Consider the following 72,089-nt stretch of genomic DNA (forward strand, 5'->3'; position numbering starts at 1 on the left):
CCTTTTGTATTTAATTCCGATGCAATTTCTGTGTTTCATCGTCAATACGAAGGTCAGAGGGATACAGTAAACCTGAAGTGAAGCATCGGAATCTATAACTAGTGTCACAGGAATCGTTCAAAACATAGACAGTAAGAAGGGTCAGTCTTCTTGTACTTAAGTCGGCATTGTGCCTTTTGTATTTAATTCCGATGCAATATTTGTGTTTCTTCATCATTAAGAAGGTCAGAGGGATACAGTAAACCTGAAGTGAAGCATCGGAATCTATAACTAGTGTCACAGAAATGGTTCAAAACATAGTTAGTAAGAAGAGCCAGTCTTCTTGTACTTGAGTCGGCATTTTGCCTTTTGTATTTAATTCCGATGCAATATCTGTGTTTCTTCGTCAATAGGAGGGTCAGAGGGATACAGTAAACCTGAAGTGAAGCATCAGAACCTATAACAAGTGTCACAGAATTTGTTCAAAGCATAGACAGTAAGAAGAGTCAGTCTTCTTGTGCTTAAGTCGGCATTGTGCCCTTTGTATATGATTCCGATGCAATTTACGTGTTTCATCGTCAATAGGTAGGTCAGAGGGATACAGTAAACCTGAAGTGAAGCATCGGAATCTATAACTAGTGTCACAGGAATGGTTCAAACCATAGACAGTAAGATGGGTTAGTGTTCTTGTACTGAAGTCGGCATTGTGCCTTTTGTATTTAATTCCGATGCAATTACGTGTTTCATCGTCAATAACAAGGTCAGTGGGATACAGTAAACCTGAAGTGAAGCATCGGAATCTATAACTAGTGTAACAGGAATGCAGAGGGATACAGTAAACCTGAAGTGAAGCATCGAAATCTTTAAGTAGTGTCACAGGAATGGTTCAAAACATAGACAGTAAGAAGAGTCAGTCTTCTTGTGCTTAAGTCGGCATTGTGCCCGTTGTATATGATTCCGATGCAATTTACGTGTTTCATCGTCAATAAGTAGGTCAGAGGGATACAGTAAACCTGAAGTGAAGCATCGGAATCTATAACTAGCGTCACAGGAATGGTTAAAACATAGACAGTAAGAAGAGCCATTCTTCTTGTACTTGAGCCGGCATTGTGCCTTTTGTATTTAATTCCAGTGAATTTAATGTGTTTGATCGTCAATAAGAAGGTCAGAGGAATACAGTAAACCTGAAATGAAGCATCGGAATCTATTACTAGTGTCACAGGAATGGTTCAAACCATAGACAGTAAGAAGAGTCAGTGTTCTTGTACTTAAATCGGCATTGGGCCTTTTGTATTTAATTAAGATGCAATTTCTGTGTTTCATCATCAATAAGGAGGTGAAAGGGATACAGAAACCCTGAAGTGAAGCATCGGAATCTATAACTAGTGTCACAGAAATGGTTCAAAACATAGACAGTAAAAAGAGTCAGTCCTCTTGTACTTAAGTTGGCATTGTGCCTTTTGTATGCAATTCTGACGCAATTTCCGTGTTTCATCGTCAATAAGAAGCTCACAGGGATACAGCAAACCTGAATTGAAGCATACGGAATCTCTAACTAGTGTCACAGGAATGGTTCAAAACATAGACAGTAAGAAGGGTCAGTCTTCTTGTACTGAAGTCAGCATTGTGCCTTTTGTATTTAATCCGATGAAATATCTGTGTTTCTTCGTCAATGAGAAGGTCAGAGGGATACAGTAAACTTGAAGTGAAGCATCGGAATCTATAACTAGTGTCACAGAAATGGTTCAAAACATAGACAGTATGAAGAGCCAGTCTTCTTGTACTTGAGTCGGCATTGTGCCTTTTGTATTTAATTCCGATGCAATTTCTGTGTTTCATTGTCAATACGAAGGTCAGAGAGATACAGTAAACCTGAAGTGAAGCATCGGAATCTATAACTAGTGTCACAGGAATGGTTCAAGACATAGACTTTAAGAAGGGTCAGTCTCCTTGTACTTAAGTCGGCATTGTGCCTTTTGTATTTAATCCGATGCAATATCTGTGTTTCTTCATCAATAAGATGGTCAGAGGGATACAGTAAACCTGAAGTGAAGCATCGGAATCTATAACTAGTGTCACAGGAATGGTTCAAAACATAGACAGTAAGAATAGTCAGTGTTCTTGTACTGAAGTCGGCATTGTGCCTTTTGTATTTAATTCCGATGAATTTTCTGTGTTTGATCGTCAATAAGAAGGTGCGAGGGATACAGCAAACCTGAAGGTCCGAGGGATACAGCAAACCTGAAGTGAAGCATCGGAATGTATAACTAGTGTCACAGGAATGGTTCAAAACATAGTCAGTAAGAAGAGTCATTTATCTTGTACTTAAGTCGGCATTGTGCCTTTTGTATTTAATTCCGATGCAATTTCTGTGTTTCATCGTTAATAAGGAGGTCAGAGGGATACAGTAAACCTGAAGTGAAGCATCGGAATCTATGACTAGTGTCACAGGAATGGTTCAAAACATAGACAGTAAGAAGAGTCAGTCTTTTTGTACTGAAGTCGGCATTTTGACTTTTGTATTTAATTCCGATGAATTTTCTGTGTTAGATCGTCAATAAGAAGGTACGAGGGATACAGCAAACCTGAAGGTCCGAGGGATACAGCAAACCTGAAGTGAAGCATCGGAATCTATAAATAGTGTCACAGGAATGGTTCAAAACATAGTCAGTAAGAAGAGTCAGTTATCTTGTACTTAAGTCGGCATTGTGCCTTTTGTATTTAATTCCGATGCAATTTCAGTGTTTCATCGTCAATGCGAAGGTCAGAGGGATACAGTAAACCTGAAGTGAAGCATCGGAATCTATAACTAGTGTCACAGGAATGGTTTAAACATGGACAGTAAGAAGAGTCAGTTTTCTTGTACTTAAGTCGGCATTGGGACTTTTCAATATAATTACGGTGCAATTTCTGTGTCTCTTCGTCAATAAGAAGGTCTGAGGGATACAGTAAACCTGAAGGGAAGAATCCGAAACTATAACTAGTGTCACAGAAATGGTTCAAAACATAGACAGTAAGAAGCGCCAGTCTTCTTTAACTTGGGTCGGAATTGTGCCTTTTGTACTTAATTCGGATGCAACTTCTGTGTTTCATCATCAATAAGAGCGTCAGAGGGATACGGTAAACCTGAAGTGAAGCATCAGAATCTATAAGTAGTGTCACAGGAATGGTTCAAAACATAGACAGTAAGAGGAGTCAGTCTTCATGTACCTAAGTTGGTATTGTGCCTTTTGTATTTAATTCCGATGCAATTTCTGTGTTTCAGCGTCAATACGAAGGTCAGAGGGATGCAGTAAACCTGAAGTGAAGCATCGGAATCTATAACCAGTGTCACAGGAATGGTTCAAAACATAGACAGTAAGAAGAAGCAGTCTTCTTGTACTTAAGTCGCCTTTGTGCTTTTTGTATTTAATTTAGATGCAATTTCTGTGTTTCATCGTCAATAAAAAGGTGAAAGGGATACAGTAAACCTGAAGTGAAGCATCGGAATCTATAACTAGTGTCACAATAATGATTCAAACATAGACAGTAAGAATAGACAGTCTTCTTGTCCTTAAGTCGGCATTGTGCCTTTTGTATATAATTCCGATGCAATTTCTGTGTTTCATCGTCAATAAGAAGCTCAGAGGGATACAGTAAACCTGAAGTAAAGCATCGGAATCTTTAACTAGTGTCACAGGAATGGTTCAAATCATAGTCAGTAAGAAGAGTCAGTTATCTTGTACTCAAGCCGGCATTGTGCCTTTTGTATTTAATTCCGATGCTATTTCTGGGTTTCATCGTTAATAAGAAGGTCAAAGGGTTACAGTAAACCTGAAGTGAAGCATCGGAATCTATAACTAGTGTCACAGGAATGGTTCAAACATAGACAGCAAGAAGAGTCAGTCTTTTTGTACTTAAGTCGGCATTGTGCCTTTTGTATTTAATTCCGATGATTTTTCTGTGTTTGATCGTCAATAAGAAGGTCAGAGGGATACAGTAAACCTGAAGTGAAGTATCGGAATGTATTACTAGTGTCACAGGAATGGTTCAAACCATAGACAGTAAGAAGAGTCAGTGTTCTTGTACTTAAGTCGGCATTGTGCCTTTTGTATTTAATTAAGTTGCAATTACTGTGTCTCATCGTCAATAAGAAGGTGAAAGGGATACAGTTAACCTGAAGTGAACCATCGGAATCTATAACTAGTGTCACAGAAATGGTTCAAAACATAGACAGTAAGAAGAGCCAGTCTTCTTGTACTTGAGTCGGCATTGTGCCTTTTGTATTTAATTCCGATGCAATTTACGTGTTTCATCGTCAATACGAAGGTCCGAGGGATACAGTATACCTGAAGTGAAGCATCGGAATCTATACCTAGTGTCACAGGAATGGTTCAAATCATAGTCAGTAAGAAGAGTCAGTTATCTTGTACTTAAGTCGGCATTGTGCCTTTTGTATTTAATTCCGATGCAATTTCTGTGTTTCATCGTTAATAAGAAGGTCAGAGGGATACAGTAAAAATGAAGTGAAGCATCGGAATCTATGACTAGTGTCACAGGAATGGTTCAAAACATAGACAGTAAGAAGAGTCAGTCTTTTTGTACTGAAGTCGGCATTGTGCCTTTTGTATTTAATTCCGATGAATTTTCTGTGTTAGATCGTCCATAAGAAGGTACGAGGGATACAGCAAACCTGAAGGTCCGAGGGATACAGCAAACCTGAAGTGAAGCATCGGAATCTATAACTAGTGTCACAGGAATCGTTCAAAACATAGACAGTAAGTAGGGTCAGTCTTCTTGTACTTAAGTCGGCATTGTGCTTTTTGTATTTAATTGCGATGCAATATCTGTGTTTCTTCGTCATTAAGAAGGTCAGAGGGATACAGTAAACCTGAAGTGAAGCATCTGAATCTATAACTAGTGTCACAGAAATGGTTCAAAACATAGTTAGTAAGAAGAGCCAGTCTTCTTCTACTTCAGTCGGCATTGTGCCTTTTGTATTTAATTCCGATGCAATTTTTGTGTTTCATCGTCAATACGAAGGTCAGAGGGATACAGTAAACCTGAAGTGAAGCATCGGAATCTATAACTAGTGTCACAGGAATCGTTCAAAACATAGACAGTAAGAAGAGTCAGTTTTCTTGTACTTTAGTCGGCATTGGGACTTTTGAATATAATTACGGGTCAATTTCTATGTCTCTTCGTCAATAAGAAGGTCTGAGGGATACAGTAAACCTGAAGGGAAGCATCCGAAACTATAACTAGTGTCACAGAAATGGTTCAAAACATAGACAGTAAGAAGCGCCAGTCTTCTTGTACTTAATTCGGCATTGTGCCTTTTGTATCTAATTAAGATTTAATTTCTGTGTTTCATCGTCAATAATAAGGTCAGAGGGATACAGTAAACCTGAAGTGAAGCATCGGAATCTATAACTAGTGTCACAGGAATGGTTCAAAACATAGACAGTAAGAAGAGTCAGTCTTCTTGTACTTAAGTCGACATTGTGCCTTTTGTATATATTTCCGATGCAATTTCTGTGTTTCATCGTCAATAAGAAGCTCACAAGGATACAGTAACCCTGAAGCGAAGCATCGGAATCTATAACTAGTGTCACAGGCATGGTTCAAAACATAGACAGTAAGAAGGGTCAGTCTTCTTGTACTTAAGTCGGCATTGTGTCTTTTGTATTTAATTCCGATGCAATTTACGTGTTTCATCGTCAGTAAGAAGGTCAGAGGAAAACAGTAAACGTGAAGTGAAGCATCGGAATCTATAACTAGTGTCTAAGGAATGGTTCAAAGCATAGACAGTAAGAAGAGTCAGTTTTCTTGTACATAAGTCGGCATTGTGCCTTTTGTAATTAATTCCGATGCAATTTCTGTTTTTCATCGTCAATAAGAAGGTCACAGGGAGACAGTAAACCTGAACTGAAGTATCGGAATCTATAACTAGTGTCACAGGAATGGTTCAAATCATAGACAGTAAGAAGAGTCAGTTTTCTTGTACTTAGGTCGGCATTGGGCCTTTTGAATATAATTACGATGCAATATCTGTGCTTCTTCGTCAATAAGAAGGTCTGAGGGAAGCAGTAAACCTGAAGGGAAGCATCGGAATCTATAACTAATGTCACAGAAATAGTTCAAAACATAGACAGTAATAAGAGCCAGCCTTCTTGTACTTGTGTCGGCATTGTGCCTTTTCTATTTAATTCGGATGCAACTTCTGTGTTTCATCGTCAATAAGAGCGTCAGAGGGATACAGTAAACCTGAAGTGAAGCATCGGAATCTATACCTAGTGTCAAAGGAATGGTTCAAAACATAGACAGTAGGAACAGTCAGTCTTCTTGTACTTAAGTCGGCATTGTGCCTTTTGTATTTAATTCCGATGCAATTTCTGTGTTTCATCGTCAATGAGAAGGTCAGAGGGATACAGTATACCTGAAGTGAAGCATCGGAATCTATAACTAGTGTCACAGGAATTGTTCAAAACATAGACAGTAAGAACAGTCAGTCTTTTTGTACTTAAGTCGGCATTGTGCCTTTTGTATTTTATTCCGATGCAATTTCTGTGTTTCATCGTCAATACGAAAGTCAGAGGCATACAGTAAACTTGAAGTGAAGCATCGGAATCTACAACTAGTGTCACAGGAATGGTTCAAAACATAGACAGTAAGAAGGGTCCGTCTTCTTGTACTTAAGTCAGCATTGTGCCTTTTGTATTTAATTCCGGTGCAATATCTGTGTTTTTTCGTCATTAAGAAGGTCAGAGGGATACAGTAAAACTGAAGTCAAGCATCGGAATCTATAACTAGTGTCACAGAAATGGTTCAAAACATAGACAGTAAGAAGAGCCAGTCTTCTTGTACTTGAGTCGGCATTGTGCCTTTTGTATTCAATTAGGATGCAACGTCTGTGTTTCATCATCAATAAGAAGGTCAGAGGGATACGGTAAACCTGAAGTGAAGCATCGGAATCTGTAACTAGTGTCACAGGAATGGTTCAAAGCATAGACAATAAGAAGACCCATTCTTCTTATACTTATATCGGCATTGTGCCTTTTGTATTTAATTCCGATGCAATTTCTGTGTTTCATCGTCAATAAGAAGGCCACAGGGAGACAGTAAACCTGAACTGAAGCATCGGAATCTATAACTAGTGTCACAGGAATGGTTCAAAACTTAGACAGTAAGAAGAGCCAGTCTTCTTGTACTTGGGTCGACATTGTGCCTCTTGTATTTAATTCGGATCCAACTTCTGTGTCTCATCGTCAATAAGAGCGTCAGAGGGATACAGTAAACCTGAAGTGAAGCATCGGAATCTATTACTAGTGTCACAGGAATGGTTCAAAACATAGACAGTTGGAAGAGTCAGTCTTCTTGTACTTAATTCGGCATTGTGCCTTTTGTACTTAATTAAGATTTAATTTCTGTGTTTCATCGTCAATAATAAGGTCAGAGGCATACAGTAAACCTGAAGTGAAGCATCGGAATCTATAACTAGTGTCACAGGAATGGTTCAAATCATAGTCAGTAAGAAGAGTCAGATATCTTGTAATTAAGTCGGCATTGTGCCTTTTGTATTTAATTCCGGTGCAATTTCTGTGTTTCATCGTCAATAAGAAGGTCAGAGGGATACAGTAAACCTGAAGTGAAGCATCGGAATCTATAACTAGTGTCACAGGAACGGTTCAAACATAGACAGTAAGAAGAGTCAGTCTTTTTGTACTTAAGTCGGCATTGTGCCTTTTGTATTTTATTCCGATGCAATTTCTGTGTTTCATCGTCAATACGAAAGTCAGAGGGATACAGTAAACCTGAAGTGAAGCACCGGAATCTATAACTAGTGTCACAGGAATGGTTCAAAACATAGACAGTAAGAAGGGTCGGTCTTCTTGTACTTAAGTCAGCATTGTGCCTTTTGTATTTAATTCCGATGCAATATCTGTGTTTCTTCGTCATTAAGAAGGTCAGAGGGATACAGTAAAACTGAAGTCAAGCATCGGAATCTATAACTAGTGTCACAGAAATTGTTCACAACATAGTAAGAAGAGCCAGTCTTCTGGTACTTGAGTCGGCATTGTGCCTTTTGTATTTAATTAGGATGCAATATCTGTGTTTCATCGTCTTTAGGAAGGTGAAAGGGATACAGTAAACCTGAAGTGAAGCTTCGGAATCTATAACTAGTGTCACAGGAATTTTTCAAAACATAGACAGTAAGAAGACCCTTTCTTCTTATACTTAAGTCGGCATTGTGCTTTTTGTATTTAATTCCGATGCAATTTACGTGTTTCTTCGTCAATAAGAAGGTCAGAGGGATACAGTAAACCTGAAGTGAAGCATCGGAATCTACAACTAGTGTCACAGGAATGGTTCAAAGCATAGTCAGTAAGAAGAGTCAATCTTCTTGTACTTAAGTCGGCATTGTGCCTTTTGTATTTAATTAAGATGCAATATCTGTGTTTCATCGTCTTTAGGAAGGTGAAAGGTATACAGTAAACCTGAAGTGAAGCTTCGGAATCTATAACTAGTGACACAGGAATGGTTCAAAACATAGACAGTAGGAAGAGTCAGTTTTCTTGTGCTTAAGTCGGCATTGTGACTTTTGTATATAATTCCGATGCAATTTCTGTGTTTCATCGTCAATAAGAAGCTCAGAGGGATACAGTAAACCTGAAGTGAAGCATCGGAATCTATAACTAGTGTCACAGGAATGGTTCAAACATAGACAGTAAGAAGAGTCAGTCTTTTTGTACTTAAGTCGGCATTGTGCCTTTTGTATTTAATTCCGATGAATTTTCTGTGCTTGATCGTCAATAAGAAGGTCAGAGGGAAACAGTATACATGATGTGAAGCATGGGAATCTATTACTAGTGTCACAGGAATGGTTCAAACCAATGACAGTAAGAAGAGTCAGTGTTCTTGTACTTAAGTCGGCATTGTGCCTTTTGTATTTAATTAACATGCAATTTCTGTGTTTCATCGTCAATAAGAAGGTCAGAGGGATACAGTAAACCTGAAGTGAAGCATCGGAATCTATAACTAGTGTCACAGGAATGGTTCAAAACATAGACAGTAAGAAGAGTCAGTCTTCTTGTACTTAAGTCGACATTGTGCCTTTTGTATATATTTCCGATGCAATTTCTGAGTTTCATCGTCAATAAGAAGCTCACAAGGATACAGTAACCCTGAAGTGAGGCATCGGAATCTATAACTAGTGTCACAGGCATGGTTCAAAACATAGACAGTAAGTAGAGTCAGTCTCTTTGTACTTAAGTCGGCATTGTGAATTTTTTTTTTAATTCCGCTTCAATTTCTGTGTTTCATCGTCAATACGAAGGTCAGAGGGATACAGTAAACCTGAAGTGAAGCATCGGAATCTATAACTAGAGTCACAGGAATGGTTCAAAACATAGACCGTAAGAAGGATCTATCTTCTTGAACTTAAGTCGGCATTGTGCCTTTTGTATATAATTCCGCTGCAATTTCTGTGTTTCATCGTCAATACGAAGGTCAGAGGGATACACTAGACCTGAAGTGAAGCATCGGAATCTATTATTAGTGTCACAGAAATGGTTCAAAACATAGACAGTAAGAAGAGTCAGTCCTCTTGTACTTATGTCGGCATTGTGCATTTTGTAAATAATTCCGATGCAATTTCCGTGTTTCATCGTCAATAAGAAGCTGAGAGGGATACAGTAAATCTGAAGTGAAGCATCGGAATCTATAACTAGTGTCACAGGAATGATTCAAAACATAGACAGTAAGAAGAGTCAGTCTTTTTGTACTTAAGTCGGCATTGTGCCTTTTGTATTTAATTCCGATGCAATTTCTGTGTTTCATCGTCAATACGAAAGTCAGAGGGATACAGTAAACCTGAAGTGAAGCATCGGAATCTATAACTGGTGTCACAGGAAAGGTTCAAAACAAAGACAGTAAGAAGGGTCAGTCTTCTTGTACTTAAGTCGGCATTGTGCCTTTTATAATTAATTCCGATGCAATTTACGTGTTTCATCGTCAATAAGAAGGTCACAGGGAGATAGTAAACCTGAACTGAAGTATCGGAATCTATAACTAGTGTCACAGGAATGGTTCAAATCATAGACAGTAAGAAGAGTCAGTTTTCTTGTACTTAGGTCGGCATTGGGCCTTTTGAATATAATTACGATGCAATTTCTGTGCTTCTTCGTCAATAAGAAGGTCTGAGGGAAGCAGTAAACCTGAAGGGAAGCATCGGAATCTATAACTAGTGTCACAGAAATGTTTCAAAACATAGACAGTAATAAGAGCCAGCCTTCTTGTACTTGTGTCGGCATTGTGCCTTTTCTATTTAATTCGGATGCAACTTCTGTGTTTCATCGTCAATAAGAGCGTCAGAGGGATACAGTAAACCTGAAGTGAAGCATCGGAATCTATACCTAGTGTCACAGGAATGGTTCAAAAAATAGACAGTAGGAACAGTCAGTCTTCTTGTACTTAATTCGGCATTGTGCCTTTTGTATTTTATTCCGATGCAATTTCTGTGTTTCATCGTCAATACGGAAGTCAGAGGCATACAGTAAACCTGAAGTGAAGCATCGGAATCTACAACTAGTGTCACAGGAATGGTTCAAAGCATAGACAGTAGGAAGGGTCCGTCTTCTTGTACTTAAGTCAGCATTGTGCCTTTTGTATTTAATTCCGATGCAATTTACGTGTTTCATCGTCAATAAGAAGGTCAGAGGGATACAGTAAACCTGAAGTGAAGCATCGGAATCTATAACTAGTGTCACAGGAATGGTTCAAAACATAGACAGTAAGAAGAGTCAGTCTTCTTGTACTTAAGTCGACATTGTGCCTTTTGTATATATTTCCGATGCAATTTCTGTGTTTCATCGTCAATAAGAAGCTCACAAGGATACAGTAACCCTGAAGCGAAGCATCGGAATCTATAAGTAGTGTCACAGGCATGGTTCAAAACATAGACAGTAAGTAGAGTCAGTCTTTTTGTACTTAGGTCGGCATTGTGAATTTTTTTTTTAATTCCGGTGCAATTTCTGTGTTTCATCGTCAATACGAAGGTCAGAGGGATACAGTAAACCTGAAGTGAATTTCGGAATCTATAACTAGAGTCACAGGAATGGTTCAAAACATAGACCGTAAGAAGGATCTGTCTTCTTGAACTTAAGTCGGCATTGTGCCTTTTGTATTTAATTCCGATGCGATTTCTGTATATCTTCGTCAATAAGAAGGTCAGAGGGATACAGTATACCTGAAGTGAAGCATCGGAATCTATAACTAGTGTCACAGAAATGGTTCAAAACATAGACAGTAAGAAGAGGCATTCTTCTTGTACTTAAGTCGGCATTGTGCCTTTTGTATTTAATTCCGATGCAATTTACGTGTTTCATCGTCAATAAGAAGGTCAGAGGGATACAGTAAACCTGAAGTGAAGCATCGGAATCTATAACTAGTGTCACAGGAATGGTTCAAAACATAGACAGTAAGAAGAGTCAGTCTTTTTGTACTTAAGTCAGCATTGTGCCTTTTGTATTTAATTCCGATGCAATTTGTGTGTTTCATCGTCAATACGAAAGTCAGAGGGATACAGTAAACCTGAAGTGAAGCATCGGAATCTATAACTAGTGTCACAGGAAAGGTTCAAAACATAGACAGTAAGAAGGGTCAGTCTTCTTGTACTTAAGTCGGCATTGTGTCTTTTGTATTTAATTCCGATGCAATTTACGTGTTTCATCGTCAATAAGAAGGTCAGAGGAATACAGTAAACGTGAAGTGAAGCATCGGAATCTATAACTAGTGTCTAAGGAATGGTTCAAAACATAGACAGTAAGAAGAGTCAGTTTTCTTGTACATAAGTCGGCATTGTGCCTTTTGTAATTAATTCCGATGCAATTTCTGTTTTTCATCGTCAATAAGAAGGTCACAGTTAGACAGTACACCTGAACTGAAGTATCGGAATCTATAACTAGTGTCACAGGAATGGTTCAAATCATAGACAGTAAGAAGAGTCAGTTTTCTTGTACTTAGGTCGGCATTGGGCCTTTTGAATATAATTACGATGCAATATCTGTGCTTCTTCGTCAATAAGAAGGTCTGAGGGAAGCAGTAAACCTGAAGGGAAGCATCGGAATCTACAACTAGTGTCACAGAAATAGTTCAAAACATAGACAGTAATAAGAGCCAGCCTTCTTGTACTTGTGTCGGCATTGTGCCTTTTCTATTTAATTCGGATGCAACTTCTGTGTTTCATCGTCAATAAGAGCGTCAGAGGGATACAGTAAACCTGAAGTGAAGCATCGGAATCTATACCTAGTGTCAAAGGAATGGTTCAAAACATAGACAGTAGGAACAGTCAGTCTTCTTGTACTTAAGTCGGCATTGTGCCTTTTGTATTTAATTCCGATGCAATTTCTGTGTTTCATCGTCAATAAGAAGGTCAGAGGGATACAGTATACCTGAAGTGAAGCATCGGAATCTATAACTAGTGTCACAGGAATTGTTCAAAACATAGACAGTAAGAACAGTCAGTCTTTTTGTACTTAAGTCGGCATTGTGCCTTTTGTATTTTATTCCGATGCAATTTCTGTGTTTCATCGTCAATACGAAAGTCAGAGGCATACAGTAAACCTGAAGTGAAGCATCGGAATCTACAACTAGTGTCACAGGAATGGTTCAAAACATAGACAGTAAGAAGGGTCCGTCTTCTTGTACTTAAGTCAGCATTGTGCCTTTTGTATTTAATTCCGATGCAATATCTGTGTTTTTTCGTCATTAAGAAGGTCAGAGGGATACAGTAAAACTGAAGTCAAGCATCGGAATCTATAACTAGTGTCACAGAAATGGTTCAAAACATAGACAGTAAGAAGAGCCAGTCTTCTTGTACTTGAGTCGGCATTGTGCCTTTTGTATTCAATTAGGATGCAACGTCTGTGTTTCATCATCAATAAGGTCAGAGGGATACGGTAAACCTGAAGTGAAGCATCGGAATCTATAACTAGTGTCACAGGAATGGTTCAAAGCATAGACCGTAAGAAGACCCATTCTTCTTATACTTATATCGGCATTGTGCCTTTTGTATTTAATTCCGATGCAATTTCTGTGTTTCATCGTCAATAAGAAGGCCACAGGGAGACAGTAAACCTGAACTGAAGCATCGGAATCTATAACTAGTGTCACAGGAATGGTTCAAAACTTAGACAGTAAGAAGAGCCAGTCTTCTTGTACTTGGGTCGACATTGTGCCTCTTGTATTTAATTCGGATCCAACTTCTGTGTTTCATCGTCAATAAGAGCTTCAGAGGGATACAGTAAACCTGAAGTGAAGCATCGGAATCTATAACTAGTGTCACAGGAACGGTTCAAAACATAGACCGTAAGAAGGATCTGTCTTCTTGAACTTAAGTCGGCATTGTGCCTTTTGTATTTAATTCCGATGCAATATCTGTGTTGCTTCGTCATTAAGAAGGTCAGAGGGATACAGTAAAACTGAAGTCAAGCATCGGAATCTATAACTAGTGTCACAGAAATTGTTCACAACATAGTAAGAAGAGCCAGTCTTCTGGTACTTGAGTCGGCATTGTGCCTTTTGTATTTAATTAGGATGCAACTTCTGTGTTTCATCGTCAATAAGAAGGTCAGTGGGATACGGTAAACCTGAAGTGAAGCATCGGAATCTATAACTAGTGTCACAGGAATTTTTCAAAACATAGACAGTAAGAAGACCCTTTCTTCTTATACTTAAGTCGGCATTGTGCTTTTTGTATTTAATTCCGATGCAATTTACGTGTTTCTTCGTCAATAAGAAGGTCAGAGGGATACAGTAAACCTGAAGTGAAGCATCGGAATCTACAACTAGTGTCACAGGAATGGTTCAAAGCATAGTCAGTAAGAAGAGTCAATCTTCTTGTACTTAAGTCGGCATTGTGCCTTTTGTATTTAATTACGATGCAATATCTGTGTTTCATCGTCAATAGGAAGGTGAAAGGGATACAGTAAACCTGAAGTGAAGCTTCGGAATCTATAACTAGTGACACAGGAATGGTTCAAAACATAGACAGTAAGAAGAGTCAGTCTTTTTGTACTTAAGTCGGCATTGTGCCTTTTGTATTTAATTCCGATGAATTTTCTGTGCTTGATCGTCAATAAGAAGGTCAGAGGGAAACAGTATACATGATGTGAAGCATGGGAATCTATTACTAGTGTCACAGGAATGTATCAAACCAATGACAGTAAGAAGAGTCAGTGTTCTTGTACTTAAGTCGGCATTGTGCCTTTTGTATTTAATTAACATGCAATTTCTGTGTTTCATCGTCAATAAGAAGGTCAGAGGGATACAGTAAACCTGAAGTGAAGCATCGGAATCTATAACTAGTGTCACAGGAATGGTTCAAAACATAGACAGTAAGAAGAGTCAGTCTTCTTGTACTTAAGTCGACATTGTGCCTTTTGTATATATTTCCGATGCAATTTCTGTGTTTCATCGTCAATAAGAAGCTCACAAGGATACAGTAACCCTGAAGTGAGGCATCGGAATCTATAACTAGTGTCACAGGCATGGTTCAAAACATAGACAGTAAGTAGAGTCAGTCTCTTTGTACTTAAGTCGGCATTGTGAATTTTTTTTTTAATTCCGCTGCAATTTCTGTGTTTCATCGTCAATACGAAGGTCAGAGGGATACAGTAAACCTGAAGTGAAGCATCGGAATCTATAACTAGAGTCACAGGAATGGTTCAAAACATAGACCGTAAGAAGGATCTGTCTTCTTGAACTTAAGTCGGCATTGTGCCTTTTGTATTTAATTCCGCTGCAATTTCTGTGTTTCATCGTCAATACGAAGGTCAGAGGGATACAGTAGACCTGAAGTGAAGCATCGGAATCTATTATTAGTGTCACAGAAATGGTTCAAATATAGACAGTAAGAAGAGTCAGTCCTCTTGTACTTATGTCGGCATTGTGCATTTTGTAAATAATTCCGATGCAATTTCCGTGTTTCATCGTCAATAAGAAGCTGAGAGGGATACAGTAAATCTGAAGTGAAGCATCGGAATCTATAACTAGTGTCACAGGAATGATTCAAAACATAGACAGTAAGAAGAGGCATTCTTCTTGTACTTAAGTCGGCATTGTGCCTTTTGTATTTAATTCCGATGCAATTTACGTGTTTCATCGTCAATAAGAAGGTCAGAGGGATACAGTAAACCTGAAGTGAAGCATCGGAATCTATAACTAGTGTCACAGGAATGGTTCAAAACATAGACAGTAAGAAGAGTCAGTCTTTTTGTACTTAAGTCGGCATTGTGCCTTTTGTATTTAATTCCGATGCAATTTCTGTGTTTCATCGTCAATACGAAAGTCAGAGGGATACAGTAAACCTGAAGTGAAGCATCGGAATCTATAACTAGTGTCACAGGAAAGGTTCAAAACATAGACAGTAAGAAGGGTCAGTCTTCTTGTACTTAAGTCGGCATTGTGCCTTTTGTATTTAATTCCGATGCAATTTACGTGTTTCATCGTCAATAAGAAGGTCAGAGGAATACAGTAAACGTGAAGTGAAGGATCGGAATCTATAACTAGTGTCTAAGGAATGGTTCAAAACATAGACAGTAAGAAGAGTCAGTTTTCTTGTACATAAGTCGGCGTTGTGCCTTTCGTAATTAATTCCGATGCAATTTCTGTTTTTCATCGTCAATAAGAAGGTCACTGGGAGATAGTAAACCTGAACTGAAGTATCGGAATCTATAACTAGTGTCACAGGAATGGTTCAAATCATAGACAGTAAGAAGAGTCAGTTTTCTTGTACTTAGGTCGGCATTGGGCCTTTTGAATATAATTACGATGCAATTTCTGTGCTTCTTCGTCAATAAGAAGGTCTGAGGGAAGCAGTAAACCTGAAGGGAAGCATCGGAATCTATAACTAGTGTCACAGAAATGTTTCAAAACATAGACAGTAATAAGAGCCAGAATTCTTGTACTTGTGTCGGCATTGTGCCTTTTCTATTTAATTCGGATGCAACTTCTGTGTTTCATCGTCAATAAGAGCGTCAGAGGGATACAGTAAACCTGAAGTGAAGCATCGGAATCTATACCTAGTGTCACAGGAATGGTTCAAAAAATAGACAGTAGGAACAGTCTTCTTGTACTTAATTCGGCATTGTGCCTTTTGTATTTAATTAAGATTTAATTTCTGTGTTTCATCGTCAATAATAAGGTCAGAGGCATACAGTAAACCGGATGTGAAGCATCGGAATCTATAACTAGTGTCACAGTAATGGTTCAAAACATAGTCAGTAAGAAGAGTCAGTTATCTTGTACTTAAGTCGGCATTGTGCCTTTTGTATTTTATTCCGATGCAATTTCTGTGTTTCATCGTCAATACGAAAGTCAGAGGCATACAGTAAACCTGAAGTGAAGCATCGGAATCTACAACTAGTGTCACAGGAATGGTTCAAAACATAGACAGTAAGAAGGGTCCGTCTTCTTGTACTTAAGTCAGGATTGTGCCTTTTGTATTTAATTCCGATGCAATATCTGTGTTTTTTCGTCATTAAGAAGGTCAGAGGGATACAGTAAAACTGAAGTCAAGCATCGGAATCTATAACTAGTGTCACAGAAATGGTTCAAAACATAGACAGTAAGAAGAGCCAGTCTTCTTGTACTTGAGTCGGCATTGTGCCTTTTGTATTTAATTAGGATGCAACTTCTGTGTTTTATCGTCAATAAGAAAGTCAGAGGGATACGGTAAACCTGAAGTGAAGCATCGGAAGCTATAACTAGTGTCACAGGAATGGTTCAAAACATAGACAATAAGAAGACCCATTCTTCTTATACTTATATCGGCATTGTGCCTTTTGTATTTAATTCCGATGCAATTTACGTGTTTCAACGTCAATAAGAAGGTCAGAGGGATACAGTAAACCTGAAGTGAAGCATCGGAATCTACAACTAGTGTCACAGGAATGGTTCAAAGCATAGACAGTAAGAAGAGTCAATCTTCTTGTACTTAAGTCGGCATTGTGCCTTTTGTGTTTAATTAAGATGCAATATCTGTGTTTCATCGTCAATAGGAAGGTGAAAGGGATACAGTAAACCTGAAGTGAAGCTTCGGAATCTATAACTAGTGACTCAGGAATGATTCAAAACATAGACAGTAGGAAGAGTCAGTTTTCTTGTGCTTAAGTCGGCATTGTGCCTTTTGTATATAATTCCGATGCAATTTCTGTGTTTCATCGTCAATAAGAAGCTCAGAGGGATACAGTAAACCTGAAGTGAAGCATCGGAATCTATAACTAGTGTTACAGAAATGGTTCAAAACATAGACAGTAAGAAAAGCCAGTCTTCTTGCACTTGAGTCGGCATTGTGCCTTTTGTATTTAATTCCGATGCAATTTCTGTGTTTCATCGTCAATACGAAAGTCAGAGGGATACAGTAAACCTGAAGTGAAGCATCGGAATCTATAACTAGTGTCACAGGAAAGGTTCAAAACATAGACAGTAAGAAGGGTCAGTCTTCTTGTACTTAAGTCGGCATTGTGCCTTTTGTATTTAATTCCGATGCAATTTACGTGTTTCATCGTCAATAAGAAGGTCAGAGGAATACAGTAAACGTGAAGTGAAGCATCGGAATCAATAACTAGTGTCACAGAAATGGTTCAAAACATAGACAGTAAGAAGAGACAGTCTTCTTGTACTTGAGTCGGCATTGTGCCTTTTGTATTTAATTCCGATACAATTTCTGTTTTTATCGTCAATATGAAGGTCAGATCGATACAGTAAACCTGAAGTGAAGCATCTGAATCTATAACTAGCGTCACAGGAATGGTTCAAAGCATAGACAGTAAGAAGAGTCAGTCTTTTTGTACTTAAGTGGGCATTGTGCCATTTGTATTTAATTCCGAAGCAGTTTCTGTGATTCATCGTCTATACAAAGGTCAGAGGGATACAGTAAACCTGAAATGAAGCTTCGGAAACTATAACTAGTGTCACAGGAACGGTTCAAAACATAAACAATAAAAAGAGTCAGTTTTTTTGTACTAAGATCGGCATTGTGCCTTTGGAATTTAATTCCGAAGCAATTTCTGTGTTTCATTGTCAATAAGAAGGTCAGAGGGATACAGTAAACCTGAAGTGAAGCATCGGAGTTTATAACTAGTGTCACAGGATTGGTTCAAAAAATAGACAGTAAGAAGGGTCACTCTTCTTGTACTTAAGTCGGCATTGTGCCTTTTGTATTTAATTCCGTTGCAATATCTGTGTTTCATCGTCAATAAGAAGGTCAGAGGGATACAGTAAACCTGAAGTGACGAATCGGAATCTATAACTAGTGTCACAGAAATGGTTCAAAACATAGACAGTAAGAAGAGACAGTCTTCTTGTACTTGAGTCGGCATTGTGCTTTTGTATTTAATTCCGATACAATTTCTGTGTTTTTTCGTCAATAAGATCGTCAGAAGGATACAGTAAACCTGAAATGAAGCATCGGAATCTATTACTAGAGTCACAGGAATGGTTCAAAACATAGACAGTAAGAAGAGTCAGTCTTCTTGTACTTAAGTCGGCAATGTGCCTCTTGTATTTAATTCCGATATAATTTACGTAATTCATCGTCAATAAGTAGGTCAGAGGGATACAGTAAACCTGAAGTGAGGCATCGGAATCTATAACTAGTGTCACAGGAATGGTTCAAAACATAGACAGTAAGAAGAGTCAGTCTTCTTGTACTTAAGTCGGCATTGTGCTTTTTGTATATAATTACGATGCAATTTCTGTGTTTCATCGTCAATAAGAAGGTCAGCTGGATACAGTTACCTGAAGTGAATCATCGGATTCTATAACTAATGTCACCGGAATGGTAGAAAACATTGACAGTAAGAAGAGTCAGTCTTCTTGTACTTAAGTCTTCATTGTGCCTTTTGTATTTACTTAAGATGCGATTTCTGTGTTTCATCGTCAATAAAGAGGTCAGAGGGACACAGGAAACCTGAAGTGAAGCATCGGAATCTAAAACTAGTGTCACAGGATTGGTTCAACACATAGACATTAGGAAGAGTCAGTCTTCTTGTACTAATGTCGGCATTGTGCCTTTTGTATTTAATTCCGATGCAATTTCTGTGTTTCATCGTCAATAAGAAGGTCAGAGGGATACAGTAAAACTGAAGTGAAGCATGGGAACCTATAACTAGTGTCACAGGAATGGTTCAAATCATAGACAGTAAGAAGAGTCAGTCTTCTTGTACTTAAGTGGGCATTTTGCATTTTGTATTTAATTCCGATGCAATTTCTGTGCCTCATCGTCAATAAGAAGGTCAGCTGGATACAGTAAACCTGAAGTGAAGCATCGGAATCTATAACTAGTGTCACAAGAATGGCTCAAACCATAGACAGTAAGAAGAGCCAGTCTTCTTGTACTTGAGTCGGCATTGTGCCTTTTGTATTTAATTCCGATGAATTTTCTGTGTTTGATCGTCAATAAGAAGGTCGGAGGGATACAGTAAACCTGAAGTGAAGCATCGCAATCTATAACTAGAGTCACAGGAATGGTTCAAAACATGGACCGTAAGAAGGATCTGTCTTCTTGAACTTAAGTCGGCATTGTGCCTTTGGTATTTAATTCCGATGCAATATCTATAATTCTTCGTCAATAAGAAGGTCAGAGGGATGCAGTAAACCTGAAGTGAAGCATCGGAATTTATAACTAGTGTCACTGAAATGGTTCAAAACATAGACAGTAAGAAGAGCCAGTCTTCTTGTACTTGAGTCGGCATTGTGCCTTTTGTATTTAATTCCGATGCAATTTACGTGTTTCATCGTCAATATGAAGGTCAGAGGGATACAGTAAACCTGAAGTGAAGCATCGGAATCTATAACTAGTGTCACAGGAATGGTTCAAAACATAGACACTAAGAAGAGTCAGTCTTTTTGTACTTAAGTCGGCATTGTGCCTTTTGTATTTAATTCCGATGCAATTTCTGTGTTTCATCGTCAATACGAAAGTCAGAGGGATACAGTAAACCTGAAGTGAAGCATCGGAATCTATAACTGGTGTCACAGGAGAGGTTCAAAACATAGACAGTAAGAAGGGTCAGTCTTCTTGTACTTAAGTCGGCATTGTGCCTTTTGTATTTAATTCCGATGCAATTTACGTGTTTCATCGTCAATAAGAAGGTCAGAGGAATACAGTAAACCTGACGTGAAGCATCGGAATCTATAACTAGTGTCTAAGGAATGGTACAAAGCATAGACAGTAAGAAGAGTCAGTTTTCTTGTACATAAGTCGGCATTGTGCCTATTGTTATTAATTCCGATGCAATTTCTGTGTTTCATCGTCAATAAGAAGGTCACAGGGAGACAGTAAACCTGAACTGAAGTATCGGAATCTATAACTAGTGTCACAGGAATAGTTCAAATCATAGACAGTAAGAAGAGTCAGTTTTCTTGTACTTAGGTCGGCATTGGGCCTTTTGAATATAATTACGATGCAATTTCTGTGCTTCTTCGTCAATAAGAAGGTCTGAGGGATGCAGTAAACCTGAAGGGAAGCATCGGAATCTATAACTAGTGTCACTGAAATGTTTCAAAACATAGACAGTAATAAGAGCCAGCCTTCTTGTACTTGTGTCGGCATTGTGCCTTTTCTATTTAATTCGGATGCGACTTCTGTGTTTCATCGTCAATAAGAGCGTCAGAGGGATACAGTAAACCTGAAGTGAAGCATCGGAATCTATAACTAGTGTCACAGGAATGGTTCAAAACATAGACTGTAGGAACAGTCAGTCTTCTTGTACTTAATGCGGCATTGTGCCATTTGTATTTAATTAAGATTTAATTTCTGTGTTTCATCGTCAATAATCACGTCAGAGGCATACAGTAAACCTGATGTGAAGCATCGGAATCTATAACTAGTGTCACAGGAATGGTTCAAAACATAGTCAGTAAGAAGAGTCAGTTATCTTGTACTTAAGTCGGCATTGTGCCTTTTGTATTTAATTCCGATGCAATTTCTGTGTTTCATCGTCAATAAGAAGGTCAGAGGGATACAGTATACCTGAAGTGAAGCATCGGAATCTATAACTAGTGTCACAGGAATTGTTCAAATCATAGACAGTAAGAACAGTCAGTCTTTTTGTACTTAAGTCGGCATTGTGCCTTTTGTATTTTATTCCGATGCAATTTCTGTGTTTCATCGTCAATAAAGAGGTCAGAGGGATACAGTAAACCTGAAGTGAAGCATCGGAATCTACAACTAGTGTCACAGGAATGGTTCAAAGCATAGTCAGTAAGAAGAGTCAATCATCTTGTACTTAAGTCGGCATTGCGCATTTTGTATTTAATGAAGATGCAATATCTGTGTTTCATCGTCAATAGGAAGGTGAAAGGGATACAGTAAACCTGAAGTGAAGCTTCGGAATCTATAACTAGTGACACAGGAATGGTTCAAAACATAGACAGTAGGAAGAGTCAGTTTTCTTGTACTTAAGTCGGCAATGTGCCTCTTGTATTTAATTCCGATATAATTTACGTAATTCATCGTCAATAAGTAGGTCAGAGGGATACAGTAAACCTGAAGTGAAGCATCGGAATCTATAACTAGTGTCACAGGAATGGTTCAAAACATAGACAGTAAGGAGAGCCAGTCTTCTTGTACTTGTGTCGGCATTGTGCCTTTCGTATTTAATTCCGATGCAATCTATGTGTTTCTTCGTCAATAAGAAGGTCAGAGGGATACAGTAAACGCTTAAGTGAAGCATCGGAATCTATAAGTAGTGTCACAGGAATGGTTCAAACCATAGACAGTAAGATGAGTTAGTGTTCTTGTAGTGTAGTCGGCATTGTGCCTTTTGTATTTAATTAAGATGCGATTTCTGTGTTTCATCGTCAATAAAGAGGTCAGAGGGACACAGGAAACCTGAAGTGAAGCATCGCAATCTATAACTAGAGTCACAGGAATGGTTCAAAACATGGACCGTAAGAAGGATCTGTCTTCTTGTACTTGAGTCGGCATTGTGCCTTTTGTATTTAATTACGATGCAATTTCTGTATTTCTTCGTCAATAAGAAGGTCAGAGGGATACAGTATACCTGAAGTGAAGCATCGGAATCTATAACTAGTGTCACAGAAATGGTTCAAAGTATAGACAGTAAGAAGAGTCAGTCTTCTTGTACTTATGTCGGCATTGTGCCTTTTGTAATTAATTCCGATGCAATTTCTGTGTTTCATCGTCAATAACAAGCTCAGAGGGATACAGTAAATCTGAAGTGAAGCATCGGAATCTATAACTATTGTCACAGAAATGTTTCAAAACATAGACAGTAATAAGAGCCAGCCTTCTTGTACTTGTGTCGGCATTGTGCCTTTTCTATTTAATTCGGATGCATTTTCTGTGTTTCATCGTCAATAAGAGCGTCAGAGGGATACAATAAACCTGAAGTGAAGCATCGGAATCTATAACTAGTGTCACAGGAATGGTTCAAAACATAGACAGTAGGAACAGTCAGTCTTCTTGTACTTAATTCGGCATTGTGCCTTTTGTATTTAATTAAGATTTAATTTCTGTGTTTCATCGTCAATAATCAGGTCAGAGGCATACAGTAAACCTGATGTGAAGCATCGGAATCTATAAATAGTGTCACAGGAATGGTTCAAACATAGTCAGTAAGAAGAGTCAGTTATCTTGTACTTAAGTCGGCATTGTGCCTTTTGTATTTAATTCCGATGCAATTTCTGTGTTTCATCGTCAATAAGAAGGTCAGAGGCATACAGTATACCTGAAGTGATGCATCGGAATCTATAACTAGTGACACAGGAATGGTTCAAAACATAGACAGTAGGAAGAGTCAGTTTTCTTGTACTTAAGTCGGCAATGTGCCTCTTGTATTTAATTCCGATATAATTTACGTAATTCATCGTCAATAAGTAGGTCAGAGGGATACAGTAAACCTGAAGTGAGGCATCGGAATCTATAACTAGTGTCACAGGAATGGTTCAAACCATAGACAGTAAGATGAGTTAGTGTTCTTGTACTGAAGTCGGCATTGTGCCTTTTGTATTTAATTAAAATGCTATTTCTATGTTTCATCGTCAATAAGAAGGTCAGAGGGATAAAGTAAACCTGAAGTGAAGCATCGGAATCTATAACTAGTGTCACAGGAATGGTTCAAAACATAGACAATAAGAAGTGTCAGTCTTCTTGTACTTAAGTCGGCATTGTGCCTTTTTTATATAATTACGATGCAATTTCTGTGTTTCATCGTCAATAAGAAGGTCAGCTGGATACAGTTACCTGAAGTGAATCTTCGGATTCTATAACTAATGTCACCGGAATGGTAGAAAACATTGACAGTAAGAAGAGTCAGTCTTCTTGTACTTAAGTCGGCATTGTGCCTTTTGTATTTAATTAAGATGCGATTTCTGTGTTTCATCGTCAATAAAGAGGTCAGAGGGACACAGGAAACCTGAAGTGAAGCATCGGAATCTAAAACTAGTGTCACAGGATTGGTTCAAAGCATAGACATTAGGAAGAGTCAGTTTTCTTGTACTTAAGTCGGCAATGTGCCTCTTGTATTTAATTCCGATATAATTTACGTAATTCATCGTCAATAAGTAGGTCAGAGGGATACAGTAAACCTGAAGTGAGGCATCGGAATCTATAACTAGTGTCACAGGAATGGTTCAAACCATAGACAGTAAGATGAGTTAGTGTTCTTGTACTGAAGTCGGCATTGTGCCTTTTTTATTTAATTCCGATGCAATTTCTGTGCTTCATCGTCAATAAGAAGGTCAGCTGGATACAGTAAACCTGAAGTGAAGCATCGGAATCTATAACTAGTGTCACAGAAATGGTTCAAAACATAGACAGTAAGAAGACCCATTCTTCCTATACTTATATCGGCATTGTGCCTTTTGTATTTAATTCCGATGCAATTTACGTGTTTCGTCGTCAATAAGAAGGTCACAGGGATACAGTAAACCTGAAGTGAATCATCGGATTCTGTAACTAATGTCACCGGAATGGTAGAAAACATTGACAGTAAGAAGAGTCAGTCTTCTTGTACTTAAGTCGGCATTGTGCCTTTTGTATTTAATTCCGATGCAATTTCTGTGTTTCATCGTCAATAAGAAGGTCAGAGGGATACAGTATACCTGAAGTGAAGCATCGGAATCTATAACTAGTGTCACAGGAATTTTTCAAATCATAGACAGTAAGAACAGTCAGTCTTTTTGTACTTAAGTCGGCATTGTCCCTTTTGTATTTTATTCCGATGCAATTTCTGTGTTTCATCGTCAATACGAAAGCCAGAGGGATACAGTAAACCTGAAGTGAAGCATCGGAATTTATAACTAGTGTCACAGGAATGGTTCAAAACATAGACAGTAAGAAGGGTCCGTCTTCTTGTACTTAAGTCAGCATTGTGCCCTTTGTATTTAATTCCGATGCAATATCTGTGTTTTTTCGTCATTAAGAAGGTCAGAGGGATACAGTAAAACTGAAGTCAAGCATCGGAATCTATAACTAGTGTCACAGGAATGGTTCAAAACATAGACAGTAGGAAGAGTCAGTCTTCTTGTACTTAATTCGGCATTGTGCCTTTTGTATTTAATTAAGATTTAATTTCTGTGTTTCATCGTCAATAATAAGGTCAGAGGGATACAGTAAACCTGAAGTGAAGCATCGGAATCCATAACTAGTGTCACAGGAATGGTTCAAAGACATAGTCAGTAAGAAGAGCCAATCTTCTTGTACTTAAGTCGGCATTGGGCCTTTTGTATTTAATTAAGATGCAATTTCTGTGTTTCATCGTGAATGGGAAGGTGAAAGGGATACAGTAAACCTGGAGTGAAGTTTCGGAAATTTATAACTAGTGTCACAGGAATGGTTCAAACATAGACAGTAGGAAGAGTCAGTTTTCTTGTGCTTAAGTCGGCATTGTGCATTTTGTATATAATTCCAATGCAATTTCTGTGTTTCATCGTCAATAAGAAGCTTAGAGTGATACAGTAAACCTGAAGTGAAGCATCGGAATCAATAACTAGTGTCACAGGTATGGTTCAAAACATAGACAGTAAGAAGATTCAGTTTTCTTGTACTTAAGTCGGCATTGTGCCTTTTGTATTTAATTCCGATGCAATTTCTGTGTTTCATCGTCAATATGAAGGTCAGATCGATACAGTAAACCTGAAGTGAAGCATCTGAATCTATAACTAGTGTCACAGGAATGGTTCAAAGCATAGACAGTAAGAAGAGTCAGTCTTTTTGTACTTAAGTGGGCATTGTGCCATTTGTATTTAATTCCGATGCAGTTTCTGTGATTCATCGTCAATACAAAGGTCAGAGGGATACAGTAAACCTGAAGTGAAGCATCGGAATCTATAACTAGTGTCACAGGAATGGTTCAAAACATAGACAGTAAGATGGGTCAGTCTTCTTATACTTATGTCGGCATTGGGCCTTTTGTATCTAATTCCGATGCAATATCAGTGTTTCTTCGTCAATAAGAAGGTCAGAGGGATACAGTAAACCTGAAGTGAAGCATCGGAATCTATAACTCGTGTCACAGAAATGGTTCAAAACATAGACAGTAAGAAAAGCCAGTCTTCTTGTACTTGGGTCGGCATTGTGCCTTTTGTATTTAATTCCGATGCAATTTCTGTGTTTCATCGTCAATAAGAAGGTCACAGGGATACAGTAAACCTGAAATGAAGCTTCGGAAACTATAACTAGTGTCACAGGAATGGTTCAAAACATAAACAATAAAAAGAGTCAGTTTTTTTGTACTAAGGTCGGCATTGTGCCTTTTGTATTTAATTCCGATGCAATATCTGTGTTTCATTGTCAATAAGAAGTTCAGAGGGATACAGTAAACCTGAAGTGAAGCATCGGAATTTATAACTAGTGACACAGGATTGGTTCAAAAAATAGACAGTAAGAAGGGTCAGTCTTCTTGTACTTAAGTCGGCATTGTGCCTTTTGTATTTAATTCCGATGCAATATCTGTGTTTCTTCGTCAATAAGAAGGTCAGAGGGATACAGTAAACCTGAAGTGACGAATCGGAATCTATAACTAGTGTCACAGAAATGGTTCAAAACATAGACAGTAAGAAGAGACAGTTTTCTTGTACTTGAGTCGGCATTGTGCCTTTTGTATTTAATTCCGTTACAATTTCTGTGTTTTTTCGTCAATAAGATCGTCAGAGGAATACAGTAAACCTGAAATGAAGCATCGGAATCTATAACTAGAGTCACAGGAATGGTTCAAAACATAGACAGTAAGAAGAGTCAGTCTTCTTGTACTTATGTCGGCAATGTGCCTGTTGTATTTAATTCCGATATAATTTACGTAATTCATCGTCAATAAGTAGGTCAGAGGGATACAGTAAACCTGAAGTGAGGCATCGGAATCTATAACTAGTGTCACAGGAATGGTTCAAACCATAGACAGTAAAATGAGTTAGTGTTCTTGTACTTAAGTCGGCATTGTGCCTTTTGTATTTAATTAAGATGTGATTTCTGTGTTTCATCGTCAATAAAGAGGTCAGAGGGATACAGGAAACCTGAAGTGAAGCATCGGAATCTAAAACTAGTGTCACAGGATTGGTTCAAAACATAGACATTAGGAAGAGTCAGTCTTCTTGTACTTATGTCGGCATTGTGCCTTTTGTATTTAATTCCGATGCAATTTCTGTGTTTCATCGTCAATAAGAAGGTCAGAGGGATACAGTAAACCCTTAAGTGAAGCATCGGAATCTATAACTAGTGTCACAGGAATGGTTCAAAACATAGACAGTAAGAAGAGTCAGTTTTCTTGTACTTAATTCGGTATTGGGCCTTTTGAATATTATTACGATGCAATTTCTGTGTTTCTTCGTCAACAAGAAGGTCTGAGTGATACAGTAAACCTGAAGGGAAGCATCCGAATCTATAACTAGTGTCACAGGAATGGTTCAAAACATAGACAGTAAGAAAAGCCAGTCTTCTTGCACTTGAGTCGGCATTGTGCCTTTTGTATTTAATTCCGATGCAATTTCTGTGTTTCATCGTCAATAAGAAGGTCAGAGGAATACAGTAAACCCTTAAGTGAAGCATCGGAATCTATAACTAGTGTCACAGGAATTGTTCAAAACATAGACAGTAAGAAGAGTCAGTTTTCTTGTACTTATTTCGGCATTGGGCCTTTTGAATATTATTATGATGCAATTTCTGTGTTTCTTCGTCAATTCGAAGGTCTGAGGGATACAGTAAACCTGAAGGGAAGCATTGGAATCTATAACTAGTGTCACAGAAATGGTTCAAAACATAGACAGTAAGGAGAGCCAGTCTTCTTGTACTTGTGTCGGCATTGTGCCTTTCTTATTTAAATCCGATGCAATCTATGTGTTTCTTCGTCAATAAGAAGGTCAGAGGGACACAGTAAACCTGAAGTGAAGCATCGGAATCTATAACTAGTGTCACAGGAATGGTTCAAAACATAGACAGTAAGAAGAGCCAGTCTTCTTGTACTTGTTTCGGCATTGTGCCTTTTGTATTTAATTCATATGCAACTTCTGTGTTTCATCGTCAATAAGAGCGTCAGAGGGATACAGTAAACCTGAAGTGAAGCATCGGAATCTATAACTAGTGTCACAGGAATGGTTCAAACATAGACAGTAGGAAGAGTCAGTCTTCTTGTACTTAATTCGGCATTGTGCCTTTTGTATTTAATTAAGATTTAATTTCTGTGTTTCATCGTCAATAATAAGGTCAGAGGGATACAGTAAACCTGAAGTGAAGCATCGGAGTCTATAACTAGTGTCACAGGAATGGTTCAAAGACATAGTCAGTAAGAAGAGTCAATCTTCTTGTACTTAAGCCGGCATTGGGCCTTTTGTATTTAATTAAGATGCAATTTCTGTGTTTCATCGTGAATAGGAAGGTGAAAGGGATACAGTAAACATGGAGTGAAGCTTCGGAAATTTATAACTAGTGTCACAGGAATGGTTCAAATCATAGACAGTAGGAAGAGTCAGTCTTCTTGTACTTAAGTCGGCATTGTGCCTTTTGTATATAATTCCAATGCAATTTCTGTGTTCATCGTCAATAAGAAGCTTAGAGGGATACAGTAAACCTGAAGTGAAGCATCGGAATCAATAACTAGTGTCACAGGTGTGGTTCAAAACATAGACAGTAAGAAGATTCAGTTTTCTTGTACTTAAGTCGGCATTGTGCCTTTTGTATTTAATTCCGATGCAATTTCTGTTTTTCATCGTCAATATGAAGGTCAGATCGATACAGTAAACCTGAACTGAAGCATCTGAATCTATAACTAGTGTCACAGGAATGGTTCAAAGCATAGACAGTAAGAAGAGTCAGTCTTTTTGTACTTAAGTGGGCATTGTGCCATTTGTATTTGATTCCGATGCAATTTCTGTGATTCATCGTCAATACAAAGGTCAGAGGGATACAGTAAACCTGAAGTGAAGCATCGGAGTCTATAACTAGTGTCACAGAAATGGTTCAAAACATAGACAGTAAGAAGACCCATTCTTCTTATACTTATATCGGCATTGTGCCGTTTGTATTTAATTCCGATGCAATATCTGTGTTTTTTCGTCATTAAGAAGGTCAGAGGGATACAGTAAAACTGAAGTCAAGCATCGGAATCTATAACTAGTGTCACAGAAATGGTTCAAAATATAGACAGTAAGAAGACCCATTCTTCTTATACTTATATCGGCATTGTGCCTTTTGTATTTAATTCCGATGCAATTTACGTGTTTCGTCGTCAATAAGAAGGTCACAGGGATACAGTATACCTGAAGTGAAGCAACGGAATCTACAACTAGTGTCACAGGAATGGTTCAAAGCATAGTCAGTAAGAAGAGTCAATCTTCTTGTACTTAAGTCGGCATTGAGCCTTTTGTATTTAATTAAGATGCAATATCTGTGTTTCATCGTCAATAGGAAGGTGAAAGGGATACAGTAAACCTGAAGTGAAGCATCGGAATCTATAACTAGTGTTACAGAAATGGTTCAAAACATAGACAGTAAGAAAAGCCAGTCTTCTTGCACTTGAGTCGGCATTGTGCCTTTTGTATTTAATTCCGATGCAATTTCTGTGTTTCATCGTCAATAAGAAGGTCAGAGGGATACAGTAACCCCTTAAGTGAAGCATCGGAATCTATAACTAGTGTCACAGGAATGGTTAAAAACACAGACAGTAAGAAGAGTCAGTTTTCTTGTACTTAATTCGGCATTGGGCCTTTTGATTATTATTACGATGCAATTTCTGTGTTTCTTCGTCAATAAGAAGGTCTGAGGGATACAGTAAAACTGAAGGGAAGCATCGGATTCTATAACTAGTGTCACAGAAATGGTTCAAAACGTAGACAGTAAGGAGAGCCAGTCTTCTTGTACTTGTGTCGGCATTGTGCCTTTCGTATTTAATTCCGATGCAATCTATGTGTTTCTTCGTCTATAAGAAGGTCAGAGGGACACAGTAAACCTGAAGTGAAGCATCGGAATCTATAACTAGTGCCACAGGAATGGTTCAAAACATAGACAGTAAGAAGAGCCAGTCTTCTTGTACTTGGGTCGGCCTTGTGCCTTTTGTATTTAATTCATATGCAACTTCTGTGTTTCATCGTCAATAAGAGCGTCAGAGGGATACAGTAAACCTGAAGTGAAGCATCGGAAATCTATAACTAGTGTCACAGGAATGGTTCAAAAACATAGTCAGTAAGAAGAGTCAATCTTCTTGTACTTAAGTCGGCATTGGGACTTTTGTATTTAATTAAGATGCAATTTCTGTGTTTCATCGTGAATAGGAAGGGGAAAGGGATACAGTAAACCTGGAGTGAAGCTTCGGAAATTTATAACTAGTGTCACAGGAATGGTTCAAATCATAGACAGTAGGAAGAATCAGTTTTCTTGTACTTAATTCGGCATTGGGCCTTTTGAATATTATTACGATGCAATTTCTGTGTTTCATCGTCAATAAGAAGCTTAGAGGGATACAGTAGACCTGAAGTGAAGCATCGGAATCAATAACTAGTGTCACAGGTATGGTTCAAAACATATACAGTAAGAAGATTCAGTTTTCTTGTACTTAAGTCGGCATTGGGCCTTTTGTATTTAATTCCGATGCAATATCTGTGTTTCTTCGTCAATAAGAAGGTCAGAGGGATACAGTAACCCTGAAGTGAAGCATCGGAATCTATAACTCGTGTCACAGAAATGGTCCAAAACATAGACAGTAAGAAAAGCCAGTCTTCTTGTACTTGGGTAGGCATTGTGCCTTTTGTATTTAATTCCGATGCAATTTCTGTGTTTCATCGTCAATAAGAAGGTCAGAGGGATACAGTAAACGCTTAAGTGAAGCATCGGAATCTATAACTAGTGTCACAGGAATGGTTCAAAACATAGACAGTTAGAAGAGTCAGTTTTCTTGTACTTAAGTCTTCATTGTGCCTTTTGTATTTAATTCCGATGCAATTTTTGTGTTTCATTGTCAATAAGAAGGTCACAGGGATACAGTAAACCTGAAATGAAGCTTCGGAAATTATAACTAGTGTCACAGGAATGGTTCAAAACATAAACAATAAAAAGAGTCAGTTTTTTTGTACTAAGGTCGGCATTGTGTCTTTTGTATTTAATTCCGATGCAATATCTGTGTTTCTTCGTCCATAAGAAGGTCAGAGGGATACAGTAAACCTGAAGTGACGAATCGGAATCTATAACTAGTGTCACAGAAATGGTTCAAAACATAGACAGTAAGAAGAGACAGTCTTCTTGTACTTGAGTCGGCATTGTGCCTTTTGTATTTAATGCCGATACAATTTCTGTGTTTTTTCGTCAATTAGATCGTCAGAGGGATACAGTAAACCTGAAATGAAGCATCGGAATCTATAACTAGAGTCACAGGAATGGTTCAAAACATGGACAGTAAGAAGAGTCAGTCTTCTTGTACTTAAGTCGGCAATGTGCCTCTTGTATTTAATTCCGATATAATTTACGTAATTCATCGTCAATAAGTAGGTCAGAGGGATACAGTAAACCTGAAGTGAAGCATCGGAATCTATAACTAGTGTCACAGGAATGGTTCAAAACATAGACAGTAAGAAGAGTCAGTCTTCTTGTACTTAAGTCGACATTGTGCCTTTTGTATGTATTTCCGATGCAATTTCTGTGTTTCATCGTCAATAAGAAGCTCACAAGGATACAGTAACTCTGAAGTGAAGCATCGGAATCTATAACTAGTGTCACAGGCATGGTTCAAAAAATAGACAGTAAGTAGAGTCAGTCTTTTTGTACTTAAGTCGGCATTGTGAATTTTTTTTTTAATTCCGGTGCAATTTCTGTGTTTCATCGTCAATACGAAGGTCAGAGGGATACAGTAAACCTTAAGTGAAGCATCGGAATCTATAACTAGAGTCACAGGAATGGTTCAAAACATAGAAAGTAAGAAGGATCTGTCTTCTTGAACTTAAGTCGGCACTGTGCCTTTTGTATTTAATTCCGATGCAATATCTGTATTTCTTCGTCAATAAGAAGGTCAGAGGGATGCAGTAAACCTGAAGTGAAGCATCGGAATCTATAACTAGTGTCACAGAAATGGTTCAAAACATAGACAGTAAGAAGAGCCAGTCTTCTTGTACTTGAGTCGGCATTGTGCCTTATGTATTTAATTCCGATGCAATTTCTGTATTTCTTCGTCAATAAATGGTCAGAGGGATACAGTATACCTGAAGTGAAGCATCGGAATCTATAACTAGTGTCACAGAAATGGTTCAAAACATAGACAGTAAGAAGAGTCAGTCTTCTTGTACTTATGTCGGCATTGTGCCTTTTGTAAATAATTCCGATGCAATTTCTGTGTTTCATCGTCAATAAGAAGCTCAGAGGGATACAGTAAATCTGAAGTGAAGCATCGGAATCTATAACTAGTGTCACAGGAATGGTTCAAAACATAGACAGTAAGAAGAGGCATTCTTCTTGTACTTAAGTCGGCATTGTGCCTTTGTATTTAATTCCGATGCAATTTACGTGTTTCATCGTCAATAAGAAGGTCAGAGGGATACAGTAAACCTGAAGTGAAGCATCGGAATCTATAACTAGTGTCACAGGAATGGTTCAAAACATAGACAGTAAGAAGAGTCAGTCTTTTTGTACTTAAGTCGTCATTGTGCATTTTGTATTTAATTCCGATGCAATTTCTGTGTTTCACCGTCAATACGAAAGTCAGAGGGATACAGTAAACCTGAAGTGTAGCATCGGAATCTATAACTAGTGTCACAGGAAAGGTTCAAAACATAGACAGTAAGAAGGGTCAGTCTTCTTGTACTTAAGTCGGCATTGTGCCTTTTGTATTTAATTCCGATGCAATTTACGTGTTTCATCGTCAATAAGAAGGTCAGAGGGATACAGTAAACCTCATGTGAAGCATCGGAATCTATAACTAGTGTCACAGGAATGGTTCAAAACATAGACAGTAAGAAGAGGCATTCTTCTTGTACTTAAGTCGGCATTGTGCCTTTTTGTATTCAATTCCGATGCAATTTCTGTGTTTCATCGTCAATACGAAAGTCAGAGGGATACAGTATACATGATGTGAAGCATGGGAATCTATTACTAATGTCACAGGAATGGTTCAAACCAATGACAGGAAGAAGAGTCAGTGTTCTTGTACTTAAGTCGGCATTGTGCCTTTTGTATTTAATCAAGATGCAATTTCTGTGTTTCATCGTCAATAAGAAGGTGAAAGGGCACAGTAAACCTGAAGTGAAGCATCGGAATCTATAACTAGAGTCACAGGAATGGTTCAAAACATAGACAGTAAGAAGAGACAGTCTTCTTGTACTTAAGTCGACATTGTGCCTTTTGTATGTATTTCCGATGCAATTTCTGTGTTTCATCGTCAATAAGAAGCTCACACGAATACAGTAACCCTGAAGTGAAGCATCGGAATCTATAACTAGTGTCACAGGCATGGTTCAAAAAATAGACAGTAAGAAGAGACAGTCTTCTTGTACTTAAGTCGACATTGTGCCTTTTGTATGTATTTCCGATGCAATTTCTGTGTTTCATCGTCAATAAGAAGCTCACACGAATACAGTAACCCTGAAGTGAAGCATCGGAATCTATAACTAGTGTCACAGAAATGGTTCAAAACATAGACAGTAAGAAGAGTCAGTCTTCTTGTACTTATGTCGGCATGTGCCTTTTGTAAATAATTCCGATGCAATTTCTGTGTTTCATCGTCAATAAGAAGCTCAGAGGGATTCAGTAAATCTGAAGTGAAGCATCGGAATCTATAACTAGTGTCACAGGAATGGTTCAAAACATAGACAGTAAGAAGAGGCATTCTTCTTGTACTTAAGTCGGCATTGTGCCTTTTGTATTTAATTCCGATGCAATTTACGTGTTTCATCGTCAATAAGAAGGCCACAGGGAGACAGTAAACCTGAACTGAAGTATCGGAATCTATAACTAGTGTCACAGGAATGGTTCAAATCATAGACAGTAAGAAGAGTCAGTTTTCTTGTACTTAGGTCGGCATTGGGCCTTTTGAATATAATTACGATGCAATTTCTGTGCTTCTTCGTCAATAAGAAGGTCTGAGGGATGCAGTAAACCTGATGGGAAGCATCGGAATCTATAACCAGTGTCACAGGAATGGTTCAAAACATAGACAGTGAGAAGGGTCCGTCTTCTTGTACTTTAGTCAGCATTGTGCCTTTTGTATTTAATTAGGATGCAACGTCTGTGTTTCATCGTCAATAAGAAGGTCAGAGGGATACGGTAAACCTGAAGTGAAGCATCGGAATCTATAAGCAGTGTCACAGAATGGTTCAAATCATAGACAGTAAGAAGACCCATTCTTCTTATACTTATATCGGCATTGTGCCTTTTGTATTTAATTACGATGCAATTTACGTGTTTCATCGTCAATACGAAGGTCAGAGGGATACAGTAAACCTGAAGTGAAGCATCGGAATCTACAACTAGTGTCACAGGAATGGTTCAAAGCATAGACAGTAAGAAGAGTCAGTTTTCTTGTACATAAGTCGGCATTGTGCCTTTTGTATTTAATTCCGATGCAATTTCTGTGTTTCATCGTAAATAAGAAGGTCACAGGGAGACAGTGAACCTGAACTAAAGCATCGGAATCTATAACTAGTGTCACAGGAATGGTTCAAAACTTAGACAGTAAGAAGAGCCAGTCTTCTTGTACTTGGGTCGACATTGTGCCTTTTGTATTTAATTCGGATGCAACTTCTGTGATTCATCGTCAATAAGAGCGTCAGAGGGATACAGTAAACCTGAAGTGAAGCATCGGAATCTATAACTAGTGTCACAGGAATGGTTCAAAACATAGACAGTTGGAAGAGTCAGTCTTCTTGTACTTAATTCGGCATTGTGCCTTTTGTATTTAATTAAGATTTAATTTCTGTGTTTCATCGTCAATAATAAGGTCAGAGGCATACAGTAAACCTGATGTGAAGCATCGGAATCTATAACTAGTGTCACAGGAATGGTTCAAAACATAGTCAGTAAGAAGAGTCAGTTTTCTTGTACTTAAGTCGGCATTGTGCCTTTTGTATTTAATTCCGATGCAATTTCTGTGTTTCATCGTCAATAAGAAGGTCAGAGGGATACAGTATACCTGAAGTGAAGCATCGGAATCTATAACTAGTGTCACAGGAATTGTTCAATCATAGACAGTAAGAACAGTCAGTCTTTTTGTACTTAAGTCGGCATTGTGCCTTTTGTATTTTATTCCGATGCAATTTCTGTGTTTCATCGTCAATACGAAAGTCAGAGGGATACAGTCAACCTGAAGTGAAGCATCGGAATCTATAACTAGTGTCACAGGAATGGTTCAAAACATAAACAGTAAGAAGGGTCCGTCTTCTTGTACTTAAGTCAGCATTGTGCCTTTTGTATTTAATTCCGATGCAATATCTGTGTTTTTTCGTCATTAAGAAGGTCAGAGGGATACAGTAAAACTGAAGTCAAGCATCGGAATCTATAACTAGTGTCACAGAAATGGTTCAAAACATAGACAGTAAGAAGAGCCAGTCTTCTTGAACTTGAGTCGGCATTGTGCTTTTTGTATTTAATTAGGATGCAACGTCTGTGTTTCATCGTCAATAAGGTCAGAGGGATACGGTAAACCTGAAGTGAAGCATCGGAATCTATAACTAGTGTCACAGGAATGGTTCAAAACATAGACAGTAAGAAGAGTCAGTCTTTTTGTACTTAAGTCGACATTGTGCCTTTTGTATTTAATTCCGATGCAATTTCTGTGTTTCATCGTCAATACGAAAGTCAGAGGGATACAGTAAACCTGAAGTGAAGCATCGGAATCTATAACTAGTGTCACAGGAATAGTTCAAAACATAGACACTAAGAAAGGTCAGTCTTCTTGTACTTAAGTCGGCATTGTGCCTTTTGTATTTAATTCCGATGAATTTTCTGTGTTTGATCGTCAATACGAAGGTCAGAGGGAAACAGTATACATGATGTGAAGCATGGGAATCTATTACTAATGTCACAGGAATGGTTCAAACCAATGACAGTAAGAAGAGTCAGTGTTCTTGTACTTAAGTCGGCATTGTGCCTTTTGTATTTAATCAAGATGCAATTTCTGTGTTTCATCGTCAATAAGAAGGTGAAAGGGCACAGTAAACCTGAAGTGAAGCATCGGAATCTATAACTAGAGTCACAGGCATGGTTCAAAATATAGACAGTAAGTAGAGTCAGTCTTCTTGTACTTAAGTCGGCATTGTGAATTTTTTTTTAACTTCCGGTGCAATTCCTGTGTTTCAACGTCAATACGTAGGTCAGAGGGATACAGTAAACCTGAAGTGAAGCATCGGAATCTATAACCAGAGTCACAGGAATGGTTCAAAACATAGAAAGTAAGAAGGATCTGTTTTCTTGAACTTAAGTCGGCATTGTGCCTTTTGTATTTAATTCCGATGCAATATCTGTATTTCTTCGTCAATAACAAGGTCAGAGAGATGCAGTAAACCTGAAGTGAAACATCGGAATCTATAACTAGTGTCACAGAAATGGTTCAAAACATAGACAGTAAGAAGAGCCAGTCTTCTTGTACTTGAGTCGGCATTGTGCCTTTAGTATTTAATTCCGATGCAATTTCTGTATTTCTTCGTCAATAAGAAGGTCAGAGGGATACAGTATACCTGAAGTGAAGCATCGTAATCTATAACTAGTGTCACAGAAATGGTTCAAAACATAGACAATAAGAAGAGACAGTCTTCCTGTATTTATGTCGGCATTGTGCTTTTTGTAAATAATTCCGATGCAATTTCTGTGTTTCATCGTCAATAAGAAGCTCAGAGGGATACAGTAAATCTGAAGTGAAGCATCGGAATCTATAACTAGTGTCACAGGAATGGTTCAAAACATAGACAGTAAGAAGAGGCATTCTTCTTGTACTTAAGTCGGCATTGTGCCTTTTGTATTTAATTCCGATGCAATTTACGTGTTTCATCGTCAATAAGAAGGTCAGAGGGATACAGTAAACCTGAAGTGAAGCATCGGAATCTATAACTAGTGTCACAGGAATGGTTCAAAACATAGACAGTAAGAAGAGTCAGTCTTTTTGTACTTAAGTCGGCATTGTGCCTTTTGTATTTAATTCCGATGCAATTTCTGTGTTTCATCGTCAATACGAAAGTCAGAGGGATACAGTAAACCTGAAGTGAAGCATCGGAATCTATGACTAGTGTCACAGGAAAGGTTCAAAACATAGACAGTAAGAAGGGTCAGCCTTCTTGTACTTAAGTCAGCATTGTGCCTTTTGTATTTAATTCCGATGCAATTTACGTGTTTCATCGTCAATAAGAAGGTCAGAGGAATACAGTAAACCTGAAGTGAAGCATCGGAATCTATAACTAGTGTCTAAGGAATGGTTCAAAACATAGACAGTAAGAAGAGTCAGTTTTCTTGTACATAAGTCGGCATTGTGCCTTTTGTAATTAATTCCGATGCAACTTCTGTGTTTCATCGTCAATAAGAAGGCCACAGGGAGACAGTAAACCTGAACTGAAGTATCGGAATCTATAACTAGTGTCACAGGAATGGTTTAAATCATAGACAGTAAGAAGAGTCAGTTTTCTTGTACTTAGGTCGGCATTGGGCCTTTTGAATATAATTACGATGCAATTTCTGTGCTTCTTCGTCAATAAGAAGGTCTGAGGGATGCAGTAAACCTGAAGGGAAGCATCGGAATCTATAACTAGTGTCACAGAAATGGTTCAAAACATAGACAGTAATAAGAGCCAGCCTTCTTGTACTTGTGTCGGCATTGTGCCTTTTCTATTTAATTCGGATGCAACTGTGTTTTATCGTCAATAAGAGCGTCAGAGGGATACAGTAAACCTGAAGTGAAGCATCGGAATCTATAACTAGTGTCACAGGAATGGTTCAAAACATAGACAGTAGGAACAGTCAGTCTTCTTGTACTTAATTCGGCATTGTGACTTTTGTATTTAATTAAGATTTAATTTCTGTGTTTCATCGTCAATAATAAGGTCAGAGGCATACAGTAAACCTGATGTGAAGCATCGGAATCTATAACTAGTGTCACAGGGATGGTTCAAAACATAGTCAGTAAGAAGAGTCAGTTATCTTGTACTTAAGTCGGCATTGTGATTTTGTATTTAATTCCGATGCAATTTCTGTGTTTCATCGTCAATACGAAGGTCAGAGGGATGCAGTATACCTGAAGTGAAGCATCGGAATCTATAACTAGTGTCACAGGAATTGTTCAAATCATAGACAGTAAGAACAGTCAGTCTTTTTGTACTTAAGTCGGCATTGTGCCTTTTGTATTTTATTCCGATGCAATATCTGTGTATTTTCGTCATTAAGAAGGTCAGAGGGATACAGTAAAACTGAAGTCAAGCATCGGAATCTATAACTAGTGTCACAGAAATGGTTCAAAACATAGACAGTAAGAAGAGCCAGTCTTCTTGTACTTGAGTCGGCATTGTGCCTTTTGTATTTAATTAGGATGCAACGTCTGTGTTTCATCGTCAATAAGAAGGTCAGAGGGATACGGTAAACCTGAAGTGAAGCATCGGAATCTATAAGTAGTGTCACAGAATGGTTTAAAACATAGACAGTAAGAAGACCCATTCTTCTTATACTTATATCGGCATTGTGCCTTTTGTATTTAATTACGATGCAATTTACGTGTTTCATCGTCAATAAGAAGGTCAGAGGGATACAGTAAACCTGAAGTGAAGCATCGGAATCTACAACTAGTGTCACAGGAATGGTTCAAAACATAGACAGTAAGAAGAGTCAGTTTTCTTGTACATAAGTCGGCATTGTGCCTTTTGTATTTAATTCCGATGCAATTTCTGTGTTTCATCGTAAATAAGAAGGTCACAGGGAGACAGTGAACCTGAACTGAAGCATCGGAATCTATAACTAGTGTCACAAGAATGGTTCAAAACTTAGACAGTAAGAAGAGCCAGTCTTCTTGTTCTTGGGTCGACATTGTGCCTTTTGTATTTAATTCGGATGCAACTTCTGTGTTTCATCGTCAATAAGAGCGTCAGAGGGATACAGTAAACCTGAAGTGAAGCATCGGAATCTATAACTAGAGTCACAGGAATGGTTCAAAACATAGAAAGTAAGAAGGATCTGTTTTCTTGAACTTAAGTCGGCATTGTGCCTTTTGTATTTAATTCCGATGCAATATCTGTATTTCTTCGTCAATAACAAGGTCAGAGAGATGCAGTAAACCTGAAGTGAAACATCGGAATCTATAACTAGTGTCACAGAAATGGTTCAAAACATAGACAGTAAGAAGAGCCAGTCTTCTTGTACTTGAGTCGGCATTGTGCCCTTAGTATTTAATTCCGATGCAATTTCTGTATTTCTTCGTCAATAAGAAGGTCAGAGGGATACAGTATACCTGAAGTGAAGCATCGTAATCTATAACTAGTGTCACAGAAATGGTTCAAAACATAGACAGTAAGAAGAGTCAGTCTTCCTGTACTTATGTCGGCATAGTGCCTTTTGTAAATAATTCCGATGCAATTTCTGTGTTTCATCGTCAATAAGAAGCTCAGAGGGATACAGTAAATCTGAAGTGAAGCATCGGAATCTATAACTAGTGTCACAGGAATGGTTCAAAATAGACAGTAAGAAGATGCATTCTTCTTGTACTTAAGTCGGCATTGTGCCTTTTGTATTTAATTCCGATGCAATTTACTTGTTTCATCGTCAATAAGAAGGTCAGAGGGATACAGTAAACCTGAAGTGAAGCATCGGAATCTATAACTAGTGTCACAGGAATGGTTCAAAACATAGACAGTAAGAAGAGTCAGTCTTTTTGTACTTAAGTCGGCATTGTGCCTTTTGTATTTAATTCCGATGCAATTTCTGTGTTTCATCGTCAATACGAAAGTCAGAGGGATACAGTATACCTGAAGTGAAGCATCGGAATCTATGACTAGTGTCACAGGAAAGGTTCAAAACATAGACAGTAAGAAGGGTCAGCCTTCTTGTACTTAAGTCAGCATTGTTCCTTTTGTATTTAATTCCGATGCAATTTACGTGTTTCATCGTCAATAAGAAGGTCAGAGGAATACAGTAAACCTGAAGTGAAGCATCGGAATCTATAACTAGTGTCTAAGGAAAGGTTCAAAACATAGACAGTAAGAAGAGTCAGTTTTCTTGTACATAAGTCGGCATTGTGCCTTTTGTAATTAATTCCGATGCAACTTCTGTGTTTCATCGTCAATAAGAAGGCCACAGGGAGACAGTAAACCTGAACTGAAGTATCGGAATCTATCACTAGTGTCACAGGAATGGTTTAAATCATAGACAGTAAGAAGAGTCAGTTTTCTTGTACTTAGGTCGGCATTGGGCCTTTTGAATATAATTACGATGCAATTTCTGTGCTTCTTCGTCAATAAGAAGGTCTGAGGGATGCAGTAAACCTGAAGGGAAGCATCGGAATCTATAACTAGTGTCACAGGAAAGGTTCAAACATAGACAGTAATAAGAGCCAGCCTTCTTGTACTTGTGTCGGCATTGTGCCTTTTCTATTTAATTCGGATGCAACTTCTGTGTTTTATCGTCAATAAGAGCGTCAGAGGGATACAGTAAACCTGAAGTGAAGCATCGGAATCTATAACTAGTGTCACAGGAATGGTTCAAAACATAGACAGTAGGAACAGTCAGTCTTCTTGTACTTAATTCGGCATTATGACTTTTGTATTTAATTAAGATTTAATTTCTGTGTTTCTTCGTCAATAATAAGGTCAGAGGCATACAGTAAACCTGATGTGAAGCATCGGAATCTATAACTAGTGTCACAGGGATGGTTCAAAACATAGTCAGGAAGAAGAGTCAGTTATCTTGTACTTAAGTCGGCATTGTGATTTTGTATTTAATTCCGATGCAATTTCTGTGTTTCATCGTCAATAAGAAGGTCAGAGGGATGCAGTATACCTGAAGTGAAGCATCGGAATCTATAACTAGTGTCACAGGAATTGTTCAAATCATAGACAGTAAGAACAGTCAGTCTTTTTGTACTTAAGTCGGCATTGTGCCTTTTGTATTTTATTCCGATGCAATTTCTGTGTTTCATCGTCAATACGAAAGTCAGAGGGATACAGTAAACCTGAAGTGAAGCATCGGAATCTATAACCAGTGTCACAGGAATGGTTCAAAACATAGACAGTAAGAAGGGTCCGTCTTCTTGTACTTTAGTCAGCATTGTGCCTTTTGTATTTAATTCCGATGCAATATCTGTATTTCTTCGTCAATAACAAGGTCAGAGAGATGCAGTAAACCTGAAGTGAAACATCGGAATCTATAACTAGTGTCACAGAAATGGTTCAAAACATAGACAGTAAGAAGAGCCAGTCTTCTTGTACTTGAGTCGGCATTGTGCCTTTAGTATTTAATTCCGATGCAATTTCTGTATTTCTTCGTCAACAAGAAGGTCAGAGGGATACAGTATACCTGAAGTGAAGCATCGTAATCTATAACTAGTGTCACAGAAATGGTTCAAAACATAGACAGTAAGAAGAGTCAGTCTTCCTGTACTTATGTCGGCATTGTGCCTTTTGTAAATAATTCCGATGCAATTTCTGTGTTTCATCGTCAATAAGAAGCTCAGAGGGATACAGTAAATCTGAAGTGAAGCATCGGAATCTATAACTAGTGTCACAGGAATGGTTCAAAACATAGACAGTAAGAAGAGGCATTCTTCTTGTACTTAAGTCGGCATTGTGCCTTTTGTATTTAATTCCGATGCAATTTACGTGTTTCATCGTCAATAAGAAGGTCAGAGGGATACAGTAAACCTGAAGTGAAGCATCGGAATCTATAACTAGTGTCACAGGAATGGTTCAAAACATAGACAGCAAGAAGAGTCAGTCTTTTTGTACTTAAGTCGGCATTGTGCCTTTTGTATTTAATTCCGATGCAATTTCTGTGTTTCATCGTCAATACGAAAGTCAGAGGGATACAGTAAACCTGAAGTGAAGCATCGGAATCTATGACTAGTGTCACAGGAAAGGTTCAAAACATAGACAGTAAGAAGGGTCAGCCTTCTTGTACTTAAGTCAGCATTGTGCCTTTTGTATTTAATTCCGATGCAATTTACGTGTTTCATCGTCAATAAGAAGGTCAGAGGAATACAGTAAACCTGAAGTGAAGCATCGGAATCTATAACTAGTGTCTAAGGAATGGTTCAAAACATAGACAGTAAGAAGAGTCAGTTTTCTTGTACATAAGTCGGCATTGTGCCTTTTGTAATTAATTCCGATGCAACTTCTGTGTTTCATCGTCAATAAGAAGGCCACAGGGAGACAGTAAACCTGAACTGAAGTATCGGAATCTATAACTAGTGTCACAGGAATGGTTTAAATCATAGACAGTAAGAAGAGTCAGTTTTCTTGTACTTAGGTCGGCATTGGGCCTTTTGAATATAATTACGATGCAATTTCTGTGCTTCTTCGTCAATAAGAAGGTCTGAGGGATGCAGTAAACCTGAAGGGAAGCATCGGAATCTATAACTAGTGTCACAGAAATGGTTCAAAACATAGACAGTAATAAGAGCCAGCCTTCTTGTACTTGTGTCGGCATTGTGCCTTTTCTATTTAATTCGGATGCAACTTCTGTGTTTTATCGTCAATAAGAGCGTCAGAGGGATACAGTAAACCTGAAGTGAAGCATCGGAATCTATAACTAGTGTCACAGGAATGGTTCAAAACATAGACAGTAGGAACAGTCAGTCTTCTTGTACTTAATTCGGCATTGTGACTTTTGTATTTAATTAAGATTTAATTTCCGTGTTTCATCGTCAATAATAAGGTCGGAGGCATACAGTAAACCTGATGTGAAGCATCGGAATCTATAACTAGTGTCACAGGGATGGTTCAAAACATAGTCAGTAAGAAGAGTCAGTTATCTTGTACTTAAGTCGGCATTGTGATTTTGTATTTAATTCCGATGCAATTTCTGTGTTTCATCGTCAATAAGAAGGTCAGAGGGATGCAGTATACCTGAAGTGAAGCATCGGAATCTATAACTAGTGTCACAGGAATTGTTCAAATCATAGACAGTAAGAACAGTCAGTCTTTTTGTACTTAAGTCGGCATTGTGCCTTTTGTATTTTATTCCGATGCAATTTCTGTGTTTCATCGTCAATACGAAAGTCAGAGGGATACAGTAAACCTGAAGTGAAGCATCGGAATCTATAACCAGTGTCACAGGAATGGTTCAAAACATAGACAGTAAGAAGGGTCCGTCTTCTTGTACTTTAGTCAGCATTGTGCCTTTTGTATTTAATTCCGATGCAATATCTGTGTATTTTCGTCATTAAGAAGGTCAGAGGGATACAGTAAAACTGAAGTCAAGCATCGGAATCTATAAGTAGTGTCACAGAATGGTTTAAAACATAGACAGTAAGAAGACCCATTCTTCTTATACTTATATCGGCATTGTGCCTTTTGTATTTAATTACGATGCAATTTACGTGTTTCATCGTCAATAAGAAGGTCAGAGGGATACAGTAAACCTGAAGTGAAGCATCGGAATCTACAACTAGTGTCACAGGAATGGTTCAAAACATAGACAGTAAGAAGAGTCAGTTTTCTTGTACATAAGTCGGCATTGTGCCTTTTGTATTTAATTCCGATGCAATTTCTGTGTTTCATCGTAAATAAGAGCGTCAGAGGGATACAGTAAACCTGAAGTGAAGCATCGGAATCTATAACTAGAGTCACAGGAATGGTTCAAAACATAGAAAGTAAGAAGGATCTGTTTTCTTGAACTTAAGTCGGCATTGTGCCTTTTGTATTTAATTCCGATGCAATATCTGTATTTCTTCGTCAATAACAAGGTCAGAGAGATGCAGTAAACCTGAAGTGAAACATCGGAATCTATAACTAGTGTCACAGAAATGGTTCAAAACATAGACAGTAAGAAGAGCCAGTCTTCTTGTACTTGAGTCGGCATTGTGCCTTTAGTATTTAATTCCGATGCAATTTCTGTATTTCTTCGTCAATAAGAAGGTCACAGGGATACAGTATACCTGAAGTGAAGCATCGTAATCTATAACTAGTGTCACAGAAATGGTTCAAAACATAGACAGTAAGAAGAGTCAGTCTTCCTGTACTTATGTCGGCATTGTGCCTTTTGTAAATAATTCCGATGCAATTTCTGTGTTTCATCGTCAATAAGAAGCTCAGAGGGACACAGTAGATCTGAAGTGAAGCATCGGAATCTATAACTAGTGTCACAGGAATGGTTCAAAACATAGACAGTAAGAAGAGGCATTCTCCTTGTACTTAAGTCGGCATTGTGCCTTTTGTATTTAATTCCGATGCAATTTACGTGTTTCATCGTCAATAAGAAGGTCAGAGGGATACAGTAAACCTGAAGTGAAGCATCGGAATTTATAACTAGTGTCACAGGAATGGTTCAAAACATAGACAGTAAGAAGAGTCAGTCTTTTTGTACTTAAGTCGGCATTGTGCCTTTTGTATTTAATTCCGATGCAATTTCTGTGTTTCATCGTCAATACGAAAGTCAGAGGGATACAGTAAACCTGAAGTGAAGCATCGGAATCTATAACTAGTGTCACAGGAATGGTTTAAAACATAGACAGTAGGAACAGTCAGTCTTCTTGTACTTAATTCGGCATTGTGACTTTTGTATTTAATTAAGATTTAATTTCTGTGTTTCATCGTCAATAATAAGGTCAGAGGCATACAGTAAACCTGATGTGAAGCATCGGAATCTATAACTAGTGTCACAGGGATGGTTCAAAACATAGTCAGTAAGAAGAGTCAGTTATCTTGTACTTAAGTCGGCATTGTGATTTTGTATTTAATTCCGATGCAATTTCTGTGTTTCATCGTCAATAAGAAGGTCAGAGGGATGCAGTATACCTGAAGTGAAGCATCGGAATCTATAACTAGTGTCACAGGAATTGTTCAAATCATAGACAGTAAGAACAGTCAGTCTTTTTGTACTTAAGTCGGCATTGTGCCTTTTGTATTTTATTCCGATGCAATTTCTGTGTTTCATCGTCAATACGAAAGTCAGAGGGATACAGTAAACCTGAAGTGAAGCATCGGAATCTATAACCAGTGTCACAGGAATGGTTCAAAACATAGACAGTAAGAAGGGTCCGTCTTCTTGTACTTTAGTCAGCATTGTGCCTTTTGGATTTAATTCCGATGCAATATCTGTGTATTTTCGTCATTAAGAAGGTCAGAGGGATACAGTAAAACTGAAGTCAAGCATCGGAATCTATAACTAGTGTCACAGAAATGGTTCAAAACATAGACAGTAAGAAGAGCCAGTCTTCTTGTACTTGAGTCGGCATTGTGCCTTTTGTATTTAATTAGGATGCAACGTCTGTGTTTCATCGTCAATAAGAAGGTCAGAGGGATACGGTAAACCTGAAGTGAAGCATCGGAATCTATAAGTAGTGTCACAGAATGGTTTAAAACATAGACAGTAAGAAGACCCATTCTTCTTATACTTATATCGGCATTGTGCCTTTTGTATTTAATTACGATGCAATTTACGTGTTTCATCGTCAATAAGAAGGTCAGAGGGATACAGTAAACCTGAAGTGAAGCATCGGAATCTACAACTAGTGTCACAGGAATGGTTCAAAACATAGACAGTAAGAAGAGTCAGTTTTCTTGTACATAAGTCGGCATTGTGCCTTTTGTATTTAATTCCGATGCAATTTCTGTGTTTCATCGTAAATAAGAAGGTCACAGGGAGACAGTGAACCTGAACTGAAGCATCGGAATCTATAACTAGTGTCACAGGAATGGTTCAAAACTTAGACAGTAAGAAGAGCCAGTCTTCTTGTTCTTGGGTCGACATTGTGCCTTTTGTATTTAATTCGGATGCAACTTCTGTGTTTCATCGTCAATAAGAGCGTCAGAGGGATACAGTAAACCTGAAGTGAAGCATCGGAATCTATAACTAGTGTCACAGGAATGGTTCAAAACATAGACAGTTGGAAGAGTCAGTCTTCTTGTACTTAATTCGGCATTGTGCCTTTTGTATTTAATTAAGATTTAGTTTCTGTGTTTCATCGTCAATAATAAGGTCAGAGGCATGCAGTAAACCTGATGTGAAGCATCGGAATCTATAACTAGTGTCACAGGAATGGTTCAAATCATAGTCAGTAAGAAGAGTCAGTTATCTTGTACTTAAGTCGGCATTGTGCCTTTTGTATTTAATTCCGATGCAATTTCTGTGTTTCATCGTCAATAAGAAGGTCAGAGGGATACAGTATACCTGAAGTGAAGCATCGGAATCTATAACTAGTGTCACAGGAATTGTTCAAATCATAGACAGTAAGAAGAGTCAGTCTTTTTGTACTTAAGTCGGCATTGTGCCTTTTGTATTTTATTCCGATGCAATTTCTGTGTTTCATCGTCAATACGAAAGTCAGAGGGATACAGTAAACCTGAAGTGAAGCATCGGAATCTATAACTAGTGTCACAGGAATGGTTCAAAACATAAACAGTAAGAAGGGTCCGTCTTCTTGTACTTAAGTCAGCATTGTGCCTTTTGTATTTAATTCCGATGCAATATCTGTGTTTTTTCGTCATTAAGAAGGTCAGAGGGATACAGTAAAACTGAAGTCAAGCATCGGAATCTATAACTAGTGTCACAGAAATGGTTCAAAACATAGACAGTAAGAAGAGCCAGTCTTCTTGTACTTGAGTCGGCATTGTGCTTTTTGTATTTAATTAGGATGCAACGTCTGTGTTTCATCGTCAATAAGAAGGTCAGAGGGATACGGTAAACCTGAAGTGAAGCATCGGAATCTATAACTAGTGTCACAGGAATGGTTCAAAACATAGACAGTAAGAAGCCCCATTCTTCTTATACTTATATCAGCATTGTGCCTTTTGTATTTAATTACGATGCAATATCTGTGTTTTTTCGTCATTAAGAAGCTCAGAGGGATACAGTAAAACTGAAGTCAAGCGTCGTAATCTATAACTAGTGTCACAGAAGTGGTTCAAAACATAGACAGTAAGAAGAGCCAGTCTTCTTGTACTTGAGTCGGCATTGTGCCTTTTGTATTTAATTCCGATGCAATTTCTGTGTTTCATCGTCAATAAGAAGGTCAGAGGGATACAGTAAACCTGAAGTGAAGCATCGGAATCTATAACTAGAGTCACAGGAATGGTTCAAAACATAGAAAGTAAGAAGGATCTGTCTTCTTGAACTTAAGTCGGCATTGTGCCTTTTGTATTTAATTCCGATGCAATATCTGTATTTCTTCGTCAATAAGAGGGTCAGAGTGATGCAGTAAACCTGAAGTGAAGCATCGGAATCTGTAACTAGTGTCACAGAAATGGTACAAAACATAGACAGTAAGAAGAGCCAGTCTTCTTGTACTTGAGTCGGCTTTGTGCCTTTTGTATTTAATTCCGATGCAATTTCTGTATTTCTTCGTCAATAAGAACGTCAGAGGGATACAGTATACCTGAAGTGAAGCATCGGAATCTATAACTAGTGTAGAGAAATGGTTCAAAACATAGACAGTAAGAAGAGTCAGTCTTCTTGTACTTATGTCGGCATTGTGCCTTTTGTAAAAATTCCGATGCAATTTCTGTGTTTCATCGTCAATAAGAAGCTCAGAGGGATACAGTAAATCTGAAGTGAAGCATCGGAATCTATAACTAGTGTCACAGGAATGGTTCAAAACATAGACAGTAAGAAGAGGCATTCTTCTTGTACTTAAGTCGGCATTGTGCCTTTTGTATTTAATTCCGATGCAATTTACGTGTTTAATCGTCAATAAGAAGGTCAGAGGGATACAGTAAACCTGAAGTGAAGCATCGGAATCTATAACTAGTGTCACAGGAATGGTTCAAAACATAGACATTAAGAAGAGTCAGTCTTTTTGTACTTAAGTCGGCATTGTGCCTTTTGTATTTAATTCCGATGCAATTTCTGTGTTTCATCGTCAATACGAAAGTCACAGGGATACAGTAAACCTGAAGTGAAGCATCGGAAACTATAACTAGTGTCACAGGAAAGGTTCAAAACATAGACAGTAAGAAGGGTCAGTCCTCTTGTACTTAAGACGGCATTGTGCCTTTTGTATTTAATTCCGATGCAATTTACGTGTTTCATCGTCAATAACAAGGTCAGAGGAATACAGTAAACCTGAAGTGAAGCATCGGAATCTATAACTAGTGTCTAAGGAATGGTTCAAAACATAGACAGTTAGAAGAGTCAGTTTTCTTGTACATAAGTCGGCATTGTGCCTTTTGTAATTAATTACGATGCAATTTCTGTGTTTCATCGTCAATAAGAAGGTCACAGGGAGACAGTAAACCTGAACTGAAGTATCGGAATCTATAACTAGTGTCACAGGAATGGTTCAAATCATAGACAGTAAGAAGAGTCAGTTTTCTTGTACTTAGGTCGGCATTGGGCCTTTTGAATATAATCACGATGCAATTTCTGTGCTTCTTCGTCTATAAGAAGGTCTGAGGGATGCAGTAAACCTGAAGGGAAGCATCGGAATCTATAACTAGTGTCACAGAAATGGTTCAAAACATAGACAGTAATAAGAGCCAGCCTTCTTGTACTTGTGTCGGCATTGTGCCTTTTGTATTTAATTCGGATGCAACTTCTGTGTTTCATCGTCAATAAGAGCGTCAGAGGGATACAGTAAACCTGAAGTGAAGCATCGGAATCTATAACTAGTGTCACAGGAATGGTTCAAAACATAGACAGTAGGAACAGTCAGTCTTCTTGTACTTAATTCGGCATTGTGCCTTTTGTATTTAATTAAGACTTAATTTCTGTGTTTCATCGTCAATAATAAGTTCAGAGGCATACAGTAAACCTGATGTGAAGCATCGGAATCTATAACTAGTGTCACAGAAATGGTTCAAAACATAGACAGTAAGAAGAGCCTGTCTTCTTGTACTTGAGTCGGCATTGTGCCTTTTGTATTTTATTCCGATGCAATTTCTGTGTTTCATCGTCAATACGAAAGTCAGAGGGATACAGTAAAACTGAAGTCAAGCATCGGAATCTATAACTAGTGTCACAGAAATGGTTCAAAACATAGACAGTAAGAAGAGCCAGTCTTCTTGTACTTGAGTCGGCATTGTGCCTTTTGTATTTAATTAGGATGCAACGTCTGTGTTTCATCGTCAATAAGAAGGTCAGAGGGATACGGTAAACCTGAAGTGAAGCAACGGAATCTATAACTAGTGTCACAGGAATGCTTCAAAACGTAGACAGTAAGAAGACCCATTCTTCTTATACTTATATCGGCATTGTGCATTTTGTATTTAATTACGATGCAATTTACGTGTTTCATCATCAATAAGAAGGTCAGAGGGATACAGTAATCCTTAAGTGAAGCATCGGAATCTACAACTAGTGTCACAGGAATGGTTCAAAACATAGACAGTAAGAAGAGTCAGTTTTCTTGTACATAAGTCGGCATTGTGCCTTTTGTATTTAATTCCGATGCAATTTCTGTGTTTCATCGTCAATAAGAAGGTCACAGGGAAACAGTAAACCTGAACTGAAGCATCGGAATCTATAACTAGTGTCACAGGAATGGTTCAAAACTTAGACAGTAAGAAGAGCCAGTCTTCTTGTACTTGGGTCGACATTGTGCCTTTTGTATTTAATTCGGATGCAACTTCTGTGTTTCATCGTCAATAAGAGCGTCAGAGGGATACAGTAAACCTGAAGTGAAGCATCGGAATCTATAACTAGTGTCACAGGAATGGTTCAAAACATAGACAGTTGGAGGAGTCAGTCTTCTTGTACTTAATTCGGCATTGTGCCTTTTGTATTTAATTAAGATTTAATTTCTGTGTTTCATCGTCAATAATAAGGTCAGAGGGATACAGTAAACCTGAAGTGAAGCATCGGAATCTATAACTAGAGTCACAGGAATGGTTCAAAACATAGAAAGTAAGAAGGATCTGTCTTCTTGAACTTAAGTCGGCATTGTGCCTTTTGTATTTAATTCCGATGCAATATCTGTATTTCTTCGTCAATAAGAAGGTCAGAGGGATGCAGTAAACCTGAAGTGAAGCATCGGAATCTATTACTAGTGTCACAGAAATGGTTCAAAACATAGACAGTAAGAAGAGCCAGTCTTCTTGTACTTGAGTCGGCATTGTGCCTTTTGTATTTAATTCCGATGCAATTTCTGTGTTTCATCGTCAATAAGAAGGTCAGAGGGATACAGTAAACCTGAAGTGAAGCATCGGAATCTATAACTAGAGTCACAGGAATGGTTCAAAACATAGAAAGTAAGAAGGATCTGTCTTCTTGAACTTAAGTCGGCATTGTGCCTTTTGTATTTAATTCCGATGCAATATCTGTATTTCTTCGTCAATAAGAGGGTCAGAGTGATGCAGTAAACCTGAAGTGAAGCATCGGAATCTGTAACTAGTGTCACAGAAATGGTACAAAACATAGACAGTAAGAAGAGCCAGTCTTCTTGTACTTGAGTCGGCTTTGTGCCTTTTGTATTTAATTCCGATGCAATTTCTGTATTTCTTCGTCAATAAGAACGTCAGAGGGATACAGTATACCTGAAGTGAAGCATCGGAATCTATAACTAGTGTAGAGAAATGGTTCAAAACATAGACAGTAAGAAGAGTCAGTCTTCTTGTACTTATGTCGGCATTGTGCCTTTTGTAAAAATTCCGATGCAATTTCTGTGTTTCATCGTCAATAAGAAGCTCAGAGGGATACAGTAAATCTGAAGTGAAGCATCGGAATCTATAACTAGTGTCACAGGAATGGTTCAAAACATAGACAGTAAGAAGAGGCATTCTTCTTGTACTTAAGTCGGCATTGTGCCTTTTGTATTTAATTCCGATGCAATTTACGTGTTTAATCGTCAATAAGAAGGTCAGAGGGATACAGTAAACCTGAAGTGAAGCATCGGAATCTATAACTAGTGTCACAGGAATGGTTCAAAACATAGACATTAAGAAGAGTCAGTCTTTTTGTACTTAAGTCGGCATTGTGCCTTTTGTATTTAATTCCGATGCAATTTCTGTGTTTCATCGTCAATACGAAAGTCAGAGGGATACAGTAAACCTGAAGTGAAGCATCGGAAACTATAACTAGTGTCACAGGAAAGGTTCAAAACATAGACAGTAAGAAGGGTCAGTCCTCTTGTACTTAAGACGGCATTGTGCCTTTTGTATTTAATTCCGATGCAATTTACGTGTTTCATCGTCAATAACAAGGTCAGAGGAATACAGTAAACCTGAAGTGAAGCATCGGAATCTATAACTAGTGTCTAAGGAATGGTTCAAAACATAGACAGTTAGAAGAGTCAGTTTTCTTGTACATAAGTCGGCATTGTGCCTTTTGTAATTAATTACGATGCAATTTCTGTGTTTCATCGTCAATAAGAAGGTCACAGGGAGACAGTAAACCTGAACTGAAGTATCGGAATCTATAACTAGTGTCACAGGAATGGTTCAAATCATAGACAGTAAGAAGAGTCAGTTTTCTTGTACTTAGGTCGGCATTGGGCCTTTTGAATATAATCACGATGCAATTTCTGTGCTTCTTCGTCTATAAGAAGGTCTGAGGGATGCAGTAAACCTGAAGGGAAGCATCGGAATCTATAACTAGTGTCACAGAAATGGTTCAAAACATAGACAGTAATAAGAGCCAGCCTTCTTGTACTTGTGTCGGCATTGTGCCTTTTGTATTTAATTCGGATGCAACTTCTGTGTTTCATCGTCAATAAGAGCGTCAGAGGGATACAGTAAACCTGAAGTGAAGCATCGGAATCTATAACTAGTGTCACAGGAATGGTTCAAAACATAGACAGTAGGAACAGTCAGTCTTCTTGTACTTAATTCGGCATTGTGCCTTTTGTATTTAATTAAGACTTAATTTCTGTGTTTCATCGTCAATAATAAGTTCAGAGGCATACAGTAAACCTGATGTGAAGCATCGGAATCTATAACTAGTGTCACAGAAATGGTTCAAAACATAGACAGTAAGAAGAGCCTGTCTTCTTGTACTTGAGTCGGCATTGTGCCTTTTGTATTTTATTCCGATGCAATTTCTGTGTTTCATCGTCAATACGAAAGTCAGAGGGATACAGTAAAACTGAAGTCAAGCATCGGAATCTATAACTAGTGTCACAGAAATGGTTCAAAACATAGACAGTAAGAAGAGCCAGTCTTCTTGTACTTGAGTCGGCATTGTGCCTTTTGTATTTAATTAGGATGCAACGTCTGTGTTTCATCGTCAATAAGAAGGTCAGAGGGATACGGTAAACCTGAAGTGAAGCAACGGAATCTATAACTAGTGTCACAGGAATGCTTCAAAACGTAGACAGTAAGAAGACCCATTCTTCTTATACTTATATCGGCATTGTGCATTTTGTATTTAATTACGATGCAATTTACGTGTTTCATCATCAATAAGAAGGTCAGAGGGATACAGTAATCCTTAAGTGAAGCATCGGAATCTACAACTAGTGTCACAGGAATGGTTCAAAACATAGACAGTAAGAAGAGTCAGTTTTCTTGTACATAAGTCGGCATTGTGCCTTTTGTATTTAATTCCGATGCAATTTCTGTGTTTCATCGTCAATAAGAAGGTCACAGGGAAACAGTAAACCTGAACTGAAGCATCGGAATCTATAACTAGTGTCACAGGAATGGTTCAAAACTTAGACAGTAAGAAGAGCCAGTCTTCTTGTACTTGGGTCGACATTGTGCCTTTTGTATTTAATTCGGATGCAACTTCTGTGTTTCATCGTCAATAAGAGCGTCAGAGGGATACAGTAAACCTGAAGTGAAGCATCGGAATCTATAACTAGTGTCACAGGAATGGTTCAAAACATAGACAGTTGGAGGAGTCAGTCTTCTTGTACTTAATTCGGCATTGTGCCTTTTGTATTTAATTAAGATTTAATTTCTGTGTTTCATCGTCAATAATAAGGTCAGAGGGATACAGTAAACCTGAAGTGAAGCATCGGAATCTATAACTAGAGTCACAGGAATGGTTCAAAACATAGAAAGTAAGAAGGATCTGTCTTCTTGAACTTAAGTCGGCATTGTGCCTTTTGTATTTAATTCCGATGCAATATCTGTATTTCTTCGTCAATAAGAAGGTCAGAGGGATGCAGTAAACCTGAAGTGAAGCATCGGAATCTATTACTAGTGTCACAGAAATGGTTCAAAACATAGACAGTAAGAAGAGCCAGTCTTCTTGTACTTGAGTCGGCATTGTGCCTTTTGTATTTAATTCCGATGCAATTTCTGTATTTCTTCGTCAATAAGAACGTCAGAGGGATACAGTATACCTGAAGTGAAGCATCGGAATCTATAACTAGTGTAGAGAAATGGTTCAAAACATAGACAGTAAGAAGAGTCAGTCTTCTTGTACTTATGTCGGCATTGTGCCTTTTGTAAAAATTCCGATGCAATTTCTGTGTTTCATCGTCAATAAGAAGCTCAGAGGGATACAGTAAATCTGAAGTGAAGCATCGGAATCTATAACTAGTGTCACAGGAATGGTTCAAAACATAGACAGTAAGAAGAGGCATTCTTCTTGTACTTAAGTCGGCATTGTGCCTTTTGTATTTAATTCCGATGCAATTTACGTGTTTAATCGTCAATAAGAAGGTCAGAGGGATACAGTAAACCTGAAGTGAAGCATCGGAATCTATAACTAGTGTCACAGGAATGGTTCAAAACATAGACATTAAGAAGAGTCAGTCTTTTTGTACTTAAGTCGGCATTGTGCCTTTTGTATTTAATTCCGATGCAATTTCTGTGTTTCATCGTCAATACGAAAGTCAGAGGGATACAGTAAACCTGAAGTGAAGCATCGGAAACTATAACTAGTGTCACAGGAAAGGTTCAAAACATAGACAGTAAGAAGGGTCAGTCCTCTTGTACTTAAGACGGCATTGTGCCTTTTGTATTTAATTCCGATGCAATTTACGTGTTTCATCGTCAATAACAAGGTCAGAGGAATACAGTAAACCTGAAGTGAAGCATCGGAATCTATAACTAGTGTCTAAGGAATGGTTCAAAACATAGACAGTTAGAAGAGTCAGTTTTCTTGTACATAAGTCGGCATTGTGCCTTTTGTAATTAATTACGATGCAATTTCTGTGTTTCATCGTCAATAAGAAGGTCACAGGGAGACAGTAAACCTGAACTGAAGTATCGGAATCTATAACTAGTGTCACAGGAATGGTTCAAATCATAGACAGTAAGAAGAGTCAGTTTTCTTGTACTTAGGTCGGCATTGGGCCTTTTGAATATAATCACGATGCAATTTCTGTGCTTCTTCGTCTATAAGAAGGTCTGAGGGATGCAGTAAACCTGAAGGGAAGCATCGGAATCTATAACTAGTGTCACAGAAATGGTTCAAAACATAGACAGTAATAAGAGCCAGCCTTCTTGTACTTGTGTCGGCATTGTGCCTTTTGTATTTAATTCGGATGCAACTTCTGTGTTTCATCGTCAATAAGAGCGTCAGAGGGATACAGTAAACCTGAAGTGAAGCATCGGAATCTATAACTAGTGTCACAGGAATGGTTCAAAACATAGACAGTAGGAACAGTCAGTCTTCTTGTACTTAATTCGGCATTGTGCCTTTTGTATTTAATTAAGACTTAATTTCTGTGTTTCATCGTCAATAATAAGTTCAGAGGCATACAGTAAACCTGATGTGAAGCATCGGAATCTATAACTAGTGTCACAGAAATGGTTCAAAACATAGACAGTAAGAAGAGCCTGTCTTCTTGTACTTGAGTCGGCATTGTGCCTTTTGTATTTTATTCCGATGCAATTTCTGTGTTTCATCGTCAATACGAAAGTCAGAGGGATACAGTAAAACTGAAGTCAAGCATCGGAATCTATAACTAGTGTCACAGAAATGGTTCAAAACATAGACAGTAAGAAGAGCCAGTCTTCTTGTACTTGAGTCGGCATTGTGCCTTTTGTATTTAATTAGGATGCAACGTCTGTGTTTCATCGTCAATAAGAAGGTCAGAGGGATACGGTAAACCTGAAGTGAAGCAACGGAATCTATAACTAGTGTCACAGGAATGCTTCAAAACGTAGACAGTAAGAAGACCCATTCTTCTTATACTTATATCGGCATTGTGCATTTTGTATTTAATTACGATGCAATTTACGTGTTTCATCATCAATAAGAAGGTCAGAGGGATACAGTAATCCTTAAGTGAAGCATCGGAATCTACAACTAGTGTCACAGGAATGGTTCAAAACATAGACAGTAAGAAGAGTCAGTTTTCTTGTACATAAGTCGGCATTGTGCCTTTTGTATTTAATTCCGATGCAATTTCTGTGTTTCATCGTCAATAAGAAGGTCACAGGGAAACAGTAAACCTGAACTGAAGCATCGGAATCTATAACTAGTGTCACAGGAATGGTTCAAAACTTAGACAGTAAGAAGAGCCAGTCTTCTTGTACTTGGGTCGACATTGTGCCTTTTGTATTTAATTCGGATGCAACTTCTGTGTTTCATCGTCAATAAGAGCGTCAGAGGGATACAGTAAACCTGAAGTGAAGCATCGGAATCTATAACTAGTGTCACAGGAATGGTTCAAAACATAGACAGTTGGAGGAGTCAGTCTTCTTGTACTTAATTCGGCATTGTGCCTTTTGTATTTAATTAAGATTTAATTTCTGTGTTTCATCGTCAATAATAAGGTCAGAGGGATACAGTAAACCTGAAGTGAAGCATCGGAATCTATAACTAGAGTCACAGGAATGGTTCAAAACATAGAAAGTAAGAAGGATCTGTCTTCTTGAACTTAAGTCGGCATTGTGCCTTTTGTATTTAATTCCGATGCAATATCTGTATTTCTTCGTCAATAAGAAGGTCAGAGGGATGCAGTAAACCTGAAGTGAAGCATCGGAATCTATTACTAGTGTCACAGAAATGGTTCAAAACATAGACAGTAAGAAGAGCCAGTCTTCTTGTACTTGAGTCGGCATTGTGCCTTTTGTATTTAATTCCGATGCAATTTCTGTATTTCTTCGTCAATAAGAAGGTCAGAGGGATACAGTATACCTGAAGTGAAGCATCGGAATCTATAACTAGTGTCACAGAAATGGTTCAAAACATAGACAGTAAGAAGAGTCAATCTTCTTGTACTTATGTCGGCATTGTGCCTTTTGAAAATAATTCCGATGCAATTTCTGTGTTTCATCGTCAATAAGAAGCTCAGAGGGATACAGTAAATCTGAAGTGAAGCATCGGAATCTATAACTAGTGTCACAGGAATGGTTCAAAACATAGACAGTAAGAAGAGGCATTCTTCTTGTACTTAAGTCGGCATTGTGCCTTTGTATTTAATTCCGATGCAATTTACGTGTTTCATCGTCAATAAGAAGGTCAGAGGGATACAGTAAACCTGAAGTGAAGCATCGGAATCTATAACTAGTGTCACAGGAATGGTTCAAAACATAGACAGTAAGAAGGGTCAGTCTTCTTGTACTTAAGTCGGCATTGTGCCTTTTGTATTTAATTCCGATGCAATTTACGTGTTTCATCGTCAATAAGAAGGTCAGAGGGATACAGTAAACCTCATGTGAAGCATCGGAATCTATAACTAGTGTCACAGGAATGGTTCAAAACATAGACAGTAAGAAGAGGCATTCTTCTTGTACTTAAGTCGGCATTGTGCATTTTGTATTTAATTCCGATGCAATTTCTGTGTTTCATCGTCAATACGAAAGTCAGAGGGATACAGTAAACCTGAAGTGAAGCATCGGAATCTATAACTAGTGTCACAGGAATGGTTCAAACATAGACAGTAAGAAGAGTCAGTCTTTTTGTACTTAAGTCGGCATTGTGCCTTTTGTATTTAATTCCGATGAATTTTCTGTGTTTGATCGTCAATACGAAGGTCAGAGGGAAACAGTATACATGATGTGAAGCATGGGAATCTATTACTAATGTCACCGGAATGGTTCAAACCAATGACAGTAAGAAGAGTCAGTGTTCTTGTACCTAAGTCGGCATTGTGCCTTTTGTATTTAATCAAGATGCAATTTCTGTGTTTCATCGTCAATAAGAAGGTGAAAGGGCACAGTAAACCTGAAGTGAAGCATCGGAATCTATAACTAGAGTCACAGGAATGGTTCAAAACATAGACAGTAAGAAGAGTCAGTCTTCTTGTACTTAAGTCGACATTGTGCCTCTTGTATGTATTTCCGATGCAATCTCTGTGTTTCATCGTCAATAAGAAGCTCACAAGGATACAGTAACCCTGAAGTGAAGCATCGGAATCTATAACTAGTGTCACAGGCATGGTTCAAAAAATAGACAGTAAGTAGAGTCAGTCTTTTTGTGCTTAAGTCGGCATTGTGAATTTTTTTTTAATTCCGGTGCAATTTCTGTGTTTCATCGTCAATACGAAGGTCAGAGGGATACAGTAAATCTGAAGTGAAGCATCGGAATCTATAACTAGAGTCACAGGAATGGTCCAAAACATAGAAAGTAAGAAGGATCTGTCTTCTTGAACTTAAGTCAGCATTGTGCCTTTTGTATTTAATTCCGATGCAATATCTGTATTTCTTCGTCAATAAGAAGGTCAGAGGGATGCAGTAAACCTGAAGTGAAGCATCGGAATCTATAACTAGTGTCACAGAAATGGTTCAAAACATAGACAGTAAGAAGAGCCAGTCTTCTTGTACTTGAGTCGGCATTGTGCCTTTTGTATTTAATTCCGATGCAATTTCTGTATTTCTTCGTCAATAAGAAGGTCAGAGGGATACAGTATACCTGAAGTGAAGCATCGGAATCTATAACTAGTGTCACAGAAATGGTTCAAAACATAGACAGTAAGAAGAGTCAGTCTTCTTGTACTTATGTCGGCATTGTGCCTTTTGTAAATAATTCCGATGCAATTTCTGTGTTTCATCGTCAATAAGAAGCTCAGAGGGATACAGTAAATCTGAAGTGAAGCATCGGAATCTATAACTAGTGTCACAGGAATGGTTCAAAACATAGACAGTAAGAAGAGGCATTCTTCTTGTACTTAAGTCGGCATTGTGCCTTTTGTATTTAATTCCGATGCAATTTACGTGTTTCATCGTCAATAAGAAGGCCACAGGGAGACAGTAAACCTGAACTGAAGTATCGGAATCTATAACTAGTGTAACAGGAATGGTTCAAATCATAGACAGTAAGAAGAGTCAGTTTTCTTGTACTTAGGTCGGCATTGGGCCTTTTGAATATAATTACGATGCAATTTCTGTGCTTCTTCGTCAATAAGAAGGTCTGAGGGATGCAGTTAACCTGAAGGGAAGCATCGGAATCTATAACTAGTGTCACAGAAATGCTTCAAAACATAGACAGTAATAAGAGCCAGCCTTCTTGTACTTGTGTCGGCATTGTGCCTTTTCTATTTAATTCGGATGCAACTTCTGTGTTTCATCGTCAATAAGAGCGTCAGAGGGATACAGTAAACCTGAAGTGAAGCATCGGAATCTATAATTAGTGTCACAGGAATGGTTCAAAACATAGTCAGTAAGAAGAGTCAGTTATCTTGTACTTAAGTCGGCATTGTGATTTTGTATTTAATTCCGATGCAATTTCTGTGTTTCATCGTCAATAAGAAGGTCAGAGGGATGCAGTATACCTGAAGTGAAGCATCGGAATCTATAACTAGTGTCACAGGAATTGTTCAAATCATAGACAGTAAGAACAGTCAGTCTTTTTGTACTTAAGTCGGCATTGTGCCTTTTGTATTTTATTCCGATGCAATTTCTGTGTTTCATCGTCAATACGAAAGTCAGAGGGATACAGTAAACCTGAAGTGAAGCATCGGAATCTATAACCAGTGTCACAGGAATGGTTCAAAACATAGACAGTAAGAAGGGTCCGTCTTCCTGTACTTTAGTCAGCATTGTGCCTTTTGTATTTAATTCCGATGCAATATCTGTGTTTTTTCGTCATTAAGAAGGTCAGAGGGATACAGTAAAACTGAAGTCAAGCATCGGAATCTATAACTAGTGTCACAGAAATGGTTCAAAACATAGACAGTAAGAAGAGCCAGTCTTCTTGTACTTGAGTCGGCATTGTGCCTTTTGTATTTAATAAGGATGCAACGTCTGTGTTTCATCGTCAATAAGAAGGTCAGAGGGATACGGTAAACCTGAAGTGAAGCATCGGAATCTATAAGTAGTGTCACAGAATGGTTCAAAACATAGACAGTAAGAAGACCCATTCTTCTTATACTTATATTGGCATTGTGCCTTTTGTATTTAATTACGATGCAATTTACGTGTTTCATCGTCAATAAGAAGGTCAGAGGGATACAGTAAACCTGAAGTGAAGCATCGGAATCTACAACTAGTGTCACAGGAATGGTTCAAAACATAGACAGTAAGAAGAGTCAGTTTTCTTGTACATAAGTCGGCATTGTGCCTTTTGTATTTAATTCCGATGCAATTTCTGTGTTTCATCGTCAATAAGAAGGTCACAGGGAGACAGTGAACCTGAACTGAAGCATCGGAATCTATAACTAGTGTCACAGGAATGGTTCAAAACTTAGACAGTAAGAAGAGCCAGTCTTCTTGTACTTGGGTCGACATTGTGCCTTTTGTATTTAATTCGGATGCAACTTCTGTATTTCATCGTCAATAAGAGCGTCAGAGGGATACAGTAAACCTGAAGTGAAGCATCGGAATCTATAACTAGTGTCACAGGAATGGTTCAAAACATAGACAGTTGGAAGAGTCAGTCTTCTTGTACTTAATTCGGCATTGTGCCTTTTGTATTTAATTAAGATTTAATTTCTGTGTTTCATCGTCAATAATAAGGTCAGAGGCATACAGTAAATCTGATGTGAAGCATCGGAATCTATAACTAGTGTCACAGGAATGGTTCAAAACATAGTCAGTAAGAAGAGTCAGTTATCTTGTACTTAAGTCGGCATTGTGCCTTTTGTATTTAATTCCGATGCAATATCTGTGTTTTTTCGTCATTAAGAAGGTCAGAGGGATACAGTAAAACTGAAGTCAAGCATCGGAATCTATAACTAGTGTCACAGAAATGGTTCAAAACATAGACAGTAAGAAGAGCCAGTCTTCTTGAACTTGAGTCGGCATTGTGCTTTTTGTATTTAATTAGGATGCAACGTCTGTGTTTCATCGTCAATAAGAAGGTCAGAGGGATACGGTAAACCTGAAGTGAAGCATCGGAATCTATAACTAGTGTCACAGGAATGGTTCAAATCATAGACAGTAAGAAGAGTCAGTCTTTTTGTACTTAAGTCGACATTGTGCCTTTTGTATTTAATTCCGATGCAATTTCTGTGTTTCAACGTCAATACGAAAGTCAGAGGGATACAGTAAACCTGAAGTGAAGCATCGGAATCTATAACTAGTGTCACAGGAATGGTTCAAAACATAGACAGTAAGAAGGGTCAGTCTTCTTGTACTTAAGTCGGCAATGTGCCTTTTGTATTTAATTCCGATGCAATTTACGTGTTTCATCGTCAATAAAAAGGTCAGAGGGATACAGTAAACCACATGTGAAGCATCGGAATCTATAACTAGTGTCACAGGAATGGTTCAAAGCATAGACAGTAAGAAGAGTCAGTCTTTTTGTACTTAAGTCGGCATTGTGCCTTTTGTATTTAATTCCGATGCATTTTCTGTGTTTCATCGTCAATACGAAAGTCAGAGGGATACAGTAAACCTGAAGTGAAGCATCGGAATCTATAACTAGTGTCACAGGAATGGTTCAAACATAGACAGTAAGAAGAGTCAGTCTTTTTGTACTTAAGTCGGCATTGTGCCTTTTGTATTTAATTCCGATGAATTTTCTGTGTTTGATCGTCAATACGAAGGTCAGAGGGAAACAGTATACATGATGTGAAGCATGGGAATCTATTACTAATGTCACAGGAATGGTTCAAACCAATGACAGTAAGAAGAGTCAGTGTTCTTGTACTTAAGTCGGCATTGTGCCTTTTGTATTTAATCAAGATGCAATTTCTGTGTTTCATCGTCAATAAGAAGGTGAAAGGGCACAGTAAACCTGAAGTGAAGCATCGGAATCTATAACTAGAGTCACAGGAATGGTTCAAAACATAGACAGTAAGAAGAGTCAGTCTTCATGTACTTAAGTCGACATTGTGCCTTTTGTATGTATTTCCGATGCAATTTCAGTGTTTCATCGTCAATAAGAAGCTCACAAGGATACAGTAACCCTGAAGCGAAGCATCGGAATCTATAACTAGTGTCACAGGCATGGTTCAAAAAATAGACAGTAAGTAGAGTCAGTCTTTTTGTACTTAAGTCGGCATTGTGAATTTTTTTTTAAATTCCGGGCAATTTCTGTGTTTCAACGTCAATACGTAGGTCAGACGGATACAGTAAACCTGAAGTGAGGCATCGGAATCTATAACTAGAGTCACAGGAATGGTTCAAAACATAGAAAGTAAGAAGGATCTGTCTTCTAGAACTTAAGTCGTCATTGTGCCTTTTGTATTTAAGTCCGATGCAATATCTGTATTTCTTCGTCAATAACAAGGTCAGAGAGATGCAGTAAACCTGAAGTGAAGCATCGGAATCTATAACTAGTGTCACAGAAATGGTTCAAAACATAGACAGTAAGAAGAGCCAGTCTTCTTGTACTTGGGTCGGCATTGTGCCTTTAGTATTTAATTCCGATTCAATTTCTGTATTTCTTCGTCAATAAGAAGGTCAGAGGGATACAGTATACCTGAAGTGAAGCATCGGAATCTATAACTAGTGTCACAGAAATGGTTCAAAACATAGACAGCAAGAAGAGTCAGTCTTCTTGTACATATGTCGGCATTGTGCCTTTTGTAAATAATTCCGATGCAACTTCTGTGTTTCATCGTCAATAAGAAGCTCAGAGGGATACAGTAAATCTGAAGTGAAGCATCGGAATCTATAACTAGTGTCTAAGGAATGGTTCAAAACATAGACAGTAAGAAGAGTCAGTTTTCTTGTACATAAGTCGGCATTGTGCCTTTTGTAATTAATTCCGATGCAATTTCTGTGTTTCATCGTCAATAAGAAGGCCACAGGGAGACAGTAAATCTGAACTGAAGTATCGGAATCCATAACTAGTGTCACAGGAATGGTTCAAATCATAGACAGTAAGAAGACCCGTTCTTCTTATACTTATATCGGCATTGTGCCTTTTGTATTTAATTACGATGCAATTTACGTGTTTCATCGTCAATAAGAAGGTTACAGGGATACAGTAAACCTGAAGTGAAGCATCGGAATCCACAACTAGTGTCACAGGAATGGTTCAAATCATAGACAGTAAGAAGAGTCAGTTTTCTTGTACATAAGTCGGCATTGTGCCTTTTGTATTTAATTCCGATGCAATTTACGTGTTTCATCGTCAATAAGAAGGTCAGAGGGATACAGTAAACCTGAAGTGAAGCATCGGAATCTATAACTAGTGTCTAAGGAATGGTTCAAAACATAGACAGTAAGAAGAGTCAGTTTTCTTGTACATAAGTCGGCATTGTGCCTTTTCTAATTAATTCCGATGCAATTTCTGTGTTTCATCGTCAATAAGAAGGCCACAGGGAGACAGTAAACCTGAACTGAAGTATCGGAATCCATAACTAGTGTCACAGGAATGGTTCAAATCATAGACAGTAAGAAGACCCATTCTTCTTATACTTATATCGGCATTGTGCCTTTTGTATTGAATTACGATGCAATTTACGTGTTTCATCGTCAATAAGAAGGTTTGAGGGATACAGTAAACCTGAAGTGAAGCATCGGAATCTACAACTAGTGTCACAGGAATGGTTCAAATCATAGACAGTAAGAAGAGTCAGTTTTCTTGTACATAAGTCGGCATTGTGCCTTTTGTATTTAAATCCTATGCAATTTCTGTGTTTCATCGTCAATGAGAAGGTCACAGGGAGACAGTGAACCTGAACTGAAGCATCGGAATCTATAACTAGTGTCACAGGAATGGTTCAAAACTTAGACAGTAAGAAGAGCCAGTCTTCTTGTACTTGGGTCGACATTGTGCCTTTTGTATTTAATTCGGATGCAACTTCTGTGTTTCATCGTCAATAAGAGCGTCAGAGGGATACAGTAAACCTGAAGTGAAGCATCGGCATCTATAACTAGTGTCACAGAAATGGTTCAAAACATAGACAGTTGGAAGAGTCAGTCTTCTTGTACTTAATTCGGCATTGTGCCTTTTGTATTTAATTAAGATTTAATTTCTGTGTTTCATCGTCAATAATAAGGTCAGAGGCATACAGTAAACCTGATGTGAAGCATCGGAATCTATAACTAGTGTCACAGGAATGGTTCAAAACATAGTCAGTAAGAAGAGTCAGTTATCTTGTACTTAAGTCGGCATTGTGCCTTTTGTATTTAATTCCGATGCAATTTCTGTGTTTCATCGTCAATAAGAAGGTCAGAGGGATACAGTATACCTGAAGTGAAGCATCGGAATCTATAACTAGTGTCACAGGCATTGTTCAAATCATAGACAGTAAGAACAGTCAGTCATTTTGTACTTAAGTCGGCATTGTGCCTTTTGTATTTAATTCCGATGCAATATATGTGTTTTTTCGTCATTAAGAAGGTCAGAGGGATACAGTAAAACTGAAGTTAAGCATCGGAATCTATAACTAGTGTCACAGAAATGGTTCAAAACATAGACAGTAAGAAGAGCCAGTCTTCTTGTACTTGAGTCGGCATTGTGCTTTTTGTATTTAATTAGGATGCAACGTCTGTGTTTCATTGTCAATAAGATGGTCAGAGGGATACGGTAAACCTGAAGTGAAGCATCAGAATCTATAACTAGTGTCACAGGAATGGTTCAAAACATAGACAGTAAGAAGACCCATTCTTCTTATACTTATATCGGCATTGTGCCTTTTGTATTTAATTACGATGCAATATCTGTGTTTTTTCGTCATTAAGAAGGTCAGAGGGATACAGTAAAACTGAAGTCAAGCATCGTAATCTATAACTAGTGTCACAGAAATGGTTCAAAACATAGACAGTAAGAAGAGCCAGTCTTCTTGTACTTGAGTCGGCATTGTGCCTTTTGTATTTAATTCCGATGCAATTTCTGTTTTTCATCGTCAATAAGAAGGTCAGAGGGATACAGTAAACCTGAAGTGAAGCATCGGAATCTATAACTAGAGTCACAGGAATGGTTCAAAACATAGAAAGTAAGAAGGATCTGTCTTCTTGAACTTAAGTCGGCATTGTGCCTTTTGTATTTAATTCCGATGCAATTTCTGTATTTCTTCGTCAATAAGAAGGTCAGAGGGATACAGTATACCTGAAGTGAAGCATCGGAATCTATAACTAGTGTCACAGAAATGGTTCAAAACATAGACAGTAAGAAGAGTCAGTCTTCTTGTACTTATGTCGGCATTGTGCCTTTTGTAAATAATTCCGATGCAATTTCTGTATTTCATCGTCAATAAGAAGCTCAGAGGGATACAGTAAATCTGAAGTGAAGCATCGGAATCTATAACTAGTGTCACAGGAATGGTTCAAAACATAGACAGTAAGAAGAGGCATTCTTCTTGTACTTAAGTCGGCATTGTGCCTTTTGTATTTAATTCCGATGCAATTTACGTGTTTAATCGTCAATAAGAAGGTCAGAGGGATACAGTAAACCTGAAGTGAAGCATCGGAATCTATAACTAGTGTCACAGGAATGGTTCAAAACATAGACAGTAAGAAGAGTCAGTCTTTTTGTACTTAAGTCGGCATTGTGCCTTTTGTATTTATTTCCGATGCAATTTCTGTGTTTCATCGTCAATAAGAAGGTCAGAGGAATACAGTAAACCTGAAGTGAAGCATCGGAATCTGTAACTAGTGTCTAAGGAATGGTTCAAAACATAGACAGTTAGAAGAGTCAGTTTTCTTGTACATAAGTCGGCATTGTGCCTTTTGTAATTAATTACAATGCAATTTCTGTGTTTCATCGTCAATAAGAAGGTCACAGGGAGACAGTAAACCTGAACTGAAGTATCGGAATCTATTACTAGTGTCACAGGAATGGTTCAAATCATAGACAGTAAGAAGAGTCAGTTTTCTTGTACTTAGGTCGGCATTGGGCCTTTTGAATATAATTACGATGCAATTTCTGTGCTTCTTCGTCAATAAGAAGGTCTGAGGGATGCAGTAAACCTGAAGGGAAGCATCGGAATCTATAACTAGTGTCACAGAAATGGTTCAAAACATAGACAGTAATAAGAGCCAGCCTTCTTGTACTTGTGTCGGCATTGTGCCTTTTCTATTTAATTCGGATGCAACTTTTGTGTTTCATCGTCAATAAGAGCGTCAGAGGGATACAGTAAACCTAAAGTGAAGCATCGGAATCTATGACTAGTGTCACAGGAATGGTTCAAATCATAGACAGTAGGAACAGTCAGTCTTCTTGTACTTAATTCGGCATTGTGCCTTTTGTATTTAATTAAGACTTAATTTCTGTGTTTCATCGTCAATAATAAGGTCAGAGGCATACAGTAAACCTGATGTGAAGCATCGGAATCTATAACTAGTGTCACAGGAATTGTTCAAAACATAGTCAGTAAGAAGAGTCAGTTACCTTGTACTTAAGTCACCATTGTGATTTTGTATTTAATTCCGATGCAATTTCTGTGTTTCATCGTCAATAAGAAGGTCAGAGGGATACGGTATACCTGAAGTGAAGCATCGGAATCTATAACTAGTGTCACAGGAATTGTTCAAATCAAAGACAGTAAGAACAGTCAGTCTTTTTGTACTTAAGTCGGCATTGTGCCTTTTGTATTTTATTCCGATGCAATTTCTGTGTTTCGTCGTCAATACGAAAGTCAGAGGGATACAGTAAACCTGAAGTGAAGCATCGGAATCTATAACCAGTGTCACAGGAATGGTTCAAAACATAGACAGTAAGAAGGGTCCGTCTTCTTGTACTTTAGTCAGCATTGTGCATTTTGTATTTAATTCCGATGCAATATCTGTGTTTTTTCGTCATTAAGAAGGTCAGAGGGATACAGTAAAACTGAAGTCAAGCATCGGAATCTATAACTAGTGTCACAGAAATTTTTCGAAACATAGACTGTAAGAAGAGCCAGTCATCTTGTACTTGAGTCGGCATTGTGCCTTTTGTATTTAATTAGGATGCAACGTCTGTGTTTCATCGTCAATAAGAAGGTCAGAGGGATACGGTAAACCTGAAGTGAAGCATCGGAATCTATAACTAGTGTCACAGGAATGGTTCAAAACATAGACAGTAAGAAGAGTCAGTTATCTTGTACTTAAGTCGGCATTGTGCCTTTTGTATTTAATTCCGATGCAATTTCTGTGTTTCATCGTCAATAAGAAGGTCAGAGGGATACAGTAAACCTGAAGTGTAGCATCGGAATCTACAACTAGTGTCACAGGAATGGTTCAAAACATAGACAGTAAGAAGAGTCAGTTTTCTTGTACATAAGTCGGCATTGTGCCTTTTGTATTTAATTCCGATGCAATTTCTGTGTTTCATCGTCAATAAGAAGGTCACAGGGAGACAGTAAACCTGAACTGAAGCATCGGAATCTATAACTAGTGTCACAGGAATGGTTCAAAACATAGACAGTAAGAAGGGTCCGTCTTCATGTACTTTAGTCAGCATTGTGCCTTTTGTATTTAATTCCGATGCAATATCTGTGTTTTTTCGTCATTAAGAAGGTCAGAGGGATACAGTAAAACTGAAGTCAAGCATCGGAATCTATAACTAGTGTCACAGAAATGGTTCAAAACATAGACAGTAAGAAGAGCCAGTCTTCTTGTACTTGAGTCGGCATTGTGCCTTTTGTATTTAATTAGGATGCAACGTCTGTGTTTCATCGTCAATAAGAAGGTCAGAGGGATACGGTAAACCTGAAGTGAAGGATCAGAATCTATAACTAGTGTCACAGGAATGGTTCAAAACATAGACAGTAAGAAGACCCATTCTTCTTATACTTATATCGGCATTGTGCCTTTTGTATTTAATTACGATGCAATTTACGTGTTTCATCGTCAATAAGAAGGTCAGAGGGATACAGTATACCTGAAGTGAAGCATCGGAATCTATAACTAGTGTCACAGGAATGGTTCAAAACTTAAACAGTAAGAAGAGCCAGTCTTCTTGTACTTGGGTCGACATTGTGCCTTTTGTATTTAATTCGGATGCAACTTCTGTGTTTCATCGTCAATAAGAGCGTCAGAGGGATACAGTAAACCTGAAGTGAAGCATCGGAATCTATAAGTAGTGTCACAGGAATGGTTCAAAACATAGACAGTTGGAAGAGTCAGTCTTCTTGTACTTAATTCGGCATTGTGCCTTTTGTATTTAATTAAGATTTAATTTCTGTGTTTCATCGTCAATAATAAGGTCAGAGGGATACAGTAAACCTGAAGTGAAGCATCGGAATCTATAACTAGAGTCACAGGAATGGTTCAAAACATAGAAAGTAAGAAGGATCTGTCTTCTTGAACTTAAGTCGGCATTGTGCCTTTTGTATTTAATTCCGATGCAATATCTGTATTTCTTCGTCAATAAGAAGGTCAGAGGGATGCAGTAAACCTGAAGTGAAGCATCGGAATCTATAACTAGTGTCACAGAAATGGTTCAAAACATAGACAGTAAGAAGAGCCAGTCTTCTTGTACTTGAGTCGGCATTGTGCCTTTTGTATTTAATTCCGATGCAATTTCTGTATTTCTTCTTCAATAAGAAGGTCAGAGGGATACAGTATACCTGAAGTGAAGCATCGGAATCTATAACTAGTGTCACAGAAATGGTTCAAAACATAGACAGTAAGAAGAGTCAGTCTTCTTGTACTTATGTCGGCATTGTGCCTTTTGTAAATAATTCCGATGCAATTTCTGTGTTTCATCGTCAATAAGAAGCTCAGAGGGATACGGTAAACCTGAAGTGAAGCATCGGAATCTATAACTAGTGTCACAGGAATGGTTCAAAACATAGACAGTAAGAAGAGGCATTCTTCTTGTACTTAAGTCGGCATTGTGCCTTTTGTATTTAATTCCGATGAATTTTCTGTGTTTGATCGTCAATACGAAGGTCAGAGGGAAACAGTATACATGATGTGAAGCATGGGAATCTATTACTAATGTCACCGGAATGGTTCAAACCAATGACAGTAAGAAGAGTCAGTGTTCTTGTACTTGGGTCGACATTGTGCCTTTTGTATTTAATTCGGATGCAATTTCTGTGTTTCATCGTCAATAAGAAGGTGAAAGGGCACAGTAAACCTGAAGTGAAGCATCGGAATCTATAACTAGAGTCACAGGAATGGTTCAAAACATAGACAGTAAGAAGAGTCAGTCTTCTTGTACTTAAGTCGACATTGTGCCTCTTGTATGTATTTCCGATGCAATCTCTGTGTTTCATCGTCAATAAGAAGCTCACAAGGATACAGTAACCCTGAAGTGAAGCATCGGAATCTATAACTAGTGTCACAGGCATCGTTCAAAAATAGACAGTAAGTAGAGTCAGTCTTTTTGTGCTTAAGTCGGCATTGTGAATTTTTTTTTAATTCCGGTGCAATTTCTGTGTTTCATCGTCAATACGAAGGTCAGAGGGATACAGTAAACCTGAAGTGAAGCATCGGAATCTATAACTAGAGTCACAGGAATGGTCCAAAACATAGAAATTAAGAAGGATCTGTCTTCTTGAACTTAAGTCGGCATTGTGCCTTTTGTATTTAATTCCGATGCAATATCTGTATTTCTTCGTCAATAAGAAGGTCAGAGGGATGCAGTAAACCTGAAGTGAAGCATCGGAATCTATAACTAGTGTCACAGAAATGGTTCAAAACATAGACAGTAAGAAGAGCCAGTCTTCTTGTACTTGAGTCGGCATTGTGCCTTTTGTATTTAATTCCGATGCAATTTCTGTATTTCTTCGTCAATAAGAAGGTCAGAGGGATACAGTATACCTGAAGTGAAGCATCGGAATCTATAACTAGTGTCACAGAAATGGTTCAAAGCATAGACAGTAAGAAGAGTCAGTCTTCTTGTACTTATGTCGGCATTGTGCCTTTTGTAAATAATTCCGATGCAATTTCTGTGTTTCATCGTCAATAAGAAGGTCACAGGGAGACAGTAAATCTGAAGTGAAGCATCGGAATCTATAACTAGTGTCACAGGAATGGTTCAAAACATAGACAGTAAGAAGAGGCATTCTTCTTGTACTTAAGTCGGCATTGTGCCTTTTGTATTTAATTCCGATGCAATTTACGTGTTTCATCGTCAATAAGAAGGCCACAGGGAGACAGTAAACCTGAACTGAAGTATCGGAATCTATAACTAGTGTCACAGGAATGGTTCAAATCATAGACAGTAAGAAGAGTCAGTTTTCTTGTACTTAGGTCGGCATTGGGCCTTTTGAATATAATTACGATGCAATTTCTGTGCTTCTTCGTCAATAAGAAGGTCTGAGGGAAGCAGTAAACCTGAAGGGAAGCATCGGAATCTATAACTAGTGTCACAGAAATGGTTCAAAGCATAGACAGTAATAAGAGCCAGCCTTCTTGTACTTGTGTCGGCATTGTGCCTTTTCTATTTAATTCGGATGCAACTTCTGTGTTTCATCGTCAATAAGAGCGTCAGAGGGATACAGTAAACCTGAAGTGAAGCATCGGAATCTATAACTAGTGTCACAGGAATGGTTCAAAAAATAGTCAGTAAGAAGAGTCAGTTATCTTCTACTTAAGTCGGCATTGTGATTTTGTATTTAATTCCGATGCAATTTCTGTGTTTCATCGTCAATAAGAAGGTCAGAGGGATGCAGTATACCTGAAGTGAAGCATCGGAATCTATAACTAGTGTCACAGGAATTGTTCAAATCATAGACAGTAAGAACAGTCAGTCTTTTTGTACTTAAGTCGGCATTGTGCCTTTTGTATTTTATTCCGATGCAATTTCTGTGTTTCATCGTCAATACGAAAGTCAGAGGGATACAGTAAACCTGAAGTGAAGCATCGGAATCTATAACCAGTGTCACAGGAATGGTTCAAAACATAGACAGTAAGAAGGGTCCGTCTTCCTGTACTTTAGTCAGCATTGTGCCTTTTGTATTTAATTCCGATGCAATATCTGTGTTTTTTCGTCATTAAGAAGGTCAGAGGGATACAGTAAAACTGAAGTCAAGCATCGGAATCTATACCTAGTGTCACAGAAATGGTTCAAAACATAGACAGTAAGAAGAGCCAGTCTTCTTGTACTTGAGTCGGCATTGTGCCTTTTGTATTTAATTAGGATGCAACGTCTGTGTTTCATCGTCAATAAGAAGGTCAGAGGGATACGGTAAACCTGAAGTGAAGCATCGGAATCTAATAGTAGTGTCACAGAATGGTTCAAAACATAGACAGTAAGAAGACCCATTCTTCTTATACTTATATTGGCATTGTGCCTTTTGTATTTAATTACGATGCAATTTACGTGTTTCATCGTCAATAAGAAGGTCAGAGGGATACAGTAAACCTGAAGTGAAGTATCGGAATCTACAACTAGTGTCACAGGAATGGTTCAAAACATAGACAGTAAGAAGAGTCAGTTTTCTTGTACATAAGTCGGCATTGTGCCTTTTGTATTTAATTCCGATGCAATTTCTGTGTTTCATCGTCAATAAGAAGGTCACAGGGAGACAGTGAACCTGAACTGAAGCATCGGAATCTATAACTAGTGTCACAGGAATGGTTCAAAACTTAGACAGTAAGAAGAGCCAGTCTTCTTGTACTTGGGTCGACATTGTGCCTTTTGTATTTAATTCGGATGCAACTTCTGTATTTCATCGTCAATAAGAGCGTCAGAGGGATACAGTAAACCTGAAGTGAAGCATCGGAATCTATAACTAGTGTCACAGGAATGGTTCAAAACATAGACAGTTGGAAGAGTCAGTCTTCTTGTACTTAATTCGGCATTGTGCCTTTTGTATTTAATTAAGATTTAATTTCTGTGTTTCATCGTCAATAATAAGGTCAGAGGCATACAGTAAATCTGATGTGAAGCATCGGAATCTATAACTAGTGTCACAGGAATGGTTCAAAACATAGTCAGTAAGAAGAGTCAGTTATCTTGTACTTAAGTCGGCATTGTGCCTTTTGTATTTAATTCCGATGCAATATCTGTGTTTTTTCGTCATTAAGAAGGTCAGAGGGATACAGTAAAACTGAAGTCAAGCATCGGAATCTATAACTAGTGTCGCAGAAATGGTTCAAAACATAGACAGTAAGAAGAGCCAGTCTTCTTGAACTTGAGTCGGCATTGTGCTTTTTGTATTTAATTAGGATGCAACGTCTGTGTTTCATCGTCAATAAGAAGGTCAGAGGGATACGGTAAACCTGAAGTGAAGCATCGGAATCTATAACTAGTGTCACAGGAATAGTTCAAATCATAGACAGTAAGAAGAGTCAGTCTTTTTGTACTTAAGTCGACATTGTGCCTTTTGTATTTAATTCCGATGCAATTTCTGTGTTTCATCGTCAATACGAAAGTCAGAGGGATACAGTAAACCTGAAGTGAAGCATCGGAATCTATAACTAGTGTCACAGGAATGGTTCAAAACATAGACAGTAAGAAGGGTCAGTCTTCTTGTACTTAAGTCGGCAATGTGCCTTTTGTATTTAATTCCGATGCAATTTACGTGTTTCATCGTCAATAAGAAAGTCAGAGGGATACAGTAAACCTCATCGGAATCTATAACTAGTGTCACAGGAATGGTTCAAAACATAGACAGTAAGAAGAGTCAGTCTTTTTGTACTTAAGTCGGCATTGTGCCTTTTGTATTTAAGGGGAGTTGGAATGCCCTATCTCGCCAATGTTAAATTTGCTAACTTTGTGTACCTTTTTCTTTGGAACTATTATCTTCAGAACTTTGAAATTCTGGCAGAGGTTTTCAGCATATATTGTGAGCCCACTGAACTAGAACCAATGTTTTCTTTTTGTTGGTATAGTATTTATGAATTTTTTACCATTAAGCCATTTTTTATTGGAAAAAGTATAACATAAACTTCCCTAGTTCAGAGAATAAGCCAGTTCTTGTCATGATTCTAGTTCAGTGGCCTCTTTGAACTGTTTTGCAGCATTTCTGAAAATTTGAATGTTGTTGGTTGAGTGGTTTATGAGATAAAGGTACATGTAACACTAAAAATGTCAAATGCCAGAAAATGCGATTAAAGTAATTTATTATGAAAATTCACAAATACCTTTTATTCTATTATCAAAAGTGTCCAGCAGAGTAATCAGGGTCATCTTCTAGTTCTTCTTCTTCACCTAGAAGCTTTCTTCTCCTTGCTGCCCTTGCTTTTTTTGTATTAAATTCAGCTGCATACTGAGCCTTCCTTACTCGCACGCTGTCCAGAAGCTGAAGACCTCTGATGGTGTTGATACCAGGAGCAATGCCGAGCCTTGCCATGACCTTTAGCCTACCCATATGACCATCATTGAATGAAATAACAGCATCACTGACTCCCCATTTCAATGTTTTTATCCCAACAAATACATTCTTAGGTACACGAGTCCAAATGAGGTTGTTGAACGACTCGTTTTGATTCTGGGTACAACCATGAAGACATTTTCGCAGAAGATCAGG

The sequence above is a fragment of the Schistocerca piceifrons genome, chromosome 2 (assembly GCF_021461385.2).
Source record: "Schistocerca piceifrons isolate TAMUIC-IGC-003096 chromosome 2, iqSchPice1.1, whole genome shotgun sequence".
Taxonomy (NCBI): Eukaryota; Metazoa; Arthropoda; class Insecta; order Orthoptera; family Acrididae; genus Schistocerca; species Schistocerca piceifrons.